The sequence below is a fragment of the Rattus rattus genome, chromosome 13 (assembly GCF_011064425.1).
Source record: "Rattus rattus isolate New Zealand chromosome 13, Rrattus_CSIRO_v1, whole genome shotgun sequence".
Classification (NCBI taxonomy): domain Eukaryota; kingdom Metazoa; phylum Chordata; class Mammalia; order Rodentia; family Muridae; genus Rattus; species Rattus rattus.
Window position 1 is genome coordinate 69,793,446 of NC_046166.1, and position 71,156 is coordinate 69,864,601.

A 71,156-nucleotide genomic window follows, 5' to 3' on the forward strand; every position below is an offset into this window, starting at 1 on the left:
AGTTTTACGTTAAAGGACTATTTGTCATAATTAGCCTACAAAAAAAAGTCTGTCAGATAATCCACTAGGGCTATTGTGGAAGTTTGAATGAAGATCCCCCAGAGGCCCAGTCATTCGGACATGTGGTCCCCAGTTGGTGGTGCTGTTTAGGGTGGTTTAGGAGATGAGGCCTCAGAGGAGGACGTACATCCCTAGAGGTGAGCTTTGGGCGGATATAACCCAAGGTAATTCCAATTCTGCTTTCTGCTTGCCCCTGAAAAGGCAAGCTCTCGGCTTCCTCCTGACACCTTGCAGGCTGCTTGCTGCCGTGCCTCACTGCCATGATTGCCTCTTATCTATCAGTAACCCTTGGCTGTGTAACCATGACCATCAACTCTTCCCTCTGTAACCTTCAGCTATGTGACCATGATGATCAACTCTTCCCTCTGTAACTGTCAGCTACATGACCATGACTGTCAACTCTTCCCTCTGTAACCTTCAGCTACGTGACCATGATGACCAACTCTTCTACTCTTCTATGGGTTGTTCTGGATGATGGTGGAAAAGTAACACATACACCTATACTTGCGATGACCTTTCTGAACCCAAATCCTAGACGCAGACACGACAAGCATGCAAGTCCCAGGCGAAGGAGTAGGAGGCATCGTGGAGCGTGACCCCATCCTCTGTCCTATCGACAGCTGCCCTGGGCAGTACGGTAGTCGGCACAGGCTTGAAGCTCAACTCTAGGTCCAAAGAGAGAGGACGCTGCACAGCGATCTGCCTGGGAAAGCTTAGATAAGGCAGCTCTACCATGGGGGTGGGAGGATTTCTAGACAGCATGTGTACATAAACCGTAGAAGCAAGAGAAAAGCCTCCTCCTCTTCCTCTTCCTCCTCTTCTTCCTCCTCCTCTCTGTCCTCCTTCTTCTTCTTCCCTCTCCTCTTCTTCTTCCTCCTCCTCCCACCTCCCTCCTTTTCTCTTCTGCCTCCTCCTCTTTTGGCTTTGAAATGTTTCTTATGTTATTAACTGATTTCAGTGAGGTCACCAAGGCAGCCTTGGGTGGTCATTGTCTGTACAAAAATCCTTTCAAAAAGCTATCCCAGACTACGAAATGAAGTCATGAGTTTCAGCACCAGACATTGCATTCTGAAACGTTTGTGTTTTCTTACGCCTTGAGGCATCCAGGGACACTACACTCTTCTGTAGAAAGTGCCTTGGTAGCTAACACCACACCCAGCCCTCTTCTTCCTGGAAGATGGAATGATGAGAGAAATGGCAGGCCCACAGTAGGCCCTGCCAGGTTCTCTGCACTGGGACCTTCCTGGGGCGCCATCCAGTAGTACTCGTCTCCTAGCCACAACAGAACACGTGAGTAAAAACCTTATTTTGACTCCCTTTGTACATTGACCTACTGTGAGTCTCCCTAAAACACCCACAGAGACACACGGACGTACCCAGAGGTAAGACGCTCCAGCTCCCGGAATCCCCAATCTGTCAGGTGGACACTCAAAATTAACCTTCAGAAAAACCACACTGAACTGAGCTGACATTTCTAGGACTCCATCGAGGAGGCTAATGGCTCTCAAAGCTGGGAGCCAGAGACCATTACACTAAGGTTAAGACCATTACACTAAGACATTACAGGAAGGTTACAGTTCTTGTCTACAAAGTTAACAGCTCTTTGATGTTTTCTGTTAAGCCGTTATACTATTGTAAAAAGGAGCAACACATTGGCCACGTCTCCCCTCCTTGTGTCCTTCCAGAACATTCTTCTCATATCAGTACGGTTGCTTGAGTGCAGGAAGAATCTTGGAAGAGGACACAATTAGAAACACTGGTTACATCTTCAAGGCTTTGACTGGAGGTTGGTAGGAATGTGTCCGGTGTGATTAGACCCTATCGTATCTGCAGCTGCCTTTCTAGAGTTGATACTTAGGCTGGTGTCTAAGTGGTAGGTAGGGTTCAGCCTTTCACTTCCTGACAGGATGGGGAACCTAAGAGATCTTAAGATCTGGGTAAGAAAGGAATCCATCCACGTCAGTGGTATGAAAGCAAGGTCTGGTGCTGAAACTCATGACTTCATTTCGTAATCTGGGATAGCTTTTTTTTTCTTTTCTTTTCTTTTTTTTCCGGAGTTGGAGACCGAACCCAGGGCCTTGCGCTTGCTAGGCAAGTGCTCTACCACTGAGCTAAATCTCCAACCCCCCTGGGATAGCTTTTTAAAAGACAAATCTGGTTCGATCCCCAGCTCCGAAAAAAAGAAAAGGAGGAAAAAAAGACAAATCTGAGGTTCTCTAGACTCTGGGGTGGGGGTGGAGGTGGAGTCCAGCAAAATAACTTGAAGCAGCTTCCTCGTGAATTACTTTCTAGCTGTGTGTGAATGTTTGTGTTCTCCCCACGTTCATAAGCTGAAGTCTTAATCCTCAAGGAGACTTCGAGGATGTGAGGCCTTGGGTCGTGAGCCTCAGTAGGATTAGGGCCCTGAAATGGAAGCCCCAGAGAGTTGTCTGTCCTTCCCCACTGAGAACACGGAAGGGAGGCAGCAGACTTTTGGTGATCAGGGAATCTGCTAGTCTCTAGAACTGTGGAAAAAAAATATTAATAGTCCCTTAAGCCACTCAGCATAAGACGTTTTGTTGTGGCAGTATAATTAGATTAAGGTACTGCACTCATGTAAATGATTGGTCAAAATCCACCGAGAACAGGTCTGTGAGCAGGAATAACCAGAGTCTGTGTGAAGATACTGGCATAAATCTCAAGGTCCAGAGGCTTGGCTTATTTTTTGACCGACAAGGAGACTGAGAAGATTTTGCTTCAGTAGAAAACTGTAGCACCCCATAAAGAGCCTCAGTTTCCCCTGTTTACCCCCACATCTGCCACAGCACCACAACCCAAAGCTTCCCTCTCCTGCTTTCCTACCCCGCTACTTTGGAGACTGCGTGAAAGCTGCCATTTTCCCAGAGTCCTAGGCAGAAGGGGGGCTACCTTTACACAACCCTGTTGTCCACCTCCTGGCTGTTCGAACACAATCTAAGATGCCCTACGGACTCAGATAACGCTTGGCAACCATTAGCTGTACTTTGTTTTCTTTTAAAATGCTGGATCACCAGCAAACCCCAGGGATCCACCCAGCAAATATCCCAGGCACCAACCCTAGATGGGGGTTTGGCTGGTCCATAGCAAACCAAAGTGGCTTGGTGGGGTATGCGTTCCGAAGGGACCTCAGATGGCGGACCCCACCTTGTCAGACTCAAACCGTCGTCTCTGAACCCTTTCAGCAGGTAGGACCATGGCTTCACTCTCCAGCCTCTTAGGGCTGAAAGAAGCCTGACTAAAAGCCTGTGTGGGCTAGGGAAGGTATCTTGGGAGGTAGTTCGGGGATAAGAGTATGCGTTTATTACCTGCCAGATGCTGGGTCCGTGTGCAGCACCAAGCAAAGAATGCTGTTGACTCTGTTTATCCCGCACCCTCATTCTAGATACTTGATCTAGTTCCTTTACAACCCCTGGGTGGTGTCTTCTCTCCTCCCCTGCCTTCAGCAAGAATCAGGTCACTCAGGTCAGTTGAGCTAGAATACCCCTCCCCACCCCACCCCACCGCACCCCTGATGTCTCCTCTTAGGGACTTCACGCATGTACGCATACACCCAGGAGCACAATCAGACACCCTCCCTACTTTCCCCTACTGTATTGGGTTGAACCACACTTTCCCTCTGTGAGACCCCCTGCGGTAGTCGGGAGAGCCTGTTGATTCTGAATACAGCCTTCCTCGCTGTTTTACCAAGCGCCCTGAGTGATCTTTAACACCTTTAAAACGATTATGACTTTTAAGGAGGGAATAAAGATTACCCTTGATAGAGAAGACCCGGGAATGATTCACGTAAGACACCAGACACAGAGGTGCTTTTAAAAATAGACTCCGCTAAGGAAGGGCAAATGTAGCTACTATTCTTTTTGGTATTTTATTATAATCATATAATTTCCCGAGGAGGAAACGGGAAATAATGAAAAGACCTTGGCCTTTGGCTGCTCTGGGAACGGGAAGGGAGGGCGAGTGCCAGGAGGAGGAAGCCACTAGCCCTGGCCTGTGGGTGGGGAGGCCTTCAAGGATGCGGAGGACACTTCCACTCTGCTCTCAGACTGTTAGGAGTGAACACTGCTCACCGCCCAAGGGAAGAACAAAGCAGTGCCTGTAGCTGGTAGCTGAGGCCTCTGTCACTGCACCGCCGTGGTCATCCTTGTTTCTGGGGAGCTCTACACGTAGCAGAGAAATCGTGCTCAGGTTACCCTCGGACAGAAAGGGACAGAAAGGACCTCTGTGCTTCCCAATAGATACTTACGTCCTGTTCATGATGACTGTCCCCTCCTGCCCATTATCTGTGAACTAGAGTTCTCTGAAGAGGCGGTCTCCATATCAAAGACCCAGCAGCTGCTAACTTTGGCTGCATAGAGCAGCAGTTCTCAGCGTGTGGGTCGAGACCCCTATGGGGGTCGAAGGACCCTTTCATAGGTGACAGTTACAAGTAGCAGTGAAAATAATTTGGGGATCACCACAACAGGAGGCATTAAAGGGTCCCGGGGTTAGGAAGGTTGAGAGCCACAGCTCTCGTGCATCCTGGTTGTGGGAAGGTGGCAGGTCGAGCACCAACTTCATCTTGGGTTATTTCGGTCCTTTAAATAAGCTTTTACCTTTGTGTCTGGCCTAACATTCCTGGGACGTAAGGAAAGAGCTCAGCCGTATCAGTGACGAGTGTCCTCCTTCAACCTGAAGCTCATGATGTCACCACCTAAGACTTTCAGAAGATTGTTCCATGGTATGCAACTTATCTCATGAATATCAATTTTTAAAAAAAGTGCTGACTTACGACTTCTTTTTGTTTTGTGACAATAACCCTTCGGGACCCTTCTTCCACGTGGGTGTGACACGTCCGTCACGCCAACCTGAATCCGTGTCCTGAGCCACACCGGTCATTTGCCTCAGAGGCAAATCCTTCTCTCCTTTGACAAGAGCTGTGAAGTGTCAACCCACTCATATCTCAGTAAGTCGGGCCTTCGGCAGTTGGGACACAGGGTGAGGCGACACGGCCGATATGTATCTAAGTAAAAAAAAGAATTTCTACATCAGTGAGTTCTATTTTATTTCAATAAAGGCAAATTCAGCCTAAAACCTGCAGCTTCCTCCCACTGAATGTTCAGGGGAGGACTGTTGGGCAAGATCTTTCTAGATCCCAAGATGACTTTGCATGTATGAAGACTGTTTTTCTGATGCCGGACTGTGTAAGAACCCTCTTACAAACTTTGACAATAGTGTGGCTCAGAGATGAGGGGGTCAGCGACCCACACCACGTCCCTGGGGGCCTGAGAGATGTCCTTTGCAGAGCCACCATCTCTACTTACCCTTCCTAACCATGGAGCTGAGCTCTTCCACCAAAGGAGTTGAGTGCTGCCTTAAAGAGGTCTAGAATTTAGCATTAATGCAGCGACTTGTCCTTCATTACCGCAAGCCCTGAATTGTCCCAGACTGGCCAGGTCTGGGCTGACTTGAGAAGGTTCTCACTGTGTGTACACCCTTAAAGTACTCAAACACTTGAAGAATGTCAAGAAGGCATCTCGTAGTTTACCTACAGTGCTGTCCTCTCCCAAAAGCACACAGCTGTGGGCAGTTTTGCTTATCTGTTATGTGGGTACAGTGTAGGACAGAGTGGGTGTAGGTTCAAGTCCATGTGTGAGTGTTTGCAAAGGCCAGAAGTCAAGTTGGTGTCTTTACCACTTTCCACTTTAAAGATAAGATCTCTTAGGCCAGAGCACACCGATTGGCTACACTGAGTGGTCACCGTTGTCTATGCAGGAACCCTTCTCTTTCCCTACCACCCACCTCCCTTGCAGGTGCCCCACCCCGCAACTGCGGTGGTCCATATCCATTAATAGACCTTCAAGGAACAGCATAGACTACTACCCCTCAGTCTGCAGTCAGCGAAGCCCCGCCCTTGGCCCCCGTAGCACCAACGGGGCGAGCATGCGTACTGCGTGGCCCCACCTCGGCGTTGCCGTGGTGATCCAGGATGGACCACGCCCATCGGGCTGGGTGAGCGGTGGGCCGGGAGTTGAGGGGCCGCCGGTGTGAAATGTCACGTGGGTTTTGTGCGCTCGGGTTCTTGGTCCCTCGGAAAAGCACTCGTCCCGCTGAGTTCCCCTGGGGGCCTTAAGGAGCTTGGGGCTGCCCTGGAGAAGCAGGGGACCTGCGGGCTGAGTGTCAGAGTCGGGGAGAGCCAGGGGGGCAGGGGACCTGAGGGACCTGAAGGCTGGAGGAGGGTCTGGGGGGCGGGCCTGGGGGCGGGCAGGGGATGGCCGCCCGCAGCTGACCGCCCCTCCCCGCCCAGTCCTCCGCACTGTCCCAGCGCCGCGGCCGGCCGGGCGTCCTCCCTCAGTCCGGGAGCGACGCTGCGCCGAGCGGACAAGCACCCGAGATGTGGAAGCTGAGCCGAAGTCGAGTGCTTCTGGACGAGCCCCCCGAGGAAGAGGACGTGCTGCGAGGGGCATCGCCGGCATCAGCAGCCGCTCCGGCGCCGGTGAGGACACGCGTGGGGGCGCAGGTGCGGGCCGTGGGGTGTTCTGGAGGCCAAGTGCAGGTGCATGGGGTCGCATGCCCGCTGCGGAGTTGGCAGGGACCCGACGCATCTCCGGGCTGCGAGGAGACTGGCCCCGGAGGACACCTCTGATTAATGCCCGGATCCTGCAGGTCCTGGGCCCCAGAGCCAGCATGTGTGGGGTACCGCGGGGAAACGTACCCCGGGCACTTTCCGCACTGGCCGGCGACGCTGCCCTTCGCTCTACTGCCACAAGGGCTCTAGGGTTCGGCCTGAGACACCGGGGACGCGGAGTGACCGCTTCCAGGCCAGGTATTTCTATTCCGGAGTGGGAGAGACAGAGAAGTCCTGAATCATGGTGCCCGGGACGACCGTTCGCTCAGACTTAAAAGCTTGGTTTTTTGGTTTTTGTTTTTTTCCGTTCCTTTTTCTTCTGGTGACTATAGAGAGTATAAAGTGGGTATTTATTTGCACAACACGTATTTCCTCTTTTTAAGCCTTTGATCCCCTCTCGCCCCCCTCCCCCGGAAGAAGAGATCAGAGACCTTTATACAGAAAAAGCTTTGGCCCGACAAGTGTCGAGATATGCTTGGAATGTCTAGAATTTTTTAATTAACAGGATCCCAGGTGGATCTGTATGAGGCTTCCACACCCACCTCGGTACACTTTTCATTCCCTCTCATGTGCTAGGAAATTTGGGTCACAAAGCAAGCCACTTTTTTAGGCATAAAGTTATCGTATTATTTTTTGAAAGATATTGTGAAAACAGTGGCTGTTGCAAATCTTTCTTTTGAAAACTTGGAAGTAATCCCGAAATTGCTTCTCCCCTAGTTGGAGCAAAAGAACATTTGTTAGGAATGAAATTTCATTGTAAGACATTTCTTGGGAATGTAATAACCTTACCAGCTGATGACTGTGAGGTTTTAGGTAAGGTTTGTATCTGAATTTACATTCGAGAAGTTACCTTTCGGTATTCCTAGTTACCTACCTTTTATTTTCCTAGCGTTCAAATTTTCGTAGCTAAACCTCAACTCTTAAATTTGTTCGCAGCCTTTAGTTTTTTGTTTTTGTTTTTGTTTTAATCATCTTCTAGCCAGGAATATGTGTTTAAGATTACTTCATGTGCCTTTTCATGGTTCAGTAGTAAGTTTATTTTTGGCGCTGAATACTATCCCTTTGTCTCGGGAGACCGGTTACCTGTTTACCTTCAGAACATCTTGTTGCTTCCTTCCAACCTTGGGTAGCTGTTGCTGAAGTTCTGTAAACAGGCAGGGCGAGCTTTTTGTAGAATCACATTTCTGCTCGTTCAAGTAAGAGAATGTGACTGTTGGGTTGTCGGGGAGTGTGTGTGTGTGTGTGTGTGTGTGTGTGTGTGTGTGTGTGTGTGTGTGTGTGTGTGTGTGTGTGTGTACATGTGTGTGTATACATATGTGTGTGTGTACATGTGTGTGTGTGTGTGAACTGTGAGTGCAGGCACGTGTGCATGAGGAGGTCAGAGGACAACTTTTGAGTCACTTCTTGCTTTCCACGTTGGCAAGCAGGTCTCTCTTGTTTTTGTTTGTTTTGTTTTGTTTTTGTTTTTTTACCATTTCCCAATTCCATCCCCCAGCTCCTGTTGGAGCACTGGCAGTCCAGGAGCACTGCTCTGCTTACAGGATGAGCACTTGTACCTGGGCAGCTTCCCGCACCCCAGGTTCCCACTGTTGCCACTGATGCCCTCTCTTCACCACTGCCCAGACTAATTTTTACACAGGGGAACAAATTTCTCTACACTTTTTTAGATTATTGGCTTCTTCTTGTTGTTGTTGTTTTTGTTGAAAATAAATATGGGTGGCACTAATTGGACTTGAGTGGGTTATCAAAAAATATGAACATTAATTAAGTTGGGAGTTAGACCGTGCTGGATATTTATGTGTGAGCTCTGGGGGAGATGGGTGGGTGATATTATTGCGATTCATTGTTTACACGCACCACAAAATGTTAAAAAATAAACATTATAATGGAAATAGAAAATAAGAGATTAAAAAGAAAAGAGACATCTGTTTGCATTAAAACATAAATATAACTTAATATAAATATGTAATAAACATAATACAAAACTCAGTGAGGCTTGTAAGAACTATTCATTACAGCCATCCCATAAGGGGAGATACGTTTTTAATAAATCTAATGTCTACTTTAAAAATTAAAGCTGAGAATGCACATAGTACAAGATTTCTGGATGTTGTTAGGTCATAACTCCTTCTGTCTCAAAAGATGTATTGTTAAGCTTTTTCATATCCGTCAAACACTTAGGCAGATGCATAAATTTGTTTGCAAATGTGCATTTGCTCGTCAACGCCAGGCACTTGTATTTATCTTGCACTGCTCTCTTCTGTGCCGAGTTCCATGAAGCACGTGCTGTTCTAGCTGCAAATCACTCAAGGCTGTGCGAGTCCACGCGTGATTAGGTAACCGTGTGGCATCCGCCTAAGTAGGTCTTTCTGCACTTGCTCAGCTGTTTTTAAAACTGGCTCCTGGCTGCTCCCTGCCCCTGAGCTAACCGTAGGGATTCGGCATTTAAACCGTGAATTAATACCCTTACAAACAAACCGGGAAAGTGTGACATGTTTTCCTGTTAGCCTGTGTAAGGCATTGAAATCTATCCCTCCACCAACTCAGATTTAGTGATGGGAAGAATCGGGGTGACCCTCTTTGTTCAGAATGCTCTCACCATCCTTTGTGGGAGCCCCAGGGGCTCTGCGGAGAAGCGCTCATTCGTGTGGATTTGGGGTGGACGGACGGACGGACGGAGGATTGTAAAGTACAGCATTTGTGCTTGGATTCACTTGTAAGTCTACTAAGGAGACCCTGGTGTCCTGTCTGAGGGAGTAAAGTGGAAACTGCCCACCTGCCTCCACAGCCAACACATAATTCCATTTCCCATGAGTCCTTTTCAAAGAGATTGACCTACGCACGTCAGCTGCAGACTTCTTTTTTAAGTATTTATTTATTTAATGTATATGAGTACACTGCGTGTCTTCAGACACAACGGAAGAGGGCCTCAGATCCCATTACAGATGGTGTGAGCCACTATGTGGTTGCTGGAATTTGAACCCAGGACCTCTGGAAGAGCAGTCAGTGCTCTTAACCACTGAGCCATCTCTCTAACCCCAGCTCCAGATTTCTATCTGAGCCAAGCACTTCTTCACTCTCTGTACGTCTCTGGCTTTACGTTGTATGGCCGTCTGTCTTGGCCTCTCTGGGTGGCTTCCACAAAAAAAAAAAAAAGAAAAAGCTGATGTCTCACACAGCCCACGATTATCTCCTGGGCTCCAGAGGCTCCAAGTCCAAGATTAAAGCCTTAGGTTCTTTTTGTATTGTACAGTCCTTCATATAGAAAGCTAACAAGATACAGTTACCCTTGTTCTCCTGCAACCTGTTTTCTTCTCCTTTCTCTTCTCACTGAAGTTACTGTTAAATAGATGTGTCAGTATCCATCCAGTTAGGGCTCAGAATGTTTGAGCTTGCTGCATTGGGCCGTCTCCTTCTAGACTCTGATGTGCGACTTCTGGACATCTCCTTTGGGGGGTCTGGATTCCCCCAGTGTTTCAGTGTGCCTGGGTGCATTTTCTTTTCTATGTTTTTTAAGATTTATTTTATCTATACGAGTACACTGTCACTGTCTTCAGACACACCAGAAGAGGGCATCAGATCTGACTACAGATGGTTGTGAGCCACCATGTTGTTGCTGGGATTTGAACCCAGGACCTCTAGAAGAGTAGTCAGTGCTCTTAACCCCCGAGCCATCTCTCTAGCCCCACGCGTTTTCATTTTAAAAGCACTGCTGAGGTATCATTCCTAAAATATCATGCTTTACCATGAAATATGGCAGTGGGGCGGTGTTTTTAATGCGTTCATTGGTGCAGGGAGCTTTAGAAGCTGAAGGGGCACTGTACTCCACAGCTGTGAGGCCTGGGCTCGAGTCTCCTCACAGCCTAAGGGAACCACAGAACTTTCTGCTTCTGTGGCTTTTCCTGCTTGGGAATGTCACATATATGGAGTCGTGTAACCGTGTGGGTTTTCTGACCGGCCTCACGCACCTAGCACGGAAACTGCTATCCCAAAGGCTGGACCAGTTTCCATCCCGTCAGCCGTGCGTGAGGATTCTGGGTGCCCTCTATTCCTACCAAACCCTGTTCATAGCTGACCTTCTATTGTAACGACCCCAGTGGGTGTGAAGTAGTCTTCAATCTCATTTTATATTTCCTTGGCAGCTACCGAGACTTTCAGTCTGGTCTCTACTCCTCAAAAGGAATCAGCCATTCATAACTTTCGTTTTGTTTGGCAATTCTGCTCTGTAGCCCAGGCTGGCCTCCAATTCACAGAGCTCCACTTGCTTCTGCTTCCGGAGTGCTGGGATAGCGGGCGTGTGCCACCACCTGGCAGAACGACTCGTAATTTCACTGCTGAAATGTGAAGTTCTCATACGCTCTCGATAGAAGCCTCTTGCCTGCCTGTACCAGATTTCCAAAGCTACCTTTTGGACAGCAGGCTGTCTCTTGTCTCTTCATATCATGTGAGGCACGTTTTTACTCTTGTCGTTTCTGGTTTGAATCTCTCTTCCAGAGCCAGAGTCACCCTAATTGCCTTAAAGAGTCGAAGACCTTGAGGTCTTTCACGTGTCCTGTGTGCCTTCTCTTTGTATGTGGTACGTAGGAAGTAAGGGTCTGTTAATCCTGGGCATGCAGTTGGCTGTCACGTTTGTTGAAAAGATCACCTATTTTACTGAATTGTCACAGAGATGTTCTGGGAAGTCAGATGACCGTGCCATTGCCGTCTTTCCCGGACCCCCAGGGCGCATGCTCCAGAACCTCTGTCTTGATCGCCGCTTGCAGTGTATGGAGTCTTGAGATGAGAACCTTCGCTCCTCTGTGTAATTATTTTTCTAGGCTAATTTTGTGTTGGAATTCTTCGTTTTTCCGTATGCGTCTTAGAACCAGTTTATCACTGTTTGCAGAGAAGGCAGCCGAGACTCCCACAGGGACTGAATCTGGAGATCAGTTTCGGGAACATCGCTAAGTTAGCAGTCCTTCTGATTCATAAAATATGAGACAATTTTTCATTTGTTCAGATCTTGCAAGACTCTTTTTTTAAAAAAAATTATGATTTCCATTGACTAAATATGAAACCTTGCCATCTTTATTTCTAGTTATTTTAATACAATTGGAAGTAGAATTGCTTTAATTTGATTTTTGTATTGTTTTTGCTGGTGTCTTAAGTATATTCTAATATCTTGATTGTCTATCTGATGTTGCTTATCCTCTAGAGGTTGTAAGAGATAATGCTTCCGCACATGGGGACAGTTTTGCTTTTCTTGCAGTCTTGATGCCTCTGGTTTCTTTTGACTGATTTCCCTTTGGGGCCCCCAGCACACTGCTGGGCAGGAGCAGCAGCGAGAGCTAGCCTTCTCTCCTTGCTCCTGATTCCACAGGGAGAGCCTTGGGTATTTCACCACCGAGTGTGAAGACAGCTGGGGTTTCCTTTATAAGCTTGGAGCTGAGTACTTTTATCATGAGAAGATGGTAGATTCTGACCTGGCTTTCCCATATCTGATCATGTGAATTCTTTTACTTATTTTCTTGCCGTGGTGCATAACTGAGTTCCAGACGTCTGCCCAGTGTCACACTGCCAGTGTCACACTGCCAGTGTCCCAACAGCCACTTGACCAGGTGCATGATGCTTTCAATAATTAGATTTTACATTCCACTTACCAGGTCTTTTGTTTGGTTTTGTTTTTGAAACAGGGTCTTACTGTGTAGTCCTGGCTGACCTGGAACTCTATATAGAGACCAGGCTGGCCCCAGACTCACAGAGATCCACCTGCGTCTGCCTCTTGAGTGCTGGGATCAAAGGTGTGCCCCAGTTCACGTGACACCTCACTAGCATGTTGTTTCGGATTTTCTACATCTATGGCGTATGGTCCGCAGCTGTCTTTTACTGCGGGGTTTGGGTATCTAGGTTATACTATCACCACAGATTAAGTTAGAAAATACTACATTTTTATTTGGGGGGATATATTTGAAGAATTGCTGTTAATTTTTTTAAAGATTTCTTTATTTTATGTATATGAATACACTGCAGCTGTCTTCAGACACACCAGAAGAGGGCATCAGAACCATCACAGATCCCATTACAAATGGCTGCGAGCCACCATGTGGTTGCTGGGAATTGAACTCAGGACCTCTGGAAGAGCAGTCAGTGCTCTTAACCTCTAAGCCATCTCTCAGCCCTGGAGACATTTTTTTTTTTACTGCTAGTTCCCTCTTTGCTTGTTTTAGATCTGTTGAGATTTTCTACTTCTTCTGAAATGCCTAGTCCTTTTATTCCCAGGAATCTGTCCATTTTAATATAAGTTACATCGATTCACAGCTACTCATTCTATTCTGGAGTAATGTCTCATTTCTCACTCTTAGCCTGAGCAATGTGAATCTTTGTTTCCTTAGTTTAATTAAACATATCAGTTTTGTTTACAATACTCTTTTGAGTCAGATTATCCTTTTTTTAGCCAGGCTGATCTTGAATTTAAGGCTCAAATGATCTTTTTTGTCTCAGTACCTGGGACCTCAAGCACAGCATTCACATACATTTTTTATTTGTTTATTTTATGTATTTGAGTACACTGTAGCCGTCCTCAGACACACCAGAAGAGGGCATCAGATCCCATTACAGATGGTTGTGAGCCACCATGTGGTTGCTGGGAATTGAACTCAGGGCCTCTGGAAGAGCAGTCAGTGCTCTTAACCGCTGAGCCATCTCTCCAGCCCCTCACATACATCAGTTTTTCCGATTTCTCCTGTATTATTCTCTGTCCCTCCATTCCTGTCCTGGTGTTTGTTGCCTGCTCCTGGTTCACTTGTCTTCTTTCTCCAGCCCTTGAGGTAGGAGCTCAGGTTGCTGGTTTGCGGTCTTTTCTTTAAGCATTCGCGTCCATCTGCTTCCTGTGAGGGTCGCAGCACAGCTCTGAGCCAGGGCTGCCGAGCCTCAGTCCCCCGTGGCTCTGCTTCTAAAGACCTGCAGGTGGGGTTACCATGGCTGCTTGCATGCCTTCTGTGTTTTCAGAGGGCTCGGAGGACTGTCTAAAGAGGCGAGATTGCCCTTACTCTTCTTAGTCTAATAAGCATGCGCACCTTCCTCCATACGTTCATTTTGTAATAGTAATTTACATTATTGCTATGATTTGTAAACACCAATCACGTACCTTTGGTCTGTGTATTAGATGTGATTTGTTTCGGCATTTTTATTTAACTGAATTCTTTGACTTACAGTACAAGTAGGTTCCTGTTCTAACTTGTCACAATATTGTGGTTGCAAATACTTAAAATTGTAGTGTAGTTGATACCTAGTTTCACATCTGAGAGTGGACATTGAAAATAGGATTTGGGGTTGGGGATTTAGCTCAGTGGTAGAGCGCCTGCCTAGCAAGCGCAAGGCCCTGGGTTCGGTCCCCAGCTCCAGAAAAAAAAAAGAAAATAGGATTTTGGGGGGTGAGAGGACAGGTGTCCTGGACTGCCCTAATGTTGCACGAGGAAGCCTGGAGCACAATGCGTGTTGTGTCTGCACTTCGCTGTGGACGGTGAGTCCAGTGCGCCCCGACTGTAAATTCTGTCCCTTCCCACTTCCTGCCTGGGCACCTTTGGAGTGGGATGGAGATTGGCCTGGCCTAGGACAGGAAGATCAGTGTGGCTCAGGACACTGGGCTCTGGGCCAAGAATATGACTGGTGTTTTGTAGCAGGAGGAAAGAAAAGATCCCGGAAAGGCAAAAAAGCAAGTGGATAAATCACACATGTCAAGTAAAAAAAGCTGAAAATAAGTAATGCCCTCCGTGCAGTCTCGGGCAAAGGTGTCAAAAGTCTAGGCAGAAAAACTACCGTCGAGGCCAGCCCCACTGGCCGGTCAGTGCCAGTGAGTGCAGCTCACTATGACTGTCCAGCTGTCTGGCTGTCCGACTGTCCGGCTGTCTGTGTCAAAGTGGCAGGAAGTCGGCCCCGAGGAACTGGAGCTCCAGTTGAAGCTGGTGACCAGCGCTTGTGTTCTTTCTCCTTCCCGCCCATGATGGTACTTTTGCCTGAGAATCTCTGCTGTCCAGGCCCTTTGGGTCCCCAGAGCTGCTCTCCCACATGCCCCTGGGTTGTTTCTCACTTCTGCCTTCCTGGCACTGTAGTACATCCTCCATTTCACCTGACCCCTCCTCTCCTGCAGTTTCAGTCTACTTTTTTTAAGCCCAGGAAATCTGGATTTTTTTTTTTCCTGTCTTGTTTTATCTTCTAGTGAAATCGGCCAGACCTATTTACATAATGCTATTTACAGAACCATGTTTATGAGTGCGAGCTACCGAGTCTCCAGTGCTGGCCCTGCTGCCTTGGCTGCAGGCAGTGGGGTGGGGGTGGGGGTACCACAGTGAGGACAGGCGTCTGGTGGTTTCCTCCCTGGTAAATCCACTGCGGTTTATCCTCTTCCTCCAGATGCCTGACTCCGGCTTCCCAAGCTGGTAGGTCTTCCTTTAATTGTGAAACCTCGTAACCTGCAGATCTGTGCCCACTTTACACTTTCTGCACGCTGCCTCTCCTTGTGTTTGTTTCTGGTTAATGTATGGGGAAGCGGTGGGTTCGAGATTTGGATCACACACAGTGGAGGTATAGTCCTAGCCTGGGCGCAGCCCTAGGGCACCTTCGGGTGTGTGGTGGTCCTGGCTCACTGTAACTTGCCTTCCACACAGTCTAGAGACTGCAGCCTCAGGGGAGCAAGTGCTTGCACATTCAAGCTCACGAAGCCTCTGCGGCCATAAGGATGGGTGAGAACTGCAGGCTCGGTTCTTTTCTAATCACTCCATGTTCTGAGTAATGAGCAAAGTGACTGGAAGAGGAAGACGGATGCTGTTCTGTCCGTCTGTCCGGATCTGTCTGTCCTTGGCACTCATGTGCATCCCTCTCTTCTTGCTTGGTGTCTGTGTTGCTGAGCAATTTCCATTTCTCAGAGAGAGAGGGGAGAGAGAGAGAGAGAGAGAGAGAGAGGGAGGAGGAAGAAGAAGAAGGAGGAGGAGGAGGAGGGAGGAGGAGGAGGGAGGAGGAGGGAGGAGGAGGAGGAGGAGGAGGAGGAGGAGGAGGAAGAACTCTGAGCAATAGTTTCTAGAAAAAGCCGTTAGTTGGACTCTTCATTTCTGCCTCTTAGGAAAGTAGAAAGGACTTGTGGCAATGTTCTACTGGGAAGAGACAAAGGGAGGTTGGAGGATGAGAAGGGGGAAGACCAGAGGTCCCTGAGCAGGGACTGCATCTTCAGGGAGCTCCTCCATATCCAGTAGCTGTCTGCTAGGAACCTGAGTCCTGTGGCTTAGGGACTTGAGGTCCTACCTGAGTCTCAGGACGTCCCTCTGGCTGTTGGTGTGACAGTGTGTCTCTGTGACCACCTGTGGATGCTGCTCCTGCTCCAGGCAACCTTGGAGATGTCCCAGAGCACCTGAGCTACTGATCAGCATATAATTTCTATAAGCGACACACGAGTCTGGGCTTCGAGAACAGCTATTTGACTCTTCCCAACCTTAGCCTCCATGAAGTGCTGGTTATCTGGTCACATCCTGTTTTTGTTTAGTCTCTTAGCTCCAGGTCAAGGGCTCAGGGTAGATTTGAGGTGATGTTTTGTAAAAGAATAAAGGGGGGGGTGGATATGTTCTGTGGAGGTGTAGTTAGGTGTGGGGGAACGGGGTGCCTCAGCGTGCCCATGGTGAGGTATCCCTTACCCCTGAGGGACCAGCCACACAGGACTACAGTTAGAAGAGTTTATTCAGGGCATGGGGAGGGGAGTTGAGAGGGTAGTAGAGACAGAGAAAGGCGGGTGGGGGGCTTTTATAGTGAGTCAGGCACACCTGGCTATTGCTCTACCGTGGGGTGGAGCTTAGACAAAATGCTAACATGAGGGACTCTGATAACTCTCCTTAATAACTCAGTGGAAAGCAGTGTCTTTTGCAAACTGCCTCTCTGCTCTGGAGTACTGAGTAAGTGCTTGCTGTGGACCATGGTGCTCACCCGCTCGCCCACATTCTTAGCCAACTGAACTCTGTAGGTTACAAACATGGCTGCTGCTTTGTTTCTCTCTCTTCCATGTTACCTGTGGTATAGAATTCCATTCACAGACCAATTCTGTCTGGTCTCTTACGGAGGGAGTATTTTCTTCAGCCTCATCACTCTCTTTGTGCAGATGCCTTTACTCTGCCCCTTGCGGTCTCACCAGTACCCTATAATATGGAATTTGGAGACAGACGCTTGTTACGACTTGGGGGCTGCCCACATCCACCTTCACCCAGAGCCATCCAGTGCTTCCTATGATACAGGATGTACCTGAAATTTGCCCTCTTTGTGGATTGCTTTTGGTCCATCTGTGCATTTGGTCCTTTCCTTTTTTTTTTTTTTTTTTTTTTTTTTTTTTTTTTTTTTTTTTTTTTTTTTTGAGCTGGGGACCGAACCAGGGCCTTCAAGCTTTCGCTGCAGGCAAAGCTCTACCGCTGAGCTAAATCCCCAAGCCCCCATTTGGTCCTTTCCTAATCAGTCTGTTTTGTGGGTGGTGACATCTAACCTCTTCTCACTAGTGCCTATGCCCTTCCTTCTGTTCTCAGACTGATGGGAACTACCATTGCCCTATACTTCATACCTACCAAAGTCGAGAGGGCACCATGGAGGCCAAAGATAGGAGCGTGAATCAACACCCCCATGCCTGCAGCAGCTCTTCCAGTTTAGACATGGAAGTGTTTTTCAGCAGGTGCCTGTCACGGACATGCCTCAAATGAACCAGTGGACTCACATCTTTTCCTTGGCCCAACGAGGGCTGTGGTAGGAAGCGTCATCATCACTGCCTTGTTTCCACACAGTAGCCTGAGAGGATGGGGGACACGCTCGGGTCAGGGGCTCAAAGTGTGTCCAGGCCCCAGTTCTCTGTGGTGAGCCATTCTATCATCTCCCAGAGATGAACTGTGAACACAGGAGCTATCCACTGGAATAGCTGCAGAGTAGACACAGAGTAGACAGTCTGTCTGTCTGTCTCTCTCTGTGTGTGTCTGTCTGTGTCCATCCGTCTGTCTGTATGTCTCTCTGTGTGTGTCTGTCTGTCTCTCTCTGTGTCTGTCTGTCTCTCTCTGTGTGTGTCTGTCTGTCTGTGTCCATCCGTCTGTCTCTGTGTGTGTCTGTCTGTCTCTCTGTGTGTGTCTGTCTGTCTGTCTCTGTGTGTGTCTGTCTTTCTGTCTGTGTCCATCCATCTGTCTGTCTGTCTTATACATACACACCCCACACAAACAGGAAACAGCAGACTCTTCTCTGGTGAGCATTTCACAGTGCTTATAGCAGAACCCACAGCTTTTTCCCTGCCTGAGCGTCTCACACTGTGTGTGTCTTTGAGCAGGTGTGTATGTGTTCTCATGGTTTCCCTCAGTGGACAGGAGCCTGCAAGCAGCCCTCTCTGTCAGGGGTCCAGCACCCCCTTGTTCTGCCCCTGGCTCTGTGAGGTCAGTTGTGGGAGCACCCCACTCTGCAGCTTTTTCTTCTCGGATGTTCCGAGTCTCGTGAAAACTCTCCTGTAGCCTGATACTCTGATTCTGATAAAAAGGCCTTGGGTTGGGTTTCACCGTTGACCTAGAATCCTACATTTCTCGAGAATACAAGTTTCTCCCTACCCTGAGTTTTAACATAAGATCATCTGAGTTCCAAGTTCATAGCTTGGGCTATCTCTCTTGCATCATGATCAAACACAGCCTGCCCGGGTAGGAGGCACAGCCTGCCCGGGTAGGAGGCACAGCCTGCATGGGTGGGAGGCACAGCCTGCCCGGGTGGGAGGCACAGCCTGCCCGGGTGGGAGGCACAGCCTGCATGGGTAGGAGGCACAGCCTGCATGGGTAGGAGGCACAGCCTGCCCGGGTAGGCACAGCCTGCATGGGTAGGAGGCACAGCCTGCCCGGGTAGGAGGCACAGCCTGCCCGGGTAGGAGGCACAGCCTGCATGGGTAGGAGGCACAGCCTGCATGGGTAGGAGGCACAGCCTGCCCGGGTAGGAGGCACAGCCTGCATGGGTGGGAGGCACAGCCTGCCCGGGTGGGAGGCACAGCCTGCGGGTAGGAGGCACAGCCTGCCCGGGTGGGAGGCACAGCCTGCCCGGGTGGGAGGCACAGCCTGCCCGGGTAGGAGGCACAGCCTGCCCGGGGGAGGCACAGCCTGCCCGGGTAGGAGGCACAGCCTGCATGGGTAGGAGGCACAGCCTGCCCGGGTAGGAGGCACAGCCTGCATGGGTAGGAGGCACAGCCTGCTCCTAGTAGGAGGCACAGCCTGCTCCTCGTGTAAACATCGCTCCACAATGGCAGTCATGCCTACAGTGACCATGGAGAATAGGATGCTGCCGGCTCTTGGTGACACCCAGAAGTGTCTCCAGGAAGGCTTGCTCCTGCTCCCACCAACCAGATCACCGCTTGCTGCGGGACATAAAAGCAAACCTTTACCTCCTTCTGCTAGTATGCCAACGAACCAAAGTACAGTTCCATCAGAGTCCATCTTGGGGAACCAGCGAGTCTATCGAGCTCAGCTAGAGGCGTGGGTGACTCCAGAGCAGCCCCTCAGCTGCCTGGGCGAGTCCCCTCAGTCAGCTCTCCCTGTCCTATACATGTCGCACTTTCGGAGCCTATGGAGCTGTGTACAATAGGGCAGGTTCACGCACAGCTGAGTGGGAGGTGCGGCTGGAGAGGCCAAGATCTCAAGTGAGAGTCCGTGCAAGGACTTTCCCACACCTCCTTGTCTGCATGGGAAAGTGTCCATGCTTAACAGGCTCCGTCCTGAGGGTCCCTAGCATAGTCAGAGCCGCTTTGATGAGAGCCGTGGCTGTCAGCTTGAAGGAGGATGCCCACACAGGAAGGGGGATGCCCACACAGGAAGGAAGATGCCCACACAGGAAGGGGGATGCCCACACAGGAAGGAGGATGCTCACACATGAAGGAGGATGCTCACACATGAAGGAGGATGCTCACACAGGAAGGAGGATGCTCACACATGAAGGAGGATGCCCACACATGAAGGAGGATGCCCACACATGAAGGAGGATGCCCACACATGAAGGAGGATGCCCACACATGAAGGAGGATGCTCACACATGAAGGAGGATGCCCACACAGGAAGGAGGATGCCCACACATGAAGGAGGATGCTCACACATGAGGGAGGATGCACACATGAAGGAGGATGCCCACACATGAAGGAGGATGCCCACACATGAAGGAGGATGCTCACACATGAGGGGATGGATGCTCACACATGAAGGAGGATGTTCACACATGAAGGAGGATGCCCACACATGAAGGAGGATGCCCACCCAGGAAGGAGGATGCCCACACAGGAAGGAGGATGCCCACACAGGAAGGAGGATGCCCACACAGGAAGGAGGATGCCCACACATGAAGGAGGATGCTCACACAGGAAGGAGGATGCCCACACAGGAAGGAGGATGCCCACACAGGAAGGAGGATGCCCACACAGGAAGGAGGATGCTCACACATGAAGGAGGATGCTCACACATGAAGGAGGATGCCCACACAGGAAGGAGGATGCTCACACAGGAAGGAGGATGCTCACACAGGAAGGAGGATGCCCACACAGGAAGGAGGATGCCCACACATGCCCAGGTACAGGTATCTCAGTGCCCTTACTCCCTACCACGAGCTACAGGACACATTTCTATCCTCCTTGCAGACAAGATGCCAGCCTTGGGCCTCATTATAGAAAACTCTGGAGTTGGGAGGAACCCCAGCAGGATGTAGCCCCATCCACATGTAGCCTGCGCATGGCTGTGGGACCAGTGCATCCTTTGGAGGTGTATGGACAGTGAGTGACCCCCCTTCACCTGTCTGTCTGTCCATCCTTGGGGAATTCCCAAGACCACCAGCAGATGCCTTTATGCAGGAGATGGGCAGCACAGCTGCTCCTGTACTGTGGGACCGAATAAACCCATGCTCGAGTCGGCCTGGACACAGCTAAGTGCCTGTGGTAGATGAAGCCCTCGCATCTGCCTGCCTTAAATAGGCTAAACTTCGCTTCCTACCTGCAGGAAAATAGAGACATAAATGCTACTCTGCCTTGTGCTCTGAGGAGCCTGGGGATATTTGTTCAAAACTTTGATGCTGTAGTGGGAGCTGTGGGTAGAAAAAGTGGCACAGTTTGGAAAGCCAGGTTAGTAGCATTGAGTGTGAGTATGTGTGTGAGTGTGAGTGTATGTGTGTATATGAATGAGTGTATGTGAGTGTGCAGTGTGTATGCATGTGTGTGAGTGTATGTGAGTGTGCAGTGGGTATGCATGTGTGTCTGAGTGTATGTGAATGTGCAGTGTGTAGGCATGTGTGTGTGTATGAGTGTATGTGAGTGTGCAGTGTGCATGCATATGTGTGAGTATATATGAGTGTATGTGAATGTGCAGTGTGCATGCATATGTGTGAGTGTATATGAGTGTATGTGAGTGTGCAGTGGGTATGCATGTGTGTGAGTGTATATGAGTGTATGTGAGTGTGCAGTGGGTATGCATGTGTGTGAGTGTATATGAGTGTATGTGAGTGTGCAGTGTGCATGCATGTGTCTGAGTGTATATGAGTGTGTGTGAGTGTGCAGTATGCATGCATGTGTCTGAGTGTATGTGAGTGTGCAGTGTGCATGCAACTGTGAGTGTATATGAGTGTATGTGAGTGTGCAGTATGTATGCAACTGTGAGTGTGTTGTGTGTGTCTGTGTGTGTCTGTGTGTGTGTGTGTGTCTGTGTGTGTCTGTGTGGAGGAGGGGGGAGCTGCCTCCTTTTGAGTCTTGGCTGGCTTGGTACTTTGTACTTACTACATAGCTCAGGTTGACCTGGAACTCATTACCTTCCTGTCTCAGCCTCCTTCGGGGTCAGTCTTGGACATTTTCCTGTGTCCCGTGCTCATGATGTACCCTGGGACCTGCGGGAGTCTCCCATGGCTCTTCTGCATGTTTGACAAGCCCCTTGGCCTCACCACTCCAGTGAGAGTCCGGGGACTGAGAGGCCCTTCCCCTCCCCCCACTTCCAGCTTATGTGCCTGACTGAAGACTGGGGAAAGATCACAGGTTGGCTTTACGCTGACAGAACTCGCTCGCTGTTCTGGAGCTTCCCTCTCTTGCTCTATTAGCCTTCACTGTGTTAGTTTCCTGACAGTTTCTGATTTTCATTTAGGTTTGTCTTCCCTAAAGGGCAGAGAGCTCAGAAGGAAATTTCTTAGAGGCCCACACAGTGGAGGGTGTACACTCACCCTACAGAGGCAAGCCCCACCTCAGGTCCACATTTGGCCTCCCCGAACTATTAGCATCTTCCGATACCCAGGGCCTCCTGCCCTAGCACTCCTGTGGGATGTTCCTGTGAAGTTTTTCCTGAGTGAAACACGGAAGGTCCCTCCCAGGGGGCAAGTGTCTGGGCTCGGCACGCCCTTCCAGGATCACTGAGGCAGTCCAGGCTGCACTTGCCTGGTCAAGGACACTGCAGTGAGAAGGGCCACCATCCTTACCTCAGGAGCCCTCCCTGTGTAGGAGGATTGCAGGACCGCGTAGGGCCGTGGTTGCCAAGGACTCACAGAACACAGTTGAGAAGAGCAAGGCTGTGGGTACAGGGACCAATGTGCACAGAGGCCAATCCACAGAGCACAACGTCCAAGGGATGGCCTGGCCGGGTGCACCCGGAGATCAGGACTGTCACCTGGGACAGCTCTGAACCATGCTACAAATGAGGTGTCCTGTGCTGGGCGGAGGCCGGAGCATGCAGTGTCTTAGAGCTCACGGTCCACGGGGGATCCTGAAACTTCTGCACCACAGTACCGGGGGGACCCAGAAGGAAGAAACGTGTTCTTCTCCATTTCTCTCTCCACTCTCTGGAGAAGCCGTTCTGCAGCTCTTCCAGGGCTCAAGGGCTGCCCTCCCTGCCCCCGAGGTCTGCCTCCAACTGTCTCCACACTTGGTAGTGTGGTTGGAGCCCCAGACTCTTGGCTCAGGACTCGTGTGGGCTGTGCTGGGGCTCAGAAGCCTTGATAGTGGTTTCATTGCTCTTGTGCCATAGGAGGTTGGTAGTTAGCCTCTGGATTGGTGATGGAACCAGACTTTGCTCCTTGAGGGACGGGACCAGGGAGCATCAGTGCCTTGTTAGCTCTGTGAACATTCTTGTCCGGTATGTTTGATGATGTCCGATGAGTTAATGTATACACAGATCTTCTCATGGGGCGACTTAGGTCTGACATAGCTGCAAGCTTTGCACCTCCCCCTGCTAGGACAGCCTCTGTTCCTGACGCCTAGGAGAATCATTTGCCCTGTATCCTCAGGCGTCAGGGTCAACCTTCCCGGAAGTGCTTTAAATGACTAGAATCTAACGTTTTTGTATTTAAGTGCTAGCTCATGGTATAGATTTAGCCCTCAGGCTGCCTTCGGTAGGGTCTCCAAGAAATAGAACCAACTCACAGGAAAAACACCAGCAGTGAGTCCTGGAGTCTTTATTTGCTCCAAATCCAGCAAGACATATAAATTTAACAAACCTTGATATCTCCCTCGGCCTGAGGCGGCTTCATGCCCACAGGATATGCCAATTAAAGGCCTTGGAAAGAATGTCCACTGAGAGGACCCAGAGAACATGGAGTCCACATCCCCCGAGACTCTTGGGCATTTTGTTTGAGAGATGGGAAACTGTGCCTGGGTTTTCTGTAAGGCTTGTGGAGTGGACAAATGAGAAACTAACAAGCCAGAAGAAGCAGGAGGGAACCTCTGGCCTGGAAACCAATCCAGTGTGACGTCAGCCATTCCCTTCTGCACATGAGTATGGCTCCCTTGGCATGGTGCACACTTGAAGTCACGCCAGAAGGCTCAGCAATGGCTGCTCTTAGGAAACGCCAGCAGGTGATTAGGCGGGTGGACAGGAGCACGGGAGGCCCAGCTGCCCACAGCTGGCCACTGGCCCAACAAACCTATCTGTATTAATGGTCTCATCGCACCTCCAGTACCCTGACTCTGAGGGAGGAATGTCCTTCTGTCCTTCCTGAAGAATGCCTTTCCCTCTCACTTTGCATCTAGGAAGTTTTTCTCCCTAGGTCCGGTTTCCCTTCCTTTGTTCATTTTTCCCCCCTCAAGGCTCTTTGTCTAAACCCATTAACTGCAGACTCTTGTGCATCCTCTTCCTAAACGAGACGTGGGTGGTATTCAGAGCTCCTGAGGCCCCTCTCTCACTGGCTTGTCTTACGATGCCAGCTGGCTCCCTGGCACCTCTGGTCAGGGATCGGTGGGATGTCCAGCCCCGCTGGGGAGGGGCAAACAAGCTGGCCTGGCTTGATGGCTGTTCGTGGAGTCTGCACTGGAGGGTCTGGGCTTGGTGAACAGCATACCCCGCCCCCTCAAAAAAAAAAAAAAAAGAAAACAAACCTTGGGTGCTGCTTCAGTCAAGTGCCTTGGGGCCTCACTGTTTGTATCGTCATGGGGAGTCACTGTAAAGATCAATACAGACCTCTCCCACCCCCGCAGCCTCGGCAGCACTGGGAAACTTGTGTTACTTGGTGGGTATCTTTTGGGCACCCAGAAGGGTAAACTCTCATCTCATAGCCAAGTTTTCGTTTTTGCTGCAGTGGCTTCTTCGATGTGGGACACCACCTAGGACTCCAGCACAGTGGGCTTGGTGGAGGGCCTGACAGTTGGAGACAGACCACTGCCCAGAGTGGATTCCTACAGTCCAGACTGACAAGGGGCACAAAGGGGAAGTGTGGTTCCTGGGCACGTTTGATTTCCCACTGCCCTGGGGGGTTTGCTGAAAATGTTCATCATGTTGTCTCATCTCAGAGGCCTCCCCGCCTCTCAGTTCAGTTTTTACCACTCTCCTTTCGTATTTCCTTTCTAACTCCTCAAAGTACAGCGTTGCTCTATGACAGTTCCCGTTACGCAAAGCAGCAGAGAGATGATATGGGGACGCAAAATTAGATTTCCAGGAAACTTCCAGGCTCTCCGAATTCCTTTCTGCTTAGTAAGTTAGTTAATGATCTACAGTGATGTTCTTTGTAAGATCTTGATTTCATAAGTGAAATTATATAAAACCATCCACAGAACACATTATTTCTTCTCCAAGCTTCTTTTGGAGGTTGCCTAGGCATCACCATTCCCTAACTCCTGTAAAGAGCCTCACGCCCCTTCTTCCAAGTCCAAAGGGTGAGCCGTGAGCAGCCATCTTGAGAGAGTGACAGCACCAGGAATGCAAAAAGCCTGCTGGCATCAGAGGCCGGATTCCTTCCTGTGTGGTAATCTTCACTGGCCCATAACTGGGCTTTAACATGACTCTCCACAAGGAAAACATTGTTGGCTAGAGCATTTCAAGATGTAGTTTCCCCGGAACATAGGTGAGTAGGTAGGATATATTTTTGTGTAGATATGGAAGGGTCTGGGACGTGCTTGGCCTCAGTCATTTCCATCAACATGTCCATGAGATTATAATGGGGCCGGAGACGCCCTTTTACCAACTGTGCCATAGCCGTCGTCACCAGGACGATCCATTCCTTCCACGAAAGCACAGAACGCTCGAACAATCATGTTTGTCCCGTAGCACCTGGACATGTAAGGCGTCACCTGTTTCTCGGCTCAGTTCCCACACCACGTAGCAGCTGAAGTGTGTGGTAGATTATACGGTTCAGGTGTGAGTCAGCCGCTCTCAGGGCGAGAGCAGTGGTAAAGTCACCTGGTGCCGCCAACAGTGAGCCGTCCGTGGGCTTGCTGGCACGGGGGGCAGACCTGTGCACTGTGGCACCGGCTCTGACTCTCTCTTTACCTCTCACCGATTCAGGGGGCAAGCCTCAGAGGTTGGAAAGAAGCAACATCTCTGTTTAATAAAGATGATGAAGAACACCTGCTCGAGACTTCCAGATCGTCCAAGTCCAAAGGGTGAGTCAGAAGCAGCCATCTTGAGAAGGTGACCACACCAGGGACACAAGGAGGCTGCTGTGGTGTAAGGACCCACCCACCATTGCCTCTGCAGAGGCCTCTGCTGCCCCAGACAAGCTGTGAGATATGAATGCTTGGGTGCACAAAGAGATGGGGTGCACTTTTGGGGTGCCCCGGGGACAACTAAAATGTACCTTGGGTAGAGGTTATGTAGCCAGAACAGGCTAAAGCAAAGTAAAAAGCTAAAAGTTGTAAATCGACCACACAGAAGGCAGCCTGGAGCCGTGCTTACGCTGTGGACCTCACTAGCCGGAAGGGCTCAGCAGCCTTGTCTGCGACTTTAAGTAGCTTCAGGAAGTGAAGGACAGGACTGCTGATAGGATACAGGTTTAGGACTAAGGTGGGGGTGGGGCAGTGCACTTACTGAGCACACACACAGGACCTGGTTTGGTCCCAGCACCCTCAAAACTGAACAAAACCACAAGTAGTGATGGGAAACCACAAAAGATTCTAGAAGGTTAAGTATAAGCTGACACATTGTTGCTACCTTGTACATTTATCAGAGCGCCAAGCTTGCATTTCCAGGCGCTGCCTGTTGATGGTAGGACTAGACCTTGGACCCCTGTAGCTGTGTTTTCTTCTGGTAGAGGATGATCTGTGGTGGCGGCCTCCTGCAGTGATGGAGCAGTGGTTTCACAAAAGGTCCTCTTGGTCACTAGGTGATGTGCCCATCGGTTTGGACACCTGTGTCTAGTGTCTGCCACAGTGTCTGAGTGGCGTTAATAGGCAGCTAGTCAGGACACTGACAACATGTTCTCTGTATCATTCATTCATTGTTTTTTTTTTTCTTTTTTCTTTTCCCCCTTTGACTTTTCCAGATAGGGTTTCTCTGTGTAGCCCTGGCTGCCCTGGAACTCACTCTATAAACCAGGTTGTCCGTGAACTCAGAGAGATCCACCTGCCTCTGCCTCCTGAGTGCTGGATCCAAGCTGTGTGGTGACTGCCAGGCTAGTCATTTCCTTTGCATGAAAGGAGCTCTGAGTAATTGTTTTCTTGAGGAAATCACCTACCCAATGTTTAAGAGACGTTTGCTGTATGAGGCACCCTGCTGAAAACGCACTATGGCATAGAATTTCCCCTTTACTTTCAACCTAAACTGGACCTTGGTTTTCGTGTCTGGTTTGCTCCAATGCCCACTTAACTCCCGCAGTGGCCTTTGAGAGTCCGTTCCTGGTGAAGTGGCATCCAGTCTCCTGTCTAAGACCTGCTCCTTGGAAAGCCGAGGCAAGCATGGCTTCTGTAGGCTTCTGCGGGCTAAGCTTCTACTGTTGTTGTTAATATTTATCTCACGGTCCTGCACGCATTTCCATTGGCTTTCTAAGCAGGTTAAAGTTTTTAGGGGAAAAAAAAAAAAACTTTATAAGACCGACACATAATGAGAGCTCTGTGTGACCGTTTCATCTACAGAACTAACGTACGACTCAAAGAAGAGCTGAAGGCAGAGAAGAAATCGGGATTTTGGGATGCCTTGGTCTTGAAACAGAATGTTCAGCCTAAAAAGCCAGATCAGATGGAAGGTTGGGAGCCTCCCAAGCTCACTGCTGAAGATGTGGCCGCCGACCATACCGAGGACGGTATAAGCAGCCTCCCGCCCTGGTCTGCCTGGGAGGACGATACCAAGGGCTCTACCAAGTACACCAGCCTCGCCAGCTCAGCCAGCAGCTCCCGCTGGAGCCTCCGCTCAGCGGGGAAGCTGGTCAGCATCAGGCGACAGAGCAAAGGCCACCTGACAGAGACCTGTGAGGAGGTGGAATGAACTGAAGGGGCTTCACAGGGCACCACATTGCTTTTACGGTCGGCCAAGCCCGCTGGCCGCCTCCTAGTGCACCATTAATTCCTTGAGCCCTCTCCTAGCCCAGGGAAGGAACCCACTGAGTTGCTTGTGTTTCGTGCTCAGTGACCCACACACACCATAGCTTCCTGGTGACATCTGGTCACCTTGCTGCAGAAACGTCCACCCGCTGGGTGCGTGTATGCTGAACGGATGTGTGCATTGTAGACACTGTCCTGTGAGCCAGTCTCCTCTAGGGTTCATGCCAGCCTCACTCACCTGAGTTTTTAGGACGTCCCCATCTTGTCCCTGCATGCGACATGAGTGCCGCAGCTAACTGAACATGGCCTCTGTGGCGCCCTCTCCCTTTGTCAGAAGTGACTCCCAAAGGTTACAGTAACTCAGTTTAACAACAGATTCATTTTTCCTTATTAAGTTAAAAGCAAAGCAAAGTCTAGATTCTGGAAGCAAGGTGGTCTGAGGTCGGGAGTCAGGGCATCTTGAGGGGCGCATCTGCCTAGGAGGAGTGGTCTGCAGTGTGGGCCTGGGGTGGCAGCTAGTTCTTTTATGGAATTTTATTTTTACCTTTGAAGGTTTAAATACAGATCTTTATTTTCTTCCAGAACGTGTTGATTTTTAAACTTAAAGACGAAAGAAATACTAGGAATAAATTTTGGTCACCCAATAATCTTTGCTCAGAAAACATTAACTTGCTCACTGTAGAGTTAAACTGTAGATAAAACACTGAAGTGCCTCGTTTCTATTCTTCTCAGATGATTAGTTTTTCAAAATGAGAAGCTTTTGTGACTGATGTTAAATCTATAAGAAGTGTGTCTCCCCTACTCTGCCTCTCACACTGCTGACTGTCCTCGGCTGTGGTCCCTGTATGGCTGTCTGCAGCGCACGTGTGTGTCTCTGCTCTCCAGTTATAGGACTTGGACAGGGGAGCTGTGTTCCTCTCTGGTTTGGTTAAGAATTAAAAGCCTCCCGTCAGTCACGCTGTCCTTGAGTCACCGCAGTGTGAGCACCGTGCTTTGTGTGCCCCGATGTCCCACACAGTGATCCGTGGTAGGGCTGAGTGGCCGGGTTTACTAGATCCACCACCCAGCTAGCCAGCCACCCGTCCACCCGTCCACGCATCAGTCTGTCCACCCATAAACCGAGCTATTAGTCTTGTAAAAATAGAACAGTAAGTTTGCTTAATGAGCTTTGAGAGGAGGGTTCGAATAAAAAACGTTAACACCTGGAAGTTGTGGAATTATGGAGATTCTGATTCATAGTGCAAAGTTGTCATTTTTGCCATAACATGTGAGTTTGAAAGCATTTATCCTCAGGTAAATGGTTGAGTGCATGAGCTCTGACTCTCTTGTCTTCAAACCGAGGTAACCGCAGGCTAGGACAGAAGAGCAGGCCCATGCTGACGCCCACAGCAGGAACCCACTGGTGTGTCTGGCTAACCACCTGTGGCGCAGGAAAACAGACGCAGCCTTGAGAATGTAGGGAACGCGCTCTTGGACACAGCCTCTGTCTGTGTTCACTGGGCCTGCGCCGAGTGCCTGTAGCTCACTGTGCCCGTGTGCCTGAGACGCAGTGTTGCGTGTGACGCGGGGACCTTTACCCCGTCCGTCACCTCTCAGGAGGTGAAAATGCACTGTAAACCAGAAAGAGTAATTAAAAATGATTTTTCCTTCTGTTGTATCAGATTAAAATATCGTGTGTTTGAGACCTTTAGCGTGTATATTTATTGGTGTGCTTCCAGGAGAACATCTCCTCAAAGGCTTCACATGAACGTGCTCTGCTCAGATGCAGTTCGCGATGTCGCCGTGATTCTGGGGCCGGCAGAGGGGACCCAATGTCTGTACCTAGAACTCTGTTCTGTGCTTTTCCGGGAGGGGCAGAGTCCTCCTTAAAGCTAAGGATTAAAGAAAATAAAAGAACTTGCGTCTGCCTCCTTGATCTACCCCGGCTTTCCTGACGTGGTGACCTTGCAGTCCTGATCCCAGGACATGGCTGTCCACCTTCCGTAAGAAAACTGACAGTTTGGGCTGAACTTCTGCACGTGTACCTTCTTGTTAGGTGAGCTGACCATACTGGGCTGTCACCCGGAGGGTGACCGAGCACTGGGTGCCCTGGGCTGCTTCCGGTCTGCCACCCTTAGTCAGTGAGTTAAATTAGCCCTCAAGCAAATCGTTATCTTAGACCTCAGCTGAGAAACAGGAGTGTGCTAGAGACAGTATGGGTTTGTTTTGGTTTGTTTTAATTTACCCACTCTCTTTGTAAAAATGTAACCATCCCCTGGAAATAAGTCCCCCCCCCAACCCACCCAAACAGTGACCTTTATTAAGATTAACACCCACGGGAGCTGGACCCTGTGAAAGCTCCTGGAAGCCTGTGGGTGTCCCATTCCGGCTCTGGGTGACTTAGGGAGGAGGTATTGGGCTTCTCAGGCCCAGCACCTCTGCCACTCACCTACCTGGTCCTAGTCAGACTTGGTCAGATCATGCAGCCCTGTTGTTCAGGGCTGCCTCAGTGGTCCCTGTTGCCTCCTGGCCGGTGAACCTGCTTGCTTTTGGTGACTTACTCCTTGCTCTCTGACTCTTAGCCATACGTCAGCTGGGATTAGATCACCTGACTCACCAGACGACAGTGTGAGGAGGAAAGACAGCTTCTTTAATACTGATCAGCTTTTTAAAACATTCACAAAGAGTCCTCCGTTTTGAGGAAGAACCCCAAGACATCAGTCACTTTAATGGGAGAGTATGATCCCGTGCACACAACCCATGTGCCCAGAGCACAGCCTGGCCTTTTCCAGCCGGATGTGAGCACCGACCCACCCATCCACCTACCTGAACTCACCGACCCAGAATGTTACAGACTCAGCTCTCAAGGGGGTCAGGCCTAGGGTTTCCACCATAAGTGCTGGCCAGGGGACAGTTATGGCATAGTCATTTCAGGCAAGTGGCCCCTATTCCACAGAGCTGCTGCAAGGCTTCCAAGGTATGGTGGTCCAACAAGTGCCCATCCTTATTTCTTGATGAAGCTACTGGATCTTGTGTCCTGGATTTCCACCGCCCAGGACTAGGATGAACCTCTCCTCTCCCTGGCATTGGTCTTGAAATACAGTAGCCACTAGGGGGCTCACTCAGAGCCATGCAAATACATCACTCAACTCTGTTACCATCGAGCACTCGGGAGGAAGATGCTGGCATTGTTACATAATAGGGAAACCAAGATCATTCTCCTGTTGTTAGCCATGTTAGCGTGTGAGCATCCATCTGGTGGCGCTCAGGGACCTGAGCCTGAGGTCACAGAGGCAGGCAGAGAAGGCATGGACAGGACTGCAAGGCAGGGACTCTGAACCTAGGGCTGGTAAAGCCGTGAACTAATAGCCATGCCTGGCTTCCATCGTAGATTAATCTTGGCTAAGCTTCATCCACTAAATAGAACGGCTGAGGTAGGGACCCGGAGGTCTGGGAGGAGCAGCCCATCCCTGCCAGCCTTAGCTGTGATAACTAAGAGCTCGCTGGCTTAATTTTGTTTGGCTTCTCACCTTGGCTATTTTCTCTGGCACCATGCCCTCCGTAGACTCCACAGTAGGGCATATATTCAGTCTGTGGGCATCATCATCATGAACTTCACCCCATCCTTCCCGGATTCACTGCCTCTGCCCCACCCCCCACCCCGGGGACAGAAGGGACACACCTATAGGTCCTCTGTCCTCCTGGATCCCAAAGAGAAGCCGGAAATGTGGATGACGGGGAACACCTGGTAGGGAAGGTCTGCCATTGCTAGGTCATGTTTTGACACGCATGTGAACATGGGATCTAACTGGCTGTGTCTGCTGCTGAGCAAGCCCTTGAGCACCAGGGAGACCTTTCCGTGTAAGGAAAGGGAGGACTTGTGTTTACTATTCCCGTTTGTGGTTCTTTTCCCTCAGTTCTGTTGGTAAAGGAGACAAACTATGTCACTGTCAGACATCACACAGAAAGTCTGTGTCCGTTTCCAAGGCAACCCTGAGAGTACGTCCCTCTCATCTGTGTAGACTACATCTTCAGCAGCCCCACACATACATCTTAAAAGTTCCTCCCAAGAGCTGACATCTACCCTTTGAAGAAGAATCTAGAATGGGAACAAGGGTCTGGCCTCGCTGCCAGCTTCCCACAGGTTTGCTCTCTGTAGATTGTATCGCATCTTTAGATGGGCAAACTGTGACAAATGGCCTACAGACTGGGCCTGGTTTGTCCTTGGGACTCAGGGGACAGTGGTGGGTGTTAAACACTTACAGTGGGCTCTGTAGGCTTTCAACCCTGCTCTCACAGCATCAGACAATGGCTGCTGTGTTCACCATGACAGATGTAAGGCTTGCCTTGACCCTCCCTCTCTCCACCCCCCAAGGCTGGGGTTACCATCTTCCTAAGACTCATATTCTACAGTCTATGTGCAGAGCTCCAACACTCACTGGCCTGGCCGCTCCCTGGGTTCTGCTTGGTGACCTGATGTGTGTTGGGAACCTCTGCTCGTTTCCCCATGGGCATCTAGAGTCGCCACACATCTGGCTTGGTTTCGCCCTTCACAGTTCGAGGTGGTGAGCCATCAATCTGGACGGATTGGCTTATGCCATTAGAAATTAATGCCTTCGTATTATTTTTCAGAGCCGTGAGCGAGAGATGCTCTTAGTCATAAAACCCGGGCAGAATTTTAGATTTCAAAACAAATGGTTGCACTGGCCCTTTTGGAATGGTATTTAGCAGTTCGTTTTCTTACAAAGCCAAAATTGGTATTTGAGTTTTAGGGAATGGTTTTATTTTTAAAATGTAGAAATGTAGATCTTCGAACAATTTTCAAAGAAACTAAGGCAGTTACATTAGTCAGGGCTCTCTGCAGGAACAGTACGAATGCGGCTGGGGAGAAAACAAAGTAATTTATTAAATCAGCTTACATTAAAATAGTAAGAGCTGAGTCACACCTGGAGGCTGAGGGACCAGTTGTTTCCCAGTTGGTGCCCCAGCGGTAGGAGGAAGTCCCACGACAGCTGTCTCTCAGGGAGGAGACTGACAACCTGTGGTTGCTCAATCCACAGAGCTGGGCGCCTCTGCAGACCCAATTTAGCAAAAAACCCTGCACGGTTCTTGGAGAGCCACTGGTTTTTTAGCTCAGGAGAGAAGCCTGGAAGCACTCCTCGGTGCTTCAAGAAAGTCTCTTAGCTGTGAGCCCCTGTCGAGTAAAAGCAGCAAATCCAAGTCACGTACTTGCAGTATACAATGCACAGATTAAAATCCCCAGGCTAAAAGGGAGGGAGAGGGCCCAGCAAGAAAGGTTTAGACCAAAGCAAAACCCAAACCCAGCAGGGTAAACCGTAAACCCTACAGCCCCACATCCAGCATCTGGAACTCACGGCGGCACCATCTGGGTCCAGAGAACTGGCAGGTAGAGATGTGCCCGTCCAGCTATGTCGCCCACAGCAACCGTGGCGTTTCTTGGACTGGCTTCATGGGTGACTACAGCCTTCCCCAGTCACCATCTCTAACACACTACCATGCATCCCCAGTAATTCTTAGACTTCACCTTCACGGCACCACGCACAGTCTGCTCGAGAGCTCCTGGCAGGGATCTGACCCTGTTACACATTCCTCGGCCTCCGCAGCCTCCAGAAACCCTGTTGGAAGCCTGATCCTATAACCTTTGCATCCCGTGTGCCTGAAAGACATGCACCACCAGGGCAATGGCAAGCTGAGATATAGTTCGGTCCACCTGTGTCCGACATGGCAGCTCTGTGACCCTTCTAGGCTAACCTGGAAAAGCACCTTCCTACGTGTGTGTCTCTGCTAAAACATGATCCCCTTGCATGATCAGATCCTTTGGAACTGGAGCTACAGACGGTTGTGAGCGTCCAAGTGGGTGCTGGGACTTGAACCTAGGTCCTCTGCGAATGAGTTTGTGTTTTAATATCCTGGAGCTAAATGGGCAGGGCCTTGCCTTTTGCATCAGTCCTGTTGTCAACATCAGCACCGCTCCTGTACCCCGCTCATGGCATGGCTCCCTCCTCCTCACTGAACATCCTTTCACACCTTTCACCTTTCTCAGACTGTGACGTAAGGGCAGCCACACAGCTTAGGTGTCTTAAAATTTCCTATAAAAAACAACTCAGTCCATTCTTTGCAAATTTAGTCTCACTAAGAAAAAGTTCAGGATATGAGCTGAATACAGGCTCTTCAGCAGGATATGACACAAGTGGCCTCTGGCCCAACGTCTGATAGAGGCCTCCTTTCCTGACATCGCCCAAGCCTGGCCTTTGCTCTCCCTTCGTTCAGCTACCAGAATGGCTCAGTGAGGTCCGTTATAGCATTCTGGGGGATTCTGTAGCCTAAAGCTCTACTCTTCCACAATCTTCTTGTAAACCAGTTCCAAAGACCCACAAACCGCAAAATCAGGCTTATCATGATAATAATAATAATAATAATAATAATAATAATAATAATAATAGTCCCACTCCTTGGTTCTCGGCATCAAAATATGTATTTGGCAGAGTCCTGTAGAGGAACAGAACCAATAGAGTGTGTGCATGTATGTGAATGTGTGTATGTGTGTGTGTGCGCGCACATGTGTGCATGTGTGCTTGTGTGTGCACATGTGTGTACATGGGTGCATGTGTGCTTGTGTGTGCACATGTGTGTACATGGGTGCATGTGTGCTTGTGTGTGTGCACATATGTGTGTACATGTATGCGTGTGTGCTTGTGTGTGAATGCGCACGTGTGTGTGTACATGTGTGTGTGCTTGTGTATGCGTGCATGTGTGTGCTTGTGTGTGTGTCTGTGTGTGGGTGTGTGTGTGTGTGTGTGTGCGCGCGCGCGCGTGCATGTTACACAGTGACTTTATTAGACTGGCTTATATGATGGCAGCTGAGCAATGCCATCTGCACCCTGGAGAAGCAGAGAATGCTGATAACTGCTGTCTACCAGAAGCCGATGCTTCAGCAGTCTCAATATGACACCGAGACGTTGGATGCCTCCCAGAAATTGCTGCTATTGAACCAACGTTTGAAAGCCAAAGAAGCTGGAGTTGAGTGTCAGCAGAGGACACACTCGCTCAGGAAAGACAGCACAGGCCTTCTTCCTCTGACTTTTTTGGGCCACTCAGTGGAAGTCACAGCTCACCCTGGAGGTGGGCCTTTCCGTTCTAATTCTCTATGGGGATACTCCACAGAATCAGCTACATTCAATATCGGTCCAGTGAAGGCAACCAAGACTGAGCACTGCAGTATGCTTGCAAAGAATGTGGTTTAACATTTAGAAACCCCAGTTTCACACACAAAAGAAATGACTGTATGAATAGGTAAAGTTTCAGGATACAAATCCTGAAAAAAATTAATTGTATTTTTTATTTGGTAATCGAAAATTCATTTAGAATAGTTAAAAGATGAAATACTTGGGAAATAAATACATTGGAAGGCTTTGGCAAGATTCTACCCAAAGCATCCTACAAATATTTTGTTGTTGTTGTTTTTGTTTCTCAAGACAAGGTTTCTCTGCGTAGCCTTGGCTGGGCCTCAAACTCACCCTCTAGACCAGGCTGCCCTTGACTCAGCTCCATCTGCCTCTGCCTTCCGAGTGCCAGCACGCTCAGCTCACAATCTACAAACTTAATATGACCTGAATCAAAATTCTGGGGGCATGTTTTACTGAAATAAAAAAAATCTGTTCTGACAACGTATGAAATCTCAGGACCCCAAATATCCAAAACGATGTTGAGCATAAAGTGCGGGCCTCTCACTTCACTCCAAACTAAAATACTGACGTCGTCATCAACAGTGATGCTGGCATGAAGACTAGGACAGTTGGATAAAGACCCAACAAGTAAACTCAACCTTGTGCGGCCAATAGATCGTCAACAAAGGAGTCACGGCTGCTCTTTGAGGCAGGACGGCCTTTTCAAGTTGTGCTAGGAAAACTGGTAACCCACATGCAAGGGGTGAAGCCGGGCCGTGTCTTTCTATCATATGCAAAAGAATTAAAAACAATAATAGAAGCCTTTTTACAAATCGAGGTGGCCCATGTACCTGGGAGGCAGAGGCAGAGGCAGGCAGATCTCGGGGTTTGAGGCCAGCCTGGTCCACACCGTGAAACCTGGTCTTGTAAAAACATGTTGCAGAAAATCTCCAACCCCAGTAAGCCCGAGCAAAAACACACAACTGTGGTATTTATGAGCTGCACGCCTAGACTGGGCAGACTCACCGCTGCACTACTCTATTCCCCAGCTATGAGATCTCTGCTACTTATGGCTTCTCCGAGCCATGTGGTTCTGCTCCATCTTCCTTCCGCCTCCTCTGCCTCCCTCTTCTCCGCCTCCATTCCCTACTCTTCCAGACTCTCTAACACCTCCAGCCCCACCTTTCCTTTCCACTGCCCACTCACAGGTTCTAGCCTTTATTTGATCAGTTAGAACAGGGAGAAGGGTCATATGAAGTCACCTGAGAACGGGATCTACCCCTCCTGAGGAAGCAGAATCAACACTAAGATACAAACAGCATCGGGGCAACTCATAACAAAGAAAGTGGTGTGTGTGCACGCACATGCACGGGTACCCAGGAGTGCACACCCAAGAGTGCACACCCAAGAGTGCATACCCAGGAGTGCACACCCAGAAGTGCACACCCAAGAGTGCATACTCAGGAGTGCATACCCAGGAGTGCACACCCAGGAGTGCACACCCAAGAGTGCATACTCAGGAGTGCATACCCAGGAGTGCACACCCAGGACTGCACACCCAGGACTGCACACCCAGGGGTGCGAGTGCCAATGGAAGTCCGATCAGGATGTTGAATCCGAAACTCTCAGCCAGAGTGAGTGCTCAGAACTGAACTCCTGCGCTCTGGAAGAGCAGTGTGCAGTCTCAGACACGGAGTCACCTCTCTACCCCGAGATCGAAGACCTACGGTAAGTCCGCAAAGCGACGAGATGGCTGAGTTGGGAGCAGCACGTGCTGGACACGCCCGATCACCTGAACTTGATTCCCGGGAATGACAGGGGAGGAGGGAGCCAGCTCCCAAGTGCTGTTCTCTAATGACACGGCAATGGCATGTATGTAGGTACACACACAGCACCCGAAACCACACACGGACCCGTGTGCGTGCCTGTTCAGGTGGTTCGCCTTGCAGCAGGGCAGGTAATTGACGCCTCAGTTGCTGCATCTCTGAGCCACCCTGCCTTCTGGTCAAGTCCAGTTTAATCAGCTGCACTCACGTTTGGCACGTGTTCCTGGGCGGGGGCGGGGGTGGGGGAGGCGTTACTTCTCACAGCTGGGTGTCTTTTCCTTGGTACAGAAGTAGCAAGTGGGTCCCAGAGTGAGCGTGTTAAGTAAAGACATAGGCAGTTATGTCCTGACAGACGTGGGTAAGGTCACAGCTGTGTGGATTCCGAGACTCTGGGGCCATCGAAGGTCCGTAGTCCTGGCTGGCAAGCATCGGGCTGTACATCTATTTCTTGCTATCTTCCCTCCCAAGTCCTAGCTACTGGATCTCGTGTGGAATGGTGGCAGGAGGGGTTAGGCATGGCTGTCCACACTGGGGCACTTAGTGGTGACGAGGAGGCAGGGTTTGTCTACTTCTGAAACCCTCCAGAAAGCAGCGGCCCTTACTTTGAGGATTCGGTTGCACAGTTAGGCCTTCATGCTGGAAGGAAAGCTTATGGCGCGACACATCCATAGAGTAGCAGGCTTGCCCTCTTAAAGGGGAGCGGGACAAAATTTCCAAAAATGAAGTCCTGACTAAACTGACAAGTGCGACATCAGCCCTTGGCAGATTTCAACAGGGCTGTTTAAAGATAAACTAACAGAGATTATCACAATCCTCCAAGCAGAACAGGCTGCTGCTACCACCACTCGTGTACACGCGCGCGTGCACACACACACACACACTCATATACATACACATATACACAGCACACATATACACACAAACACACACACGTGCACCCACACACAGACACACACACTCATATACATACACATATACACACAACACACATATACACACACACGTGCACACACGTGCACCCACACACAGGCACACACTCATATATCTATACACACTCATATTCACACATGCACACACACATGCACAGACACACACACACACACACACACACACACACACAAGGGAGTCAGGGGAAGATAATTTCTAAGTTCATCCTTTTAAGACTGGTTTTAACCTGATAACAAAACTAGACAAAGACATCACAGTAAAAAACAAATACTATAAAACACTATGGTTTTTTTAAAAAATAAACTAGTTTCTATAACACCTCTTAAAAACATAGATGCAGAAATAAAATGCCCGCAAACTAAATTTAAGCACTACACTAGCACAAGGAGCGTCAGAAATATGGACCACAGTGTGGTCCGGCGCCGTGGAAATCAGTGTCATAGCATCGAAAACACGGAACAGGAGGTAAAACCACAGGATCTTAAAAGACAGCAGCAACAACCACCACAACCACAACCACAGGCACCACAGCCCTTCCTGACAACACTACAAACTAGGAAGAGCGGGGACCTGCCTGAACCCAGCTTAGCAGAGCCCTGAAAAGCCACAGTCACTTCCTACTTCCTGGGAAAAGGCTGGAAGGCCTCTCAAGATGAGCAGAATTTTGTATAGCTCAAATCCTGAAGAACCTAGGAAAAAAAACACACCCTTATCTCAGAAAGGCTAGATACAAGATCAAAATACTAAATCCTACACAAGTGTGCTGGTTAGCTCAGAAGCTACCGACATCTGGGAGGAGGGACCTCATTTGGGGATCACCTCCATCAGAGTCTGTGGAGGCACGTTTTTGATTAATGATTGATGTGGAAGGGGGAGGGCCCACCCCTGAGCGTGTGGTCCCCAGTGAGCAACGGGAAGTGAGCCAGTACCATTCCTCATTGTCTCTGCTTCAATTCCTACCTCAGCAGCTGGCTGGAACTTGTAACCTGAAGTAAACCTTTTCCTCCCAAACTTTTGTTGTTGTGGTGGTGGTGGTTTTTTGTTTTTGTTTTGTCTTGGTGTTTTGTCGTAGAAACCTAACCAGGACAAGAAGAGTTTGATTCTAAAAGCAGTTAAAGACAAAAATTGTTCGTAATCAGATCCTTAACGGACCTGGTTCCTGCAAATGACCCCTGTCTCTGCCCCAGGCAGATGCAGACACCTCGGAGATGGTCACGGAGTTCGCAATGTTTAGCATCCATGACATGATGGACGTGACTTCTTGAGTCTGAACACAGGCAGGAAAGGGTGGGTGGGTAAAGTGGCTCTCTCCACACTGGCCTCCTGCCCTTAATGCTCTGTGCAGAGCCTGAGAGACCCACGTTTACTGAAGCTAAAAGTGAGGGGAGAACCTCATCGCTGCCTGGCCTCAGGCCGCTGGTGTCCAGAAATCTCTTCAGGACATGCGTAGACACCAAGTGGATGGAGGCTGACTGGGGCCCGGTGGGGAGGGGCTCTGCTGCTTCTGGTAGGACCTCTAGCAATCCATGTGCGAATATATGCTTCAAGAGTTTTGTGCCAACTGACCTGAAAACAGCCACGGTCTCGGAGCTTCCTCGTTCTGTCTCTACCCTCTACGGACTCGCAGCTCCGGCTGGCAGTGTAAGCTGTGCCTACTCACACGTACAAGTGACATCGGCACACACTTGTAGTTTGGGGTCGGCTGTGCTCCTCGCTACAGAAATGAGATGATACAGTGAGAAAGCTTGGCCCTCCCTACACGGTCAATATTGTCAACTAAAGAAATTGATTCTCGGGGCTGGAGAGAGGACTCTGTGGTAAAGATGGTCCTCCCAGAGGGCCTGAATTCAGGTCTTGTTCTTTTCCCGGTTATTTGCAATCTTCCTGTTTTCAGATGTGAGTTCTCAGAGTGCTAGGCTTCCCTCCTACAGTAGCCATCGCTGTGTCCTGTAGGTTCGTGTGTTTTCACTTTCTATCGAGTCTAGAACATTTTATTTCCTTCCTGGATCCTCCAAAGACCCTCTCATCACCCACTAACGCACTGTCCGAGCTCCGTGGAGTTGGTGTACATTCTGGGGCTTCTCCTGCTGTTGAATTGTCATTTTACCCTGCTGTGGTCATATAGAATATAGTGAATTATTCTACTTTCCCTATTTTTGTTAAGACTCACTTTGTGTCCTAATACACGATCCACTTTAAAGAAAGTTCCGAGAGCTAAGAATGCATTTCTGCAGCGTTCGGATAAAATGCTCCGTAGATGTCAGTTAAATGTGTTTGATCTACAAAGCCATTTAATTCAGATGTGTGTCAGGACGCCTTGCCAACGAGTGAGTGAATATTGAAGATACGCACTGCTACCGTACTGGGTTAATCTGACTTGTTATGAAAGAGGGCAAGCCTGTGTTCGGGAGGGAGGTGTATGCTTCCAACGTTACTTTCCTCTCTATGGACTGCTACCTTAATCAGTAGGAAGCGACCTTATCTATCTGTTCTCATTTGCTTTGGTTTAGTGAGGTATTAGAACAGACACCTGCTATCACCTAGGTCCCCTGCTTAGAATAACTGTACCCTCTTCTCACCGTAACATAGTGTCTGCCTTTCACAGTGAGTTCATTCCTCATAGGCAACAAATAGAGGACTCCTGCTTCTTGGTCCAATCTACTAACCGTGTCTTCTCATCGGAGCACTGAGACCATTAACATTGTCATCAGTGAGCAGTGTGCGCTGACTTCTATTGCTCTGGTGGTGTTACAATGCCGTTCTAACGCGGGTAATTCTTTCCTCTGGCCTAGAATCTGAAGGATTCCTTCAAGCCTCCTCTATAACGATGGCTCGGGGGTCACAAAGTCCTTGGTCCGTTTTTATCATGAGAAGTGCTTGTTCCTCATTTAATTATGACAAATGGCCCTTTGTAGCAGTCTGGGTTGGCAGTACCATTGAGTGCTTGAAAAATATCTTTTTGGGCCCTCCTGACAGTTAAAGCTTCAGAGACAAGTCTCTTGCTATTATTCTGATGGGCGTGTCTTCCCGCCAGATGTTTCTTATGTCACTTCCGATGCATTTTCTTTGCTCTGTATATTTACTGTTAATTTACATGGTGAAGAGAGGTTCTCCTCCTGAGCTCACCTGTTTGGTGTCCTAAAATGCTTCCTGTGTCTGGATGGCTGTATTTGGGAATCAGTTCTTAGTGCTTTCTGTGTCAAGTGATCTTACTCTTGTGTACTCACGAGGTCTGACCTCTATGGTGTTACCTTGACGTTCCCACCTGTACCCCATCTTTGCTCTTCTTGCCTCTTTTCTTTGTCCTCATGCTCAGCTTCTCTGACCTCTCCTGATCTGTTCTATTGAGACCCTCTGTGAGCATTTGATATATTTCATTTCCGACCTTTCAGGCAGGTTTTTCTCCAGTAATCCTGTGATTGTATTGAATCCCTTTCTTATCCTGTAATATCTTCCTTACATCGTCATTCAGCTGTTTGTGTTCTCAGAAGTTTATCTTTGTAGTGGTGTGTGAACCTCATTAATACCAACATCTGGGAGCAGAGACAGGCGGATCTCTGAAACTCTGAGGTCAGCCTGGTTACATGGTGTCTTCCATGCCCACCAGAGCAGCCTACGATGGTGAGACTCCATCTCCAAAAACGAAAAGAAGGAAAAAAGCCTTACTTCTTTGACCACAATTACAGCCATTTTTTCAAGTCCTGTCTGGAATTTCATCAAATTCACTTTTACTGGATGCCACTATTATAGGAATTAATAATCTTCGGAGGAGTTGATATTGGCTTGGTTTCCATGCCTCTTACATTACTGCACTGGACTAAGATTTACGACATCGGGGATTATTCATGTTTCTTACTTAGTCAGTTTATTCTTTAGGTTGAAGTACTCACAACGTGGGACTTGGGTGGGATATAGCTGAATTCTGTATTTCAGAAAAAAGTTCCTCATGTAGGAGGGCGGGGCGCCTGGTGAAACCTCCGTATTCCCTGAGTAGTATTACCCACGGCCGCTGGATATTCCCACTCTAAATGTTGTACTAGTCCATTAACAATAGTGGCACCTTGGGCTTCAGTAGTGCTGGGAACTAAATAAACAAGGACAGGGAAGGGGAGGAGAGCCAAAAGGTGATAGGACAAAACAAGTAGGAGAGTCAAAACTCTTATTAAAGAACAAAATATAAAGCGTATATTTATTTTGCCTCAAACAAGATGGCTATGACCTTGTCTCAGCCACTGTTCCATTGCTGTGAAGAGACACTGTAACCAAGGCAACTCACAGAGGGAAGCACTCAGTTGGGGGCTTACTTTACAGTTGCAGAGGGTTAGTCCATGATCTTCAAGGCCAGGCACACAGCAGCAGGCAAGCATGACACTGGAGCAGCAGCTGAGAGTTCTCTTCTGCTCAAAAAGCTGAGTGAGACTGGGTCTGGTGGGGGCTTCTGAAACCTCATAGCCCAGCCCCAGTGGCTTATCTCCTCCAACAAGGCCACGCCTCCTAATCCTTCCCAAACAGTTCCACTAACCAGACATTCAAAAGCATGAGCCTATGGCAGCCGTTCTCATTCAAACCACCAGGGATTTTTTTTTTCCCCTCAATGGAAGTTGTGTATTGAAATGCATATTTGTTTTTTCTTTCAAATCTTTTGCATAAATTATACTGAAGATTCTCAAAGTGGTGAGATTATAAAATGTTTTTAAACACAAGGTAGATGCATGTTGCATCCAAATCTGAGAGTTTGTGTGGTTATGTGCAAAGGTAATTTAATTTAAAACTATCAATTTTGTAGATAGTTATGATAATAATAGTTTTACTACAATCAAATCCTGTGTGTTCAACACCTGAAATTTAGTACTAGTAAGCGGGGAACTAATATGAAAATTATGCTAATGAAGCACACACTTCTTTATTAATGTGGATACTTTTAACAGTAGTACCTTTTAAAATGCTGGCACCATATTTATTTACATAGGCAAAAGAAATGCACAACTGGCCAAAACACTGGGAATCAGTGTCAATGGAGAGTTCCAGCACAGTGGGGACACCACACCCGCTTCCCACTCCTCAGCTCTGCAGATGAGGGAACAAGATGTAAGGACCTGAGGCTGGGAAGGACTAGTGCCAAACGGAGGTTCTGAACCGAGCAGGGGGCCCTCTGCGCTCAGGAACCCACTGCCCAAGAGCAAGGAACTCAACGCTGTAGCACTCGGTGGGGAGGGGTTCATGAGCCTCCACCCCTAACTGAGGAACTGTGGACTGATGCATGGTGGCTTGTGGGCAGTCGGCTTTCTTTAAGGGTGTGGCTCCTAAGAAGTTGATCGAGCTCCAGTGGACAGCTGCATCCACACCAGGGGGTATGAGCAGCACAAACTAGAGTTGATGGGTTGTTAAAGAAGAAAGAGAGGACACAAAGTTGGGGTGGTGTGGGAGCTGGGGTAGGACTGAACAGTAGAACGAACAGGACCAGATACGGTGCATGAAACTCTCGAAGAACTGGTACTGTTTAGAAAGAGGAAGCGAAAAGAACATGTGCATGCCTCACTGTGCTTCCTGACCACACGGCCAGCAGCCATTCCCTGGGCCTCAGTGGACTGTACCCCCAACACTGTGAATCCAAACAATCCTCTCTTCCCTTATGCTGCCTGTCATACACACTCACACTAACAAGAAAAGTATAAACCAATTAAAAAACTTGTGTAAAAACCCGGCCTGCTGCACAAACGCTGCTCCATCCATGTGGTTCTAATGGAGACCAGGTCCTCAGCACTGCATCCTCTGGTTATGAACAGCAGGCACCGTTTATGGTTTTAAGAAATGCTGACTTTAGTGTGCCGGGGAGGCTGGGTATCTGCACTGTGCCACAGAGACTCGGTTGGCAACTACAAATGTTGTTCTTGGCTGTTGTGTCAGCCGAGGACAGAGGATATGACTGGAAAGTGAATTTTTTGATCTGTGTAGCCATGCAGTTATGATTTTGATGTGCTTAGGAAGTTTAAAGAGAGGATGAGTTTGGGGCTCCTGACTCCATCGAAGACGGAGTGCACAGCCATCTGCTGCTGCCACCACGGCTGGGCGGCAATGCTGAACATCCTTTTAGCAAGCACGGTTAGCTGTTCAGAAGAATTATGTAACTTTCACGTATCTTTATTTTCAAAAAGTTCTAAAGTGCACATGCATTATTTTTAAAATAAAACAGCACATTTTAAAGACGATACCATTCGGTTAGGTGTGAATTTGATGACGCTGATCAGTAGATAAACATGGTTTATTACTTTACCCATGAAAGTCACGTCTACGTGTGGCGCTCAGCCTCCCCAGGTTGTTTCCGGCTCCTTGGCAGAGGCTCTGGTCTGGTTCGGAGCCCACATCCCAAGTCTGGATCTATGAAGGCCTCATGGCCGGGGTTCCCAGAAACGCAGGGCCAGTGCTGCTGGCTATGGACGGTACAACCAGCTCGCAGCCCCACCCAGCAGTGTGGCCCGGGCGTACCACGCATGTTCCTGGGTTCATCTTGTATTCAATGAGGACTCATCTGGGCACAGCCACTGGGGTCGTGAAAATACCTTTTAAGAAAAATAAATATTCTGCATAAAGTATTTACAAGGACCAAGTGTTGTTCTTCATCCCAGTTACGGTAAGATGGAAACGATTGTTGACAGCCAAGAAGCTCACTCTCTGTTGTTCATGTCAGTTCGGCACGGGATACGGGGCTGAAAACCCAAAACTCCTTTTGATCCATATTTAGAAATACACAACACTGCAGATTTTATAGGCTGAGAAGAGTCTCGAGAAAGAAGTAGAAATGGCGTTGGGGGTCTCCTCCCCTTCACTGACGGAACACAACTGCCCAGGCATCTTCTGCATCCTGTCAGGTTCTCCAGAAGCGAGCGAGGGCCACACAGGTACAGGCAGCCACCGAGCCTGTCGTCGCTTGTGTCACAGAATACTCACAGCAACCACACGACACAGAAAGCACAAGGGACAGCTGAGGGCAGGGGCGCAGGGCTGAGGGCAGGGGCGCAGGGCTGAGGGCAGGGGCGCAGGGCTGAGGGCACCACTAGAATTTGAAGAGGTCAATGAAGTGCTCCGGGGACACGGGTGTGAAGCAGCTGTCTGGGTCAGCCGCCGTGCAGGGGTGTCCCGAGTCCTGAGGAGAGAGCGAGGGCATGGGTTAGAGCACATTCTTAGATGGCTACAGGAACACAATCTGTAGTTTGCTGAGTGGATCCCAACCCCTCCCACTGCCAAACAAATGCCGGCTTCTCTGGGAATCCGCTCCTGGGTAGCCCCAGGCAGGACTGCTAACAGGTGACACGAGGCTGCTCCTCCTGGCCTGCCCCTCCACATCCTGCCTCCTGGTCCTTCCTCCTGCTGCAGGCTTGGGGTGGGGTGGGTAAGTACTCTCCCTCCACACACAGAAATGGAGGCACCCGGCAAGCACTGTCTCAACAGCAGGTGTGCAGAGTCGGTGTTGTCGAAAACCAAGCAGCTGTGCTTGGTTTTGTAGACGTAACACAAGAAAAAGCTCTCGCCGTCTGGAAAGGCTCAGTGCGGCTGGGGCTGCTTCTCCGGCCTCCAGCAGACCACCCTGGGGTGCGTGCATGGCTCTTCAGTCAGCTTTCTGGGAGGAGTCTAGCTGGTTGACAGCGAGAGCTGCTATCACGGCCATCGCCTGACAGGGCAAGGACAGTGCACAAGATGGGACAGCACACAGGAAGTACCTTCAACAACCACGCAAGGTGGTAGTCCTTGACACCGTGGAGACAGTCAGCAAGGGAGCAGCAAAGGGAGGAAAAGGAAGGAGAAGTCAGGGTTAGACGGAGCTGGGTGAGCTCGGCGTGAGCTGTGAGGCTACATCTGTGAGAACAACTAAGGCATTATGGGTCTAGATTCTGAGTACTATAAACATTATGAAAAGAGGGAGCACTGCTGGACACCACATATCTATACCCTTAAATACGTACTCTAGCCAGCTCTGGTAGCCAGGGCCGTTGATCCAGTGCCTCACGACACTTGGAAGGCAGAATTACAAATCAGAGCCAGCTCGGCCTACTCAGAGTTTCAGGCCAGCTAGAGCCACAAATAAAAAAAAAAAAAAAAAAACCTGTCTCAAGAAATAAATAAAAATAAAAAAGAAGGAAGAAAACCCAGGGCAAGAGAAACAGTTCCACTTCCTTTTAAGGTTCCCAAACTGACCATCTGGAAGGCCATACACTCAATTATTTGTTGAAAACATATAAAACAGTCCTCATATTTCTATGGGGGGAAACCAGATTGTTTGGGGAAAGCCCGTCATCTTTTTCATTGTCCTGGGGGTCTGCTCTGTGAACGACAATGCAGCTAACTATAAACTACATGCACCCCGAGGTCGACATCCACTTGGGATGCCCCATTTCCTGCAGCCCAGCACCGTCTGCTGTTGCTTCTGTACGGCCGGCAGCCCCGTGCTGGCTGCTGCTGCGTGCTCTAATGGGAGAGTCCGTCTTTCCCTGCTCCGCAGTGTGCGTCTCTTCGCCTGTGCTCACAGGGGGCCGCTCATGAGGACGGTGGTGAGGAGGTCTACGATCTCTGCCCTGTCCCTGCTCTGGTCAGGCTCGCTTCTCCTGCCTACAGAGACCTCAGCATCACCACAAGTGTCTAGCTACTGACATACCGAGACAAGAAAGGTACGCAGAGAGGCCAAGTCTCCATCCTAGCTCCCCTACCCCTCTTGGCCTACAGTTTCTGACAGGCTTCACTGGATCGGGAAACTGAGTAGGGACAGAGAGAGGTATGCACACCCTGACTGGCCACCTTAGTGTGCTCGTAACCTGGGTTGGGAAAACGAAGAAACATCACCCCAGTGTAGTGGAAGCAGAGCAATGAGAAGCCGGCCTGGGAGAAGGCACAGGGTCCCCATAAGGACAGGTGGTCGCTGTGGAACCTGCCAGGCACAAGACAAGATGCAGCTCAGCCATAGTGTGAATCTTGACCATATTCAGGGCCAGGTGAGGACCCGTCACCCCTCTCCCACCTCTCTTAATAGACTTCAAGGCCCCTGTGTGCCTCAGTCAACGGTGTCCCCAGGAACCTAAGGCAGACCTAACAGCAGGTACCATTCAAAGCCGCAACACAGTTCCACCGGTCAGGCTGCGCCCTGCTGCACTCTAGCTCACTGGTCACCTGAGCCCGCCTGACTGTGTCCCATGCTCTCCCAAGAAGGAAGCTGCTTCTGGACAGTGCCATACCTCGGCAGAGGAGCCGTCTACCAGCTTTGGGGATTAAGAAAGGTGGTCTTCCTTACATCTCACACCGAAGCTTAGAAAACGACCCTCAAAGCAGCAGGGCCTCTAGGCGGATGGGGGTGGGGAAGCTGTGCTAACATTGACCCCTGCAGCCTCACACAGCCTGGTAGGCCTGGTACCTCCCTCCCTCCACTTGTCGGCCAGACCAACAGAGTCTGCTCTTTAGTGACTGTTCTGACCTGTGACCACTATGGCACGTGAGGCCAGTAGAAATTCGCAGGCCGATTTTTCGGAAGACTTAAAGTCGTCTTCCAGTTAAAAGTAACCAGACTTGCCTGTCCGTGCAACCTGAGCAGCACACTTTACACCGCCCAAAGCAGAGACGGTAGAGAAGGCAAGCGTCCTTCTCTCTGCTGTTTCCTTTAGCACGTAGGAAAAGCATCAAATATTTTAAGATACTATTCCAAGAAAACCTGGTATCACACACAGCTATCAGCCTTCGATCCCATTTGTTTCTCCCCCACCCCATACAGTATCCATACGTTTAATTTTCTACAGTACAAAATCACCTTGGGAGGCAGGGAGAAGCCCTTTCTAGATGTATTGATTCACACTGAACGTCACCAGTTTCACCCACCCTGACTGGGGCAGAGATGGCCCTCGTCTTCCAGAGCATCCAGTGAGAAGGATGCTGCATGAGAACGTTGGGAGGAGCTGCTGAGCATAAAGAGAATCCTGCTGGGTTCGGGTGCCAACGTGGGGCTCCCTTTCCACGTCTGGGGAGGAGGGAACACTAGCGGGCTGTCTTTTGTGTATGTCTGACCTCAGCAAAGAACTGCGGCCAAACTGAGCGTAAGATGACCCTGTTCTCAAGAGAAAGTGTTCTAAAGAACAGTTGGCCTGCTGCAAAGACACTTCACACACACTTCTGGTTTTCAGAAAGAAAAGAACCAAGGCTGAGGAGGGAGGACAAACTCTCCTTGGTGTCCTCAACAGAGATGACAGTGGCAACATCTTCAGCTTCACTCCTCTGCTCGCTCTGGGCCACCACAATAAAGGCTATATGGCTATAAATGGAGTTTGAGATGAAACCATTTAAAGTTGTCCTTTGCCAACAATTAAGAGCTTGCCTTGTGTCCCAAATTTAGATAAAGGTAAAGCCAAGCCATCTGAGCTCATTACAGCCACTACCAGGGAAGGAAGGGACACACGGACTCTTCTCTGGTTATGGGAAACACACTACTGTAACCAGAGACAAAATGGGTGGTGAGATTTCAATATAGCACGTTGGGACGAAGGGCTCCTGACTTACCATTCAGATACACCTAAGCTTTTCACTACAGGATCAGCCTTTGGGTGTAAAAGTTAGTCTTGTTAGGTCTGCACACTCACTCTGAGCATGTGAGTCCCACGGCCCTACCGCCTACCTAAGAACCCGGCTTTGAGACAAGAGGCTAAGGCTGGCCCTGATGCCCTGCGGGCAGTCCTGAGAGGGCATGGGCACTGTAGCTAGGGCAGGGCCTCCACTCAGAAGTGCACAGCACCCAGCTTTCTACACTGCTGGCCTTACAATACAAGTGTCTTGTATGGACGCCCCACGTCCGCTCCCAGTATCCGGTGGAATGCTTCTCAGAAACGCTCCCATCACGGGTACTATTTCCTGTCTTCTCACCTTCCTGTTTAAGACACGGATGAACAGTTGGTCCTCACATCCCAAGTCCTTACCTTCCAGAAGAGAATGCTGCAATGTCGGCAGAAGTGCAAAGTGTCTCCGTACTGCTCTTTGGTCGGGTAATACTTCTGAAGCGTAAAATACATCAGCTTCCACTCGATATGGCCTTTTTCTGAAAGGATCAAATGTCTACAAAACTAGAAAAGACAATTCTGCTCAGAATTATTTGATGATTTTTCTAAAATATACAATAGGTATGTATTTTTTTTTAAGCAGAACAGTGCACGAAACATTTTAAGGTTGAAGTTAAACTTACTTGGATAAAATCAATGAGGAACAAGTCAAGCAAATCATGGTGTTCCTACAGTGACAGCAAGCAGCCATGAGGCAGCTCTGAGGGAGGTCTGTGACAGCTGAGGATGCCGTGTATTTAATAAGAGATGTGGATGCAGGGTAAACAAAAAACTCACTTCTTAACGACAATGGATGATGGACTTGAAAGGGCATTTTCACTGCCAGGACCCACAAATGAGCAATGTCCTCATGAAGAGATGGCAATCCCCCAAAGGGGAAGGATGCGCCACCTCATACTGACTGGGATGGCGATAATTAGAAAGTCAGGCAATAGCAAGTGCTGAGGACGACGGAGGGAATCGAAAGCTTGGTATACTCTGGTAGGAATGCAAAATGATATGGCTGCCATAGAACACTGCAATTTCTCCAGGGATTAAACACAGCAAGAGAATTGTAATTTCACCACTGGGAAATTACTTCAGAGAAATGAAAAACACGTCTGCACCCAAACTCATCAACGGATATCCCCAGCAACAACCCTACTAGCCACAAGATACAAGGAAACCCACTGTCCATGGCCAGATGAATGGGTGAGCAAAACATGGCGCATCCAAAAAATGGACTCTTTGGTCCCCAAAGGAACGAAGTGTTGCTTCCTACTGCAGATACATCCTGAGGGGCATTATGGGGGTGAGGTGGGGACACAAAAGCCTGACTGGTGTATAATCTACTCACACTATACAGCCAGACCCAGAAATTCAGTAGATGAGGGCTTGCTTTGGGCTAGAGGGAGGCTGAGACCACAGCCAACACGTACAAGGCTCCTGAGGTAACAATGGTGTCCCAAAACCAAGCACAGTGACAGACACAACCTGGGCAGCATCTAAATGAAGTGGTACCGAAGTGTGTGGGCAATATCATTTGGGCCATGAAGGAATGAAGCCCAGGGCTAGGTCAGGCCTGCATACACGGGAACCATGTGCTGACAGGTGTGTCCTTGTTCGTTTGAACAGATGCCCTTGTCTAAGAGTGCTAGGCTTTGAGGAATGTTTGCTTCTTATTACTGGAAACAATCACTTGTACACCATGTAATCAGCCACACCTGTTAGGCTTCCATCGGAAGTAATAATGGAGCCAATGAGGGACGCTACCTCTACAGTCTGAGGAGCAGAGGGCCAATTACAGGCCTGGTGATAGCAATTTCCACGTCCTTTAAGCACCATGGAAACGTGAGTTTCTAAAGACAAAAATACCTCTGCCTTGCCTTCTCTCCCCTCCTCAGTTCCATGCCCACAGTGCTCACAGGCAGAACGCCCACATTCCCGGGTGTTTTTCTTCTACGTAAGAAGCTGGGGTCTTTTTGTTACTCAAGTCCCATATCTGCACCAGCTGCTCACATCAAACCCATCTTGCCAGCGGTTCCTTCTGATGTCACCTGGGACGGCCAACCCAGGACCTACGCAAACTCCAGCTTCCCTGAGGTGCTTCCTAACCTGCACGGTTGGCCTGACCCTGACCATAAGCTACCGCTAATCCTGAGAACCCAGGGGCCTGCTGTCGGCCGCTCATGGAGGACCCATAACATCCCACAGGTTCAGTTTTGTGAATCAGTCAAGAAAGTATGCACCAAAAGATGCACTCGTAGGTGCCAACAGCAAATTCTAATCAGACTTCTTATACAAGGTGACTATTGTTGCAGACAGACCGTTAAGCTCTACACTGTTTCATCAAGGACCTCCCAGGACTCACAAGCGAACAGCTAATATCCTGAAGGCGTGTGTGACGTCTGGATAACTGAACACCGGCCCGAGCCCTGGCTCCTTGCCTATGGTATCCTTGGAGGTAGGACCCAGAGCAGTGTGTGATGCACAGGCCCATCCCAGACAGACATTTATTCCTCATTCTGTCCATGGCTCTAAGTCTTTCCTCCAAAAGATTATCCAGTCTCTCCTGCATTTCTGATGCCAACTTAAATCCAATCTCAAAACAGAGAAAGCACAAACACGGTCGCCAGCTGAGAAAGATGTCAGGAAGGGTAGGCAGAGACAGGATGGCTAAGGATCCGGGAGCAGCAGACGGAGTAGCCCATCCCGCTCAGACGGAGTAGCCCAAGCATCTTGCGAGTAGCAGCTCTCAGCCCCAGCCACGCACACCCCAGTCCAGGGGACCACTTACGCTCATCTGTCTGCATCCTCCTGACCGTGCTGCTTCTTGCCTGAGAACCCAGAGCTTCCTGAGCTCCCGTGGACTTGCTCTGGGTCCCTGTAGGCATTTCCTCGGGGCTCTGCTTAGGACTCTCCTAGGGTCCTGGCTGCACATGCACATCATCCCTGACCACTGCCTTTGATGCCCACACCAGTGTTTCTCTCAAGCAAGACCCAGAGGGTCATTTAAGCGGTGCCCTGTGCTCCGGATGCTTCACTGGATTTCTAAGCTGGCTGGAATCTCGAATGTGGCTAAGACTGTTGACTCCTCCTTCAGACGGGCCCTGCTCTCTACCCTGCCCATATGTGCCATGGGGTGGCACAATTTTACTGTTCACAATGCCCCGTATCTCAGTCCCACCCACATCAACAAGACAGACAGTGTGTCACTTGCCGCTTCCTAGCCTTGTATGAAATAGGTCCTGCCTTATGCAATAAGCCAGGAATGCCTGCAGAAGAGTAGACGTGGGACTTCACTCTAGAGCAAGAGAATTAACTAGCAAGACACCGAGGAGCCCAAGATGGCGCCACCAAGTGGGAAGCACGGGAGCTGCAAGGATCCACTGACTCCTCCAAGGATCCACTGACTCCTCCAAGGATCCACTGACACCTCCAAGGATCCACTGACTCCTCCAAGGATCCACTGACTCCTCCAAGGATCCACTGACACCTCCAAGGATCCACTGACTCCTCCAAGGATCCACTGACTCCTCCAAGGATCCACTGACACCTCCAAGGATCCACTGACTCCTCCAAGGATCCACGGACTCCTCCAAGGATCCACAGACTCCTCCAAGGATCCACTGACTCCTCCAAGGATCCACTGACTCCTCCGGGACAAGGGGCACAGCAGAATGTGACTCACTAGGTAGGAGTCACCATAACCTTTCCCAGGAGGTATGATACAGCCCAGCTAGTTATTTGTTATTAGGCCACTTTTAGAATTGATTCCTTTTCAACATGAAAAATAAGCCCCGTAATTGACAGAATTCAGAAGCAACTTCAGGACACTATCAAGTCTCTGGATGGAGTCCACGTCGTCCCCAACTTCATCTGAGCACCAAGCATGTGACCAGCTGACCTGACTCAAGGGACCAACGACACACTTGTAGTTGGGATTTTAGTTTCTTTAAAGAACATGGAAATATTGTGGGAATATGGTTTTATTTTAATCCGAGTGTGGGACATGGGCTGCTTCAGACTATCCACAGCAGCTGACTATGATTTGCCCTGTGCTCTAGCACAGGCGTGATTTTTTTCCAGCTGCCGGTAGTTTCTGCGACTGTGTAAGGTCTGGAATTCTGGGGGCTTTTCAGAGGGTACAAATGCTAAGACCCCTGAGAAGTGGCGGGGATGGGGGATTGGGTTGGGTTATTGGTTGGAGGCTGGTGGGTGGGTGGTGTTGGTTGCTGTTTGTTACATAGTTGTAACCACCACCACCACCACCACCACCACCACCACAACAACAACCAGGAGAAAGCAGATATCCTGCTGGTGAAGATCGCACTTGCCCCAAGGGACCGGACACCCCCAATGAGCAGGAAGTAGTCTGACATTAACGCTGCCCCTTCCCCACCCCCGACCTTACTCAGGGATCTCTTTCTTTCCCTCGCCATCCTTTCTTCTCTCTTACGCAGTGTCAGAGGGCGGGAAGGTGGAGAGGGTGGAAGAAAGAAGAACCCACAGAGCCCCAGAGGCAGCTGTCCACACTCACCTGCTTCTCAGCAAAGTGGTACTGACACAGTCTCTTCCACAGCCGCCGGTCTTCGCTGAGCATGTACAGGGTTGGTGTTACCTGGCCCAGGGTGACAATGTCCCAGCCGTCTGAGAATCGGTACAGGATGTTGTTCAGCATGTGCAAGGGCAGGTCACTGAGTGTGAGGCCCGTGTTTACCTGCTAAAAGGAACCACGGCGGTGTCAAGTCGAGAAAACACAGTGGCTTTTCTTCAACAAAACTAATGGCCATGCTGTAGAGGCAGCCTCAGCGTGACTACAGGGAAGAGGCCATGTGCTCTGATGGCCACTTCAGTCTTCACTGCTATGCAGGGTGGTCTCACAGGCGCTGGCACGTGGCGATTTCCCTGTGCTCAGGAAATTGCCCTTGGACATGCCTGTCCCTGCTCTATTTTACCTAGAAAATACCTAGAAAATGGTAGATGGGAAATGTGGAACTGCTGACGATATTAATCATGATTTGTGACAGCAAGGGGAGAAAGGGTCCTGAGGGGGTCTACATCCTGATTCATCGAGGGTCAGGCCCAGGTCTATACGCTCTCCCCAGCTTTATTTGTATCTAGTTTTAAATCCAAACGTTCTCCTCGTTGACCACTTAGCATGTGTGTATCACAAAAATAAATTTAGCTCAGGCGTGATGCTGCTCACCCTTAACTCCAGCACTCCACAGGCAGAGGCAGGCAGATCACTGAGTTCAAGGCCAGCCTGGTCTACAAAGCCAGTCAGAGATACATAGCAAGTTCCTGCCTCAAAAAAAAAAAAAAAAAAAAAAAAAAACCCAAAAGCAAACCAAGAAAAAGAAACCTACCTTAGTCATCTGGAGATTCTGCAGCTTCTCCTGCCAGTTGAGAACCGTCTCTAAGCGGCAAATCCAAATATTGATGTTCCCAACTAACACTGATTTCCCTACCCCCCTGACAAGGATGCAAAGGGTCGAGCTCAAGTCTTGGAGCAGGTCTTTGATCAGGCGAGGATTCTGGTGGTCATCAAGAACTGAAATAAACAAAGCCAAGCAGGGAATCCTGTTAACAGTTATCTAGGTTTATACCCCAAACGTCTGAGAGAAGAACACAGCAAAGCGTGATCCCCTCACACATGGGGATAGAACTCAAGCTAGGGGATGAAGGAAACTGTGACCTGTGTCATGAGCTCCCACAAGATGTGTGACGTGGGAGGGAGCCGATTACAGGAGGGGAACAGAGCATCGTGGAACCCTGTGTACACAAGTCCCTCAGTCAGCAGGCACGATGCAATGATGGGGTGGGAGGAGGACTAGCACATGGAAAGCCAGTGTGTGACGAGTGACAGGTGACGGGTGACAGGTGACGGGTGCACTGATGGCCACACCTCAATGTGCAGCTATTGAACAGTTTGCTGAAAATTGTTGGAAATAGTAAATTTTATGTCGTATGTACTTTATCATATTAAAAACCAGGGATCTCATTTCATGGCAATTTAGAAGTGGCATCATTTTTCAGATATCACAACTGTTAATAAGAGTTGTCAAAGCTCTAAAATGCTACCTGACTAAACCTTTAGTTGAGTCTACAATTTTGCCTGTAAAGTAGTCAGTGTAGGTTTTCTGTTTCACTTATGGTAAGGAGACTTAAACAGCTCATACTCAGGGTCACAAATTACTCTATGTGTACATGCTAGTGGTATAAAATAGAAAGTTCCCTTTACTTATAGTCACTAAAGGGTAAAGGTAAGTATATTAAATTAAAAGGAGGCCTGGAGAGATGGCTCAGTGGTTAAGAGCACTGACTGCTCTTTGAGTTCAACTCCCAGCAACCACATGGTGGCTCACAACCATTTATAATGGGATTTGATGCCTTCTTCTGGTGTGTCTGAAGACAGCTACAGGGTACTTATATACATATAATAAATAATTCTATAAAGATAAAAATAAAAGGAGAAGTATGACTCGAATGGTACCTAAGTCAAAAAGCTGCAATCATTACAGATTACAGAACCCAATGGTTGAATGAAATATGACTGGTTAACCATGAAAGGACAAGGATCTTTGTAGGACTGGGCCTCTCTGGGATTAGCTCTTTCCTTGGAGTACAAGGTTTAGCTGCTGGAGAGACACACCTTTTGGCCTGGTGTCAGAGAAGGCCCTCCCCCTGCACCAAGTTTCCAGTTAAGATTTATTCTTTAAAGTTCTGGTGCTGCAGGTGCAATAATGGCATGGGAGAGGGGGGCAACCAACTCCTCTCTGACTGGATTGGAGTGTTTGCTCCATGGGGGAGAGGGGACAACCAACTCCTCTCTGACTGGATTAGAGTGTTTGCTCCATGGGGGAGAGGGGACAACCAACTCCTCTCTGACTGGATTAGAGTGTTTGCTCCATGGGGGAGAGGGGACAACCAACTCCTCTCTGACTGGATTGGAGTGTTTGCTCCATGGGGGAGAGGGGACAACCAACTCCTCTCTGACTGGATTGGAGTGTTTGTTCCATGGGGGAGAGGAGGCAACCAACTCCTCTCTGACTGGATTGGAGTGTTTGTTCCATGGGGGAGAGGAGGCAACCAACTCCTCTCTGACTGGATTGGAGTGTTTGTTCCATGGGGGAAGAGGGGACAACCAATTCCTCTCTGACTGGATAGGAGCGTTTGCTCCATGGGGGAGAGGGGGCAACTAACTCCTCTCTGACTGGATAGGAGCGTTTGCATGGCAGGAAATGCAAGTCTGGTACTATAAACCTGCTCAAAAGATAACAGGCCCTGGGGGGGGGGGTGGCGGCAGCGGCAGGGCAGACCTATTATGCAGTTTTGCTAGATGGACATGTCAAACTGTTTGTGCCCACAGCTTAGTGCTGCTCTCACTGGGCAGAGAGGCTTATCTTTGCGTGAGTAGAGGTTAATACAGACTCTTCACCAGTCCAGGGGACTAGGAGACATGACCATTCAGTGCCCAAACCTAAATGAAAAGACTGTAAGACCCCAGCAGATGGGGAGGAGTGCGATGAAATGCCGCCTTCTGGACACGTCATAGCCACTGCAGTCATGGACGCCCAGCAGCTATGGCTGCCACTGCAGTCATGGACGCTCAGCAGCTATGGCTGCTACTGCAGTCATGGACACCCAGCAGCTATGGCTGCCTGTCTAAGTAGGAGTGGGACCCGGGAGAAGAAGGGGCCAGCAAGTGTCTTAGTTACTTTTGCTGTGATAAAACACCATGATCAAAGCAACCTGGGGAGGAAAGGGTTTACTCAGCTTACACTTCTACATTATTGTTCACCACTGAAGGAAGTCCAAACAGGAAGCCAAACAGGGCAGAACCTGGAGGCAGGAACTGATGCAGAGGCCATGGAGGGTGCTGTTTACGGGTTTGCTCCTCATGATTTGCTCAGCCTGCTTTCTTACAGAACCCAGGACCATCAGCCCAGGGATGGCACCACCCACAATGGGTTGGGCCTCCTCCATAAGTCACTAATTTTAAAAGATGCCTTAGAGGCAGCCTGCAGCCTGATCCTATGAGGCATCTTCTCAAGTGAGGCCCCCTCCTCATAGATGACTTTAGCTGACATAAAGCTGACATAAAACTAGCCAGCAAGAACGGGTGAGAGAGGGCGACAGAACCAAATACAACCCAACAGAGCATGTAACTGTGGAAATGTTCTAACGTTAACATCAGAGATGGTTTCCCACACCTATAAATATGCTGCTCTAAGAACTAATGAATTGTGTAAATGGCCAGGTTGTCTACTCTGTGAACTATTAATCAATAAATACTTTATTTTAAAAAGACAACAAACGTTCCAGTAATAATCTTACCCTTTTGCACGATTTTATCCAAAATGTTGAAGTAGTTCTTCTGTGCCACTCCACTCAGAGAGGTTAACTGAGACTTCGCGATGAGCTGCAGTAGCTTGAAGAAAGAAGAGAAACGCTAAGCCGTCTGTAAATCCATTCACTACGGAAACACTGTGGTCACACGCTGGATGACAGTGTGAGGTCACACGCTGGATGACAGAGTAGATGCACCCACGTGAGCAGTCAGGAAGGGTCTGCAATCTCTGTGTGCTGTGGGGACCTGACTCCAGCGCCTGAGGAAAGTAAGGCTGCTCTCTGTGCTGCTCACGAATCTCCCAGGTCTGCTGTAGCCCGCGAGATGAATAAATGCTCAGCCCCCAGCTGTAGGGGATGCTGGTCGCTAACAGAGGCTCCTCATGCTCCTTCATGCCCTGACCCACTGTCGAAAGCTGACTAGACAATAGGGAAATCGACAGGCCCTTCCTTCCAAGTTGAGATTTAAAAAGAATGTCACGGTCAAGCTCTTCCGGTATCACTTCAAACACACTGTAGAAAATTAGGGAACCGAGAAAGATCACTGTGAGTGTCTAAGCAATGCGGACAGTGGTGTAGAGACAAGGGCTCATCCTGATGCCCGTGCCTCCTGCAGCCCCACGACCGTCCAGTACGCACTGAGCCCTGCGGGCACTGCACAGGGGCTGCGTCCTTCCACGCTTCCTTTCCTTTCCATTTTTACTTGTCATTTCCCACTCCATCTTTCCCGACTTCAGGTTCCTACATTCAGTATTTACTATGAGTAACTTGGAGCTGGGATGTACTTTTTGACCCAAACTAGAAACCATTACTTCACCAACTTGTTAGCACGCACGGATGTAACAGAGGTGCGGCTGTAATTCTGACACGTCATTACAGCTTATACAAGCTCCTCGTTCTTTCCCCATGGACGGCTCTTTCACAACTCAGGCCAGCTTACGTTCTTTTGTTCTAAGGGCACGTCTGTAATGTAACTCTACGTGACTCTCTCGCCCTCTCAGGCCTCAGAGGAGACATCCAGCTATGTCAGTTGTCTGCCGCAAACCTGCCACCTTCTGATCTCTCCTCCCTTCCACAGCGCTGTGTCGGGGAACAACATAGTTTGCTATCATCTTAGCCTGAGAATGCCTCGCAACAAAACAGAGCCTGGACAGACCTGTGACGGACAATGGACCGCAAGACCAAGGCAGCGTGACGAGGGTCAGATGGCTGTGCCGCTGAGTGCTACCACACATGTGAAGAACCAATACCACTTCTCAAACTACTCCAGGAAGGGAAGGAGGCGTTCCAAACGTACTCCAGACACTCGCATATCAATACCAAAAGCAAATTAGGATACAAAACAACAAGCACTACAGGACAAAAAAAACCTATTTTTTAAAAAAATCAAACCAACAAACTGTGCTAAAATCTGCCCCCAGCCCAATTTCAGGAAACAGAAACCAGCTGCATGTCAAGTCCTGCACCACCACTCAAGATTACTGACATGAATCGAGAGTCATGTCTCATGGGAAACCAGTCAGCCGAATACACATTTACAGAGTAGGAAAAAAATCATAATCCTCTCAGTAAACACACAAAGAGCATTTGCTCAAACCCAACAACATCTTACGATAACAATGTAGAAGGAACAAAAAGACTAAGGGCACACGAGCCAGCCCAGGGCTGCCACCACTGAGGACACAGAAGCCAGCCAGGGGCTGCCACCACTGAGGACACATGAGCCAGCCCAGGGCTGCCACCACTGAGGACACAGAAGCCAGCCAGGGGCTGCCACCACTGAGGACACATGAGCCAGCCCGGGGCTGCCACCACAGTGAGCAGGACATCAAAGCTCCTTACGATCTCAGACAAGACCCTTCATCCGCCATGTTGCTTTTGTCAGAGTGTTTCATCACAGCACCAAGAAGCTAAGACATCCAGCCAGCAGGGTGGGGTAATTATATTCTGAACAGGTATAAGTACCACTCCTTTAAGAAAACTTGTTATTTAGAAAACAGAGTAAGTCAAATCTACTTTTTGGTTTTGTATTATTTTTAAGATTTATTTATTATATATGAGTACACTGTAGCTGTCTTCAGACACACCAGCAGAGGGCCTCAGAGCCCATTACAGATGGTTGTGAGCCATGTGGTTGCTGGGATTTGAACTCAGGACCTTTGGAAGAGCAGCCAGTGCTCTTAACCGCTAAGCCATCTCTCCAGGGCCCGTCACGTCTACTTTGTAGAAGAAGATTATTTACACAAGTATTTTGGAGCTGGCAGCAGTAATGGTGTTGTGAGAGCTGCCTGTGTCCTCCCTGGAGACTTAACTCCTCCACCCTTGAACAAGTCCCATCCCCAGGACAGAGGCGCTCAGACAGATGCCCTGCAGGAGCTCAGGAGCCACTGCCCCATGTACACTGGGCGCCAGAAGGCGCCGCGACTGCCTCTCCTGCTACCCACTAGTGCTGCCTAGGGTCCCACATTACACGTCTCACTAGCTGAGGCCAAGGGCAACCCAGTCTCACAGCTCCGTCCTGCCACAACACTAAGTGCCTAGCAGGCAGTAAGTACCTCAGAGCGGCTCAGGGATGGGCTATCCAGTATGAAGCCTGACTGGACTTTACCTACGGTGCAGTGAAGTGGATGAGCCACAGACAAAAGCAAACTGCAGTGGGCTAATGCAGCAAAGACCGCTCCCTTCTGAAGATCCCCAAGGCAGAAACTTCTCAAAAGCCAAGAGCAATGCTGGGAGACTTTCTGCAGTTCTATCGTGTGTAAAATTCTCTTGTCTATTAGCCAGTTGTTCCTCATGCTGAGGCTCGTTCTGAGTGAAGGCTCATTCAAGAGAAGTAGAACACGCATGTGGACTCATCAGGGATCCTCATGAGCCCAAATGTGGGAGGGGTTTACAAGAAAGAGGCCCTGTAATAAATAAATAAAGTTCCTGTGGCCTTTGGGACTTGCAACTGTGGCCTCAGTGTTGCAAACCCCCTTCCCGTCTTCTCCTGAGCTGTCCCTCTCCTTTCTGTACATAGACAGGTGACCCTTTATGTAATATCTCATACTTGTAACCTTCAAACTAGTCATTCGAGAGTCATCAAAGCTGCTTCTGCAAGAACCACTTACTTTGACCACGTAAGTGAACCGTCTGATATCCTGGATCGCACTGGAGAAGTCTAGGCGGTTGAAGGCTTCTCCCAGGGTACAGTAGCCATGCCTCTAAAAGACATCAGACAAGCAGGGACGTCAGCCGGCCAGCCAGCCAAGTAAAACGAGTGAACAGCCGATATCGGTTAGGGTACAGAAGTTTCTAACCAAAGGCATTTGTATTCATTCTAAAACCCATGTCAGCTATAAATGCGAATGGAGCAAAAGACAGCAGTGCTAATGGAAGCCAACTGTGTGTTACTGAGGCCTGGGGCACAGTAGTGCTTCACACTGCCGGTACAGTAGTCTTCCTGAAACACCAGTCTGCCTTCTGTGGCTGGAGACAAGGTGGGGTGAACAGGCGGCCTGGGGATGTGGTGTTGTACAAGCTCAGCAGCACGTCTCTGCGGGGAGCGCTGACTGCTCTGGTGGGGATGTGCTCAGGTGACCCAGGTCTGACAGCAGCTGGTTACAGGCTGGGATCACGAGAGCTGAGCACCCCAAGAGCCGACTGCTATAATGAGATACAGAGGTCTGAGAATCAAAAATGAAACGGAGGTAATTTCTCTTCAGTGTCCTAAGTAATGTACTGCCATTCTGTCTGAAATGTCTTCTGTTTTCGTATCAGTCTGTACAGATTTCACCTCGGGTCAGGACAGATCTTAAAACCTTCCTTCTGCATCTGAGATACGTAAACTACACACAAACACACAGCTTTCCATTCAGAGTTATGGCTGGAGGGCAGTAAGGAGCCGTGGACGACTGACTGGGTTAGAAAAAGGCGCTCTGGGCTGCAGAGGAGCAGCAGAGACGGCAACAAATGTGTTGACCTCGTGGGGAAACCACAGAGCTCTAAGAGCGGCCCTAATGTGTACGACCACCCACACATCCGCACAGAACATTGATACCCGTGTCCTCTCAGCATTTGCTGCACGCCGAGCACTGCTGTGGAGTTGTGGGGAGCAAAGGACAGAGTGCGAAGTACAATCTGAAGTGCATCTCACTTTTAAGGAGAAAAACCTGTGGTGGTGAGAGCACCCCTGTGAGGTGACGACTCGCTCCCATGGAACAAGGTCAGAGTGTACCGCAGCCCCTGTCTGCTCAGCCGCCTGGGTCACTACCAGGTATGGAGAAGGCGGCCCAGGACCAGACACAGACAGACGGCTAGTCCCGAGCTCTTTGTGAGTCTGCCAGACCCCATCCCACAGGGCTACGGGACGCCCTGGCAGTCTCCTAACAAACTCCCTTGTTGCTTTTCCCAGATAGAACACACACGGTCCACAAAGGAGGGGAGATGTTTAACCGAGCTGGCTGTGTACAATTAGCTCTGGCAGTCATTCAGTAGTGTGTATGTCAAGGACTGGACTCCTGCTACAATCACTTAAGGGCATTAACCATCACCAAGTAAGCCTTCTTTGCCACAATCAAGTACCTTCTAGAAGCCGAGATGGTTTAAAGACATAATCAGGGAAGGTGCTGCCACCAAGTCTAACAACTGGAGTTCAAGCCCCAGGACCCACATAGTAGAAAGAGAAAGCTACAAGTTGTGCTACAGGTAAACCTCCACATCTTTACCATAACACGTAAGTGTAACACACGCACACACACGCACACACACACACACACACACACACACACACACACTGAATAAATAAAAGTGGTAATTTTTTTTAAAAAGATACTAACATTTCTGGAACACTTAGCTAATCCTAGCCTCATAGTTGTGTAATGTGAATTGTACCCTTAGTTTCTCTTTCTCAGCAGATGTAAAATAAAGCGAATGCAGATGTTCGTGGTCTATAAAAGGAACTGGGTTTACTTAAAACTAAGCAGAAAAACACGAGACACGTAGTAGTCAACTGGTTTATGGAATGACTCATAAAAGGGCTCATCAGCTTAGCAATCAAATGCAGATGATAAAAGTCCACGGTGTTTTGCAGAGCCAACCTCAGTGTAGCTCCCATGATCACTTTGTATTACAGAAGGAGGAGCCCAGGGGCATTTGCATTGGTTTGTATATGCTTGGCCCAGGGAGTGGTACCATTGGGAGTGTGGCCTTGTTGGAACAGGTGTGTCATGTGCGTATGGGCTTTAATACCATAGTCCTAGCTGTCTGGAAGCCAGTCTTCCACCAGCAGCCTTCCGATGAAGATGTAGAACTCTCGGTTCCTCCAGCCCCATGCCTGCCTGGACACTGCCATGCTCCTGCCTTGATAATAATGGACTGACCCTCTGACCCTGTAAGCCAGCCCCAGTAAACGTCCTTTATAAGAATTGCCTTGGGGGGGTTGGGGATTTGGCTCAGTGGTAGAGCGCTTGCCTAGCAAGCACAAGGCCCTGGGTTCGATCCCCAGCTCCGAAAAAAAAAAAAGGAAAAAAAAAAAAAAAAAAGAATTGCCTTGGGGGAAGAGATGGCTCTGGAAAGCACTGGCTGCTCTTCCAGAGGTCTGAGTTCAATTCCCAGCAACCACATGGTGGCTCACAACCATCTGTAATGGAATCTGATGCCCTCTTCTGGTGTGTCTGAAGACAGTGACAGTATACTCATAGACATAAAAATAAATAAATCTTACAAAAAAAATTAAACAAAAGAGTTGCCTTGGTCATGGTGTCCACATCAGTAAAACCCAAAACACGAGATAAAGGAAAATTGTCACCAGCAACAGCAGCTCCCATGGACAGAACATGGATCCAACCCAGCGGATCTACCCTTGCTGACCCAGAGATGCATGAGGATCAAAAGTACACATACATCCAAACTCATGGATCACATACAGTACGACACCACTAACACACGTATGTGTGGCATACACACTGTCCATGTACAAGCATATCACAAATATGAACTGTGTATCATGTTCATGTGTGCCAGACATGTTACATAAACATGCCATATACTGCACACATGCACATATCACATGTGTATTACATACCAAATACACACCACATACACCATAAATACAAATAGATCATATAGCACTCAGAGGTGCAGAGCATGCGCCGTATCTATGCACATACCTCACACAGGCACATACCACACATATCCATCACATAGCACAAGCATACTACATGCTTTATGTACCATACAGATCATAGAACACAAGCATACTACATGCTTTATGTATCACACAGATCATAGAACACAAGCATACTACATGCTTTATGTATCACACAGATCATAGAACACAAGCATACTACATGCTTTATGTATCACACAGATCATAGAACACAAGCATACTACATGCTTTATGTATCACACAGATCATAGAACACAAGCATACTACATGCTTTATGTACCTCAAATACATCTAACACCACATGCATGCCTATACCACACATCCCCAGTGCACAGCCATACACTTGCCAATGAACACAAGTACATGTGCATAACAGTAATCACTATTTTAAAAAGACGTCATATATACAGTGTATGTGTGTGTGTGTATGTGTGTGTGTACATGTGTGTGTGTGTGTGTGTGTGTGTGTGTGTGTTCGCTTTCATCTGTTAGGATGTGAGTTATAAACCTCGCATTGCTAGTGAAATATATTAATTATTGTGACATATCCAACAGAAACAATACATTACTCTTCTAACGGCACACTTACTTCCTTTGTGCTTTCTTTATGGACATAGATCCATTTTTCACGATAAAAACCTAGAACAAAGATGAAACGTCTTTAAAACCTGGCAAATCATTTCAACCTCAGCATTTTAGGGCCACTGTGACGACAGGACATGCTAACAACATTAACGCCCTGCCCCAGCCGAGAGATGCTTCTGCTTAGGTACGTGTTAACATGCAGTCTGTTCCCTAGTATCAGTGTGTTCCCGTGAGTGCTCATACCTCTACATGAAAAGGTATTATTTCTGACAATACCATACCTTATTAACTTAGAAGAAAATTGATGTTTTCATACCAAAGTATAAATGCTTAAAAAGTACTATAATATTACCTCTATATCACTGTATACCTAATAGAAGGTTCTAGTCTCTTACTGCCTGTGACAGCCACACGTGGTGCATTTGAGATCACAAAGCTTCTTCACATGGTTGTGCCTTCTTCTCACCTTAACAGGGATTTGTGGCATGTGCCAAGGTGGGTAGAGCTGTGACAGAACTTCCTCAAGCTCGTCTACCTGTCCATCATCGCCCTCTACTCCAGCTCTGCCTGCTGCTGGCTCCTGTCCCCAGCCCCCATGGCCCTGCGTCTAGACACTCCCTCCTAGGGGCCTTTCTGCTCAGAGAGCGGCTCAGAGCAGGACCACGCTTTGCTACTCAGGAGCAGACATAAGCTTCAGGCTTCACATTTCTGGTGTATAAACCTCACCAAGCAAACAGCTGAGTTGCAAGCAGTCCGGTGACCACACAGATGTGCACACCTCCACTGTGCCTCACAGAGAGCACTGCTGTGCAGTCGATCATGGCAGCATATATATTCCATACATAAAAGGTTACAGACTTATTATGAAAACACTCTTACTGTGAGCAGCTGTGTCATTTCCGAAATGTTCCTTCTTCCTCTTTTTGGCTGCGTATTCACAGTCATTATTGAATATTTCTTCTTCACCACTATTTAAGATACTGAAATAGAGATACTTCATTAACGGAAGTTTGTCATGGAGAAATTCATTTACTGTGTCTTTTCTAAGAGTGTTTGCTTGGTAATCTGGGAGATCAAAAGAAAGTTCCTATTAAATCCTGACGAGCACTAGCTAAATTTCAAGGAAGACAAAAGCTTAAAACTTACGGGTGATATCTACATTAATGTCTTTTGCATTTTGAAGAAACTAAGATATATTCTTGTTTCTTTTAAAAAGTGAGTCGGGCTTTAGAATCTCCCAAACATCATAAGACTTCAAGACCTGAGTATTTACAAACAAAACCATAAAAGCCTTGGAAAGAACCCTAGTAGCAATATGACCACAACATTAAACTTGCTGTGCCCCAATCACACTTAAATAAACATTATGTTCCTGTTTATTGTCTACATTTTTCAAATATTGGCTGATGCTAAATACTGCTGAGCTGAGAGAGAATACTGCACTGACACTGACCGCTGCACTGACACTGACCGCTGCGCTGACACTGACGGCTGCACTGACACTGACCGCTGCACTGACACTGACCGCTGCACTGACACTGACCGCTGCACTGACACTGACGGCTGCACTGACACTGACCGCTGCACTGACACTGACTACTCCTGCAGTGTGCATTTTCTTAATAAGTGTCTATCAAATATACCAAAGTACTTAATAGAACCAGTCAGATCAAAGTTACATTGATGATATTTATACATTAAAGTATTTTAGCATTTTTCCTTTTGTATCAGACAAGGAATTCAAGTCAAGCCATGACAACTCGAACATTTTTTATTTAAAACAGTTTCCTCTTTGTAGTAAGAAAAACTAGAACAGCCTGGTCCACAGAACAAGTTCTGTAACAGCCAGGGCTACACATTGGAACCCTGCCTCAACAAACAAACAAACAAACAGAAACGTGTAAACAGCAATCCCCACTGTAAACACTAAGAACGCATATTTTTGACACACTGCAGTTACTTTTTGGTCTGTAAGCCAGGAGGAAAGTGCTGTGGGTACAGGCTGTCTGGTGTAGCCTGTGAGAATGGCACTGGAAACCGCCGATCTAAAGGGACTCATTTGCCCGTCACCGCTCTTGATGAGAAGATTGCATAAAAGCCTTTTCACCCACCACCGTGTGCACTCTTAATCAAACAGCCGAGTTTGCCACATTGAGTCTTTCCGTCCCTGACAGCAGTGAAGCAGCACAGACGATGGTGGTGAATCACCCAGTCAGCCAGAGAGCACCTCAAACACACCACTACATTCCGTCACAGTCAAGTCATGACACCAACGCCAGAGAGCACACGGGGCCTCGAATCTTACAATCTGATACTTACTCCCATGCTGGTCTACTAGACCGATTCTGAGACTAGATCGTTTTGAATCTGAAAATGCTTTTTAACTAAAGTCACAAACTGATCAAAGGAAAAATGAGATGCCGTTGCTGTCCTGAGCTGGGGATCCATGTGCACGAGCGGTGGGGTATTCGACATGCCACCTGCAGGTGCAGGAAACACACTCATTGCCAGCTGAGCCAGGACAGGCTGTGCCAGCCCACACCTATGCTCCCCCACCCCCTGACTTTCTGGCAGAACGTCCTCTGGATACTGCTGAGTGCTTCTGAAGTGCCCGGGGTTAGATGGGAATCAGAGGACTTGGGAATGGAGCCACCACGGGAGACCCAGAGGTCATGATCAAGAACAATGGCTACACTAGCAAATTATTAACTAGCTGCTATTTTTATGAGGTAATTTGAGGTAGGAAGTGGTTACATTTTTGGTGATTTTTTTTACTGCCAGGTTTACGAAAATCTAAAAGTGAAGAAAAAATACTTCCAGTATTAAAATTTAATGTGTATAAATGTTAATAAAACTATTTACATTATATCAACCTCTTAGTTTTTCATGTATATAAACTATCAGTCAACTACATTTTAGAGCAAACACTTCCTATTTTTATAACCTTAGGTCATATGACCAAGATAAATGTCCCTTATCCAGCTTTTTAAAAAAAAAAAAAAAAAGAAGAAAAAGAAAAAGAAGAAGAGGGGCTGGAGAGATGGCTCAGTGGTTAAGAGCACTGGCTGCTCTTCCAGAGAGGTCCTGAGTTCAATTCCCAGCAACCACATGGTGGCTCACAACCATCTGTAATGGGATCTGATGCCCTCTTCTAGTGTGTCTGAAGACAGTGACAGTGTACCCACATAAAATAAATAAATCTTAAGAAAGAAAGAAAGAAAGAAAGAAAGGAGGGAGGGAGGGAGGGAGGGAGGGAGGGAGGGAGGAATTTCAACAGTAAATCCCCTTAGGGCAGGCAGAGAACTTTACTATTTCTCCAAGGAAGAAATACAAACGGCCTAAGAACACATGAACACGTGGGCAGCAACATTAATTCTCAAGGAGACACTAATTAAAACTATCACAATACGTGACCTCAACTAAGATGGCTACTATCCTGTCCAAAAGTGCAGCACGTAAGTCTTGGGGAGGATGCAGAAAGGGAGAATCTTTAAGCGCTGGTGCAGGAAACCGTACAGTCAGGCCTCAATGCTGAGCAAATTACCATCTAAACTGAAGGAATTGAAGGCACGGCCTAGAGATGTCCACACTCCTGCACTCCTAACAGCACTGGTGACGACTGTGACACGTATGGGCATTTCCCACATCTGCCAAAAACAGCACACATGAGCAAACAGACCTATCCACACAAGGAAGGAGCCCTAAGAAACACAGGGACATTACCAGTCCATGCCAAGCACAGCTGGGTCTTGAGGACACTGCACTACAACATAACGTAGTCACAAAAGGACAAACACTGAGGGGAGCGCTCGGAGTGATTTTAAGGCTTGAGGGAAGGAGCTAGACATGCTTCAGATGCAAGCCTGGGATGGCTCAGCAGGTAGGTCAGCTGCTGTCTGTGCAAGCAGGAAGACTGAGTTCAAACCCTCAGCAACCATATGCAAGCCGGGTACGGCTGGTTACTCCTTTAATCCACGACTGTCACAAATTAGGCACGCCTAGACAAAACAGTGAGCAAAGCCCCACATGGCAGAGCTCTGCAGTGAGCGAGGGACAAACACAGAGGCTGAGGCAGTGACGGGGCCTCACTGGGACTCACATGCTGTGGTTGATGGGGTACTGGCTATCCTCACTTCTGATCTCGTGGCTACAGGGGTCACACCTTTTCCACCCATCTTCTGTTTTGATCCAGTTCCATCCAGGGGATCTCCAGTCCTGACCCAGAAACGGCATAGTTCTCCTATAAAAGAAAAAGAATCAGTTTTCATTAAAAGTTATATACAGGGGCTGGAGAGATGGTTCAGTGGTTAGGAGCACTGACTGCTCTTCCAGAGGTCCTGAGTTCAAATCCCAGCAACCACACAGTGGCTCAAAGCCATCTGTAATGGGATCCGATGCCCTCTTCTGGTGTGTCTGAAGACAGCTACAGTCTCATATACATAACATAAATAAATCTTTTTTTTAAAGTTATACACACATAACGAACACGTTTTCTCATTTGGAACTAAAGTCTTAACATGTGACAGCATATGACGCAGTGCTGGCTAGCCGTGGTAAGCAGGCAGTGTGAGTATATATAGTACTTTGCACTGAAGGGGTTAACGAGGTTAAGCATGGGTGGGTGTACTGCTGGATATCGAACGTGTCCTGGGCCAGCTGAGGAATACCATTCTCAACAGCGTCCCCCACTCCTTTCGCCCGTTCAGAAGTATGAGGCAGCCAACCGAACTGAATCCCACCTTACTCCAGAGATCGAATGGGTGAAAGCACAGAAAGCCAATGGTCAGGAAGTCAGGGAAGGCACGAAGCCAGGAGAGGGAAGGAGCTGGGTTTCACCCCGAGAAGACCAGAGCCGGAAGCCGGAAGGCAAATGATTGGATCAGACCTTCTCTTTACAGTGAGTAAAGGCGGTGGACTCGGGGCAACGGGAGCCACACGGAAGCACTAAGGCAAAGTGCTGCCAAGTAGGTGCTGGGACGCAGACCTAGGCCTTCTGCAAGGGTGACGAGTGTTCCTAACCACGGAGCTCTAGGACAGGCACTCGGCAGAGCAGCAGACGTGGGAGGGAAAAGGGAAGGGATGCCCGGCTAGGTATTGGTCCAAGGGTGACTTGCATACACGCTGAATGTAAAGAACTGCCCCAGCTAGTCATGTTTACACATTCAAGATGTCGCCTCCCTGAAGAGGCCTACCTGGTCTCTTCATGCAAACAGGCCCCTTCCCACGTCTCCACCCTGCTTCAGCAGTGTCCGAGTGGTCACTACCTGAAAGTGTTTACCTTCTCAGCATCTGTTTTCCTCCGAGACAATGCACCGTCTTGCTTAGTGCTCTACCCCGTCACCAAAGCAGTGCCAGGCAGAGCCCGAGTTCGGCGAACGTTTATTTGTTCACCGGATGGATGGCTGTACAGACTGTGTCTCAGAAGCACGGACAAAGATATGGACACAGCATCCTAAGAGTAAGCAGTGTGGGAACACTGAAGATGGCTGGGGGAGGAGTTCTAAAGAACAGGAGCGGGTGATGACAAGCTGGGGAAGAACCTGGAAGGGAGACTGAGGGTGTGGAGGGAAAGACGGGAGGCAACCAACGAGCACTCTGTAAGAAAGGGCTCAAAGGGGAAATGGTGTCAAGAAGCCATACAGCACGGAGTTCAAGGTGGACAGTTTTCAGTTTAGAGAGAAGGCGCCTGCATGCGCAGAGAACTTGAGCAGAGCAGCCTGGATATGGCACGGTATTTACATCAGAAGGGAGCACCCTTTCCCATTCCCAGGGTGCCCAGAGTGGCAGGGCATTTGCCTAATAAGGAGGCTCTGGTTCTATATCCTTAGCACTGAGAAGCCAGGCAAATCAAAGCAAGTGTCCCACTGCTCTGAGTACTTGCAAGATCTCAAACTCCACTGACATTAACCGGCAAAGGCCAGGTGACCAATGGGCATTTACACTGTATTACAGGAAACAAACAGAAAGGAAAATATGCAGATTTCAACACTCCCCTTGCATTATCTTCAAGAGGTCCTGGCCTATTATGTGAAATGCATGCTGAAATAATTTTTGTTTTTGTTTTTTATACCAAAAGGAGTGCAAGCCCCTTCTAAACTACTTTATACTCAGAACACATCTTTTTCCATTAAAACCCTGCATTAGGAGGTGCCTAACAAAATGTTCTCTGGATTTTAAACCTGTTATATTACAAACCTATTTCATAGCTACCGCTAATCTCAAAATGCAAAGATCACCACCATGTCCCGTCAATCCGGACTTATCGGATTGTCAACAACAGTCAGAATTGGGGCAGAGAACACATTAGAGAACAGGAGAGGTAAGGGAAACTTTAAACAGAAACCTCAGCCTAAGCACACATTACAGAATCATGGCTGTCGCAAGCAATTCTCATAACTGCCTGCGTATCTCTCAGTATCACAAGGAAATGGTCCAGAAACAAAACCAAATCAACCCTGAAAATTACTAATGACTAAATGAAGGATTGTTCCGATGATAACCACTGGACACAGACTAGGTAGTGAGATGTCACACCTGCCTACGGGAAGCAGCCTAGCAGGAACTGAAATAAAATATTCAGTAAAACGAGAAAGAACATTCAGAGTCAATTCGCATGCGTGAGTTATAAAGTACGCGTTTATGTGTGGTGCGTGCTGGTACACACAGAGAGTATGGATAACATAGGTGATAGAGAGAGAAACTAGAGAGAAAGGCGGCATTGCTAGGAAGGCCCTGAGAACAGAACATGGTGTATATGTATGTATATGAGAAATATATGTGTGTGTGTATATATTATATACTATAATATATATATGTGTGTGTATATATATATGTATATATATATATATATATATATATATATATAAAATAATTGAGATGTGAGAAAGCAGCGGCAGCGACAGGCACCTGGGTCAAAAGATTCAGGCTGGAGTGTGTGTACCAGCTTTGAAACAGTAAGCAGAAGTCTGGTTGAACTGATGTCCTAGAGCTGTGACCAGGACCATGAGAGACTCCAACCTCTTGAGACTTAGTTTTTGAGCAGTGTGCTAATGTTCAGCATGTACTTAGGAAGATAATGTTCTAGGGTCTGTGACACAAAATGAAAAGGAAGAACACCAACAAAACCAACCAACCAACCAACCAACCCCTCCTGAACCAACAGTTCCCCATCCTTGTCTTAGGTAAACCTGTGTCCGTAGCTAACAAATTACCTTAGGCTTCATAACATGCAAACATTGTACTAATGTAGGCAGCCACTCCCTGTTAGGTATATTTACCTTTTAGCTTCAAAAAAAAAAAATTCAATAGTATCTATGGAAAGAACCACTGTGGCGTTTCCAACTACCTTTTGATTATTGTCAACTCCACGGGATGACAATTCACTGAACGACTTAGTGAGAAAACAGTTTGGTGTAACCATTTCATCAGCTAAGTGTCTCGACTTTTAAAGAACTGGCAGCTACTAAACCATAAAAATAAAGTCCTATGTCCCCCAGTTTCCCAACCTGGGGGAAAGTATTTGTTCTTTTAACAATTTACTTCATAGACTTGTCTTGACATGGTCTTGTGATCGCAGTATCGGATCACGAGTTTAAAGTATAATCTATAGAGTTCACAAACTAAGGCAAATTCTGGAAGCACCTGTATTAATTAAACAATAACAAAAGGCCACCCGGATCTGAGGCTATAGACTAGTATAGCACTTACTTAAGCTCATAAGGCCTTGGGTTCAAGCCTAAGCGCCACTTAAAAAAAAAAAAAAAACCAACAACAACAACAAAAAACCAACAACAACAACAACAACAAAAAACCACCACCATTGGAGCAAGGTATGGGTGACAGACTCCTGCACACCTGCAATCCTGGCGTTCAAGTATCTGAGGCAAGAATTCAAGGCCAACCTGGGCTCCGGAGGAAGACCCTTCCTCCTAAGACAAAAGACAAGTTGTAACAAAAGGTTCCTATCTCTTTTATTTTTTAATGGAACCTGGAGTGTCTGATCAGGAAATAGTGTTACTAAAGATTTTAAATGACGACAACCCACATTTTATGGGAACTTATCTCCTTGGTTAAAAGACATGAACTGCCAGAATTTTCATTAATATATTTAAATTAAAACTACCTTTTTTTGAGGATTTGCAAAGGCTCAGACAGTCTTGTTTCTTTTCTGT

At 48.6% G+C, this 71,156-nt stretch overlaps 2 protein-coding genes across 5 annotated transcripts in view; one reads left to right on the forward strand and one right to left on the reverse strand.

Moving 5' to 3' along the window:
* Nucleotides 1-6,031: 6,031 nt before the first annotated feature.
* Nucleotides 6,032-29,291, forward strand: Tdrp (testis development related protein). 2 transcript variants are annotated; one of them, XM_032919142.1, is made up of 4 exons: nt 6,032-6,066; nt 6,362-6,550; nt 25,426-25,523; nt 26,991-29,291. In XM_032919142.1, exons 2-4 carry the CDS (start codon nt 6,449-6,451, stop codon nt 27,337-27,339), a joined length of 549 nt encoding a protein of 182 aa, XP_032775033.1. In that variant the 5' UTR covers nt 6,032-6,066; nt 6,362-6,448; the 3' UTR covers nt 27,340-29,291. The 2 variants fall into 2 exon arrangements, with proteins under 2 accessions (XP_032775033.1, XP_032775032.1); XM_032919141.1 differs by lacking the exon at nt 6,032-6,066 and having other exon boundaries at nt 6,341-6,574.
* Nucleotides 29,292-43,455: 14,164 nt separating this feature from the next.
* Nucleotides 43,456-71,156, reverse strand: part of Fbxo25 (F-box protein 25) — a 30,522-nt gene continuing 2,821 nt past the window's right edge. The window contains exons 2-11 of one of the 3 annotated variants that reach the window (XM_032918575.1): nt 67,085-67,222; nt 63,865-63,965; nt 62,990-63,039; nt 59,363-59,455; nt 56,241-56,334; nt 53,270-53,454; nt 52,441-52,620; nt 48,282-48,425; nt 45,054-45,080; nt 43,456-44,479 (exon numbers count right to left, since the gene is read on the reverse strand). In XM_032918575.1, coding sequence (XP_032774466.1) covers nt 44,390-44,479; nt 45,054-45,080; nt 48,282-48,425; nt 52,441-52,620; nt 53,270-53,454; nt 56,241-56,334; nt 59,363-59,455; nt 62,990-63,039; nt 63,865-63,965; nt 67,085-67,218 — 1,098 coding nt within the window. In that variant the 5' untranslated portion in view covers nt 67,219-67,222 and the 3' untranslated portion in view covers nt 43,456-44,389. Of the gene's footprint in view, nt 44,480-45,053; nt 45,081-48,281; nt 48,426-52,440; nt 52,624-53,269; nt 53,455-56,240; nt 56,335-59,362; nt 59,456-62,989; nt 63,040-63,864; nt 63,966-67,084; nt 67,223-71,156 lie in introns of all 3 variants that reach the window. The other 2 variants (XM_032918574.1, XM_032918576.1) reach the window with 2 other exon arrangements.

Bases quoted from the DNA above. Each gene is read 5' to 3' on its own strand.
- Tdrp (XM_032919141.1), top strand. From the start codon at position 6,449: ATGTGGAAGCTGAGCCGAAGTCGAGTGCTTCTGGACGAGCCCCCCGAG. The intron at 6,575-25,425 runs GTGCGGGCCGTG...TCACCGATTCAG, and splicing joins GGACACGCGTGGGGGCGCAG to GGGGCAAGCCTCAGAGGTTG. The intron at 25,524-26,990 runs GTGAGTCAGAAG...TTTCATCTACAG, and splicing joins AGATCGTCCAAGTCCAAAGG to AACTAACGTACGACTCAAAG.